The following is a 62122-nucleotide window of genomic DNA, read 5'->3' on the forward strand; positions in this document are numbered from 1 at the left end:
CTGATACCAAAAGCCTGGTGCCCTATCCTTGCTAATCAGCCAGGAATTTGGATCTGAAGCTTTCATGCTACCAGAAAACGAACAGTCACTGGCAATTTCCAGGGTGATGTTAGTTCAGGGGTCTGGAGAGGCCAAACTCCACTCCAGTGATGCCAGTAAAGGGAAGTCTTTAGGATGCCAAAGCAACTATTAATTAATGGAAACAGAATGACACTTAATTTCTCCCTGCACCCACCTTGACATGGTCTTGGACCTTTCTGCAGAAAGACCCAAGCTATTAACCTTTAGGAATTATCTCAAACTGTCTGTGGCTTAAATGAAGCCTTACATCTTCCAGTGAAGCTGTGGGATCCATGGTTACCAAAATGAACACTGTAAGGAGCAGTATATACCTGTCCATCGGCAGACGTTTCATGAGGAGGCTGAAGATCACTGCCTCTAGGTGATGGTGACCTAGAATGGACACTGCCTCCACCAGGAACTGCCTCAAGCTACCCTGCTTGATGGTAGGCATATGAATGTATATAATACTCAGGATATCTGGCACCTGGACAGAATAAAACCAGAAAAAATGTCCCTTTTCCATTCTCTCCATTCATTCTGCAGAACCAAAACGTTTATTTAGTCGTTTAGCAATTTGCTGTTCTTGTAGAAAATCCTCCCTTCAAAAAACAAGTATTTAGACATGGCTGCATAGATTTAACCCACAAAAATTATACATATCTCTGCCCATACCTGGCTGCAACACCGGGTTAAGACATGCTGAGGCCCTAAGCTATGTCAAGTTAAAGAGGCCTCATTGCATTTCCAAAAAAACATGTATTATTCTAACAGAAAGGACAATGAAAATAGAAATAATCTATCTATCTATCTATCTATCTATCTATCTATCTATCTATCTATCTATCTATCTATCTATCTATCTATCTATCTATCTATCAGTACATAGGCAAAGAGGCAAGTAAAAACTAGTAATTTTGGGGTATTTTTAGAGACCCCTCATTATCTGAGGCCCTAAGATGTAGTTCACTTAGCTTGTCTCTTGGGGCCGGATATTCTCTTTTTGCATTTTACTCGGAGTCTAATTTTTCCAAGCCTTTCATGGCTGGAAACTGTGACAACAAGATAGACAAATAATCAAGCATCTTCCTTTTCCCTTGGGGTACGGCTACACTAGCTCGTTAGTTTGAGCTAGGTAGAGTAATGAGGGCAAGCAGAGTTGCAAATGAAGCCCAGGATTTAAATATCCCAGGCTTCATTTGCCTGTTCCCGGGTGCTGCCATTTTTAAATCCCCCTTCATCCGAACTCCGTGCCTGCAGCTACACGTGGCACGGAGTAGGTAGTTCTAATTAAAGATCCTAATTCCATGAGGAGTAACTGTAGTTCGAATTAGGATCTTTAATTTGAACTACCTAGTCCATGCCGCATGTAGCCGTGGGCACGGAGTTCGGACTAAGGGGGATTTAAAAATGGTGGCACCAGGGAACATGCAAATGAAGCCCGGGATATTTAAATCTCGGGCTTCATTTGCAAATCCGCTTGCCCTCATTACCCTACCTAGCTCGAACTAACGAGCTAGTGCAGATGTACCATTAGATTATCTCTGTCTTCTGCTGTTGATTCCCCCGTTGCCTGACTCAGGATAGGAACACAGATGGAATTACCTTCCAATCCCAGAGGGAGAAACAGCAAGACTTGTGTTCACTGCAAATGATGGCAAAGACCTGAAAGCCTGCAGGTTAGCCAGAAAAATCTCTCCAGCTTCTATTTTACCTCATCCAGCATGGCACCTCCACACTCCTTCAGGATGATCTTCATCCACAGACCGGCTGCTGTGGCACAGGAGGGGCTAGCAGACAGCATACCATCCAGTATGGCCTCAATAAAATCTGTGGCTTGTTCAGAGGGAAAGTACTTACTAACCACCTGTGGACAGATCAAAAACAGGAAAGATTGCAATGATAGTCGGCTCCAGTACTTTTAAGAAAGGAGGCCTAAGAGCTGTATAGGAAAATAATGTATTCATCAGCAAATTGCTAATTGGGCTCATATCTGGCAAGGCAATTGCAATTAAAATTTTCTCTGTAATCTTTCTAGCTACCACATCACTATTCTACACTAATAATATCAGGTTAGATCTTAGGTTGTACAGTTAGCACAACATTGTATGGGACAAACAGGATGTAAATTTCCAGTTTATATTCTATTATGTACATGACATCTTTTCACAAAATATAAAAATATGCAAAGAGATGCATGCACACAAATATAGGTTCAGGTAAACATACAAGGTGCCAAGACTGGTTTCTTAGCTTGATATCCTGCTCACATATTTTCCCCCTGGATGGATGGATGGATGGATGGATGGATGTGCGCATGCACATGCATGGGTATGTTCATGCAACTGTCTGGAATCTGTTTTTTACATGGCATTCATAGCATATACCTATGAAAAGCATGTTACTAATTACCCATGAATGCCTCACTCCCATAGCTCGCTCCAAGTGTGGAAAGACATCACGAAAGCATAAAACAATCATAGAATCATAGAATACTAGGACTGGAAGGGACCTTGAGAGGTCATCGAGTCCAGTCCCCTGCCCTCATGGCAGGACCAAATACTGTCTAGACCATCCCTGATACACATTTATCTAACCTACTCTTAAATATCTCCACAGATGGAGATTCCACAACCTCCCTGGGCAATTTATTCCAGTGTTTGACTACCCTGACAATTAGGAACTTTTTCCTAATGTCCAATCTAAATCTCCCTTGCTGCAGTTTAAGCCCATTGCTTCTTGTTCTATCCCCATAGGCCGAGATGAACAAGTTTTCTCCCTCCTCCTTATGGCACCCTTTTAGATATCTGAAAACTGCTATCATGTTCCCCCTCGATCTTCTCTTTTCTAAACTAAACAAACCTAATTCCTTCAGCCTTCCCTCATAGGTCATGTTCTCTAGACCTTTCATCATTCTCGTTGCTCTTCTCTGGACCCTCTCCAATTTCTCCACATCTTTCTTGAAATGCGGTGCTCAGAACTGAACACAATACTCCAATTGAGGCCTAACCAGCGCAGAGTAGAGCGGAAGAATGACTTCTCATGTCTTGCTCACAACACCCCTGTTAATGCATCCCAGAATCATGTTTGCTTTCTTTGCAAGGGCATCACACTGCTGACTCATATTCAATTTGTGGTCCACTATAACCCCTAGATCCCTTTCTGCCGTACTCCTTCCCAGACAGTCGCTTCCCATTTTGTATGTATGAAACTGATTGTTCCTTCCTAAGTGGAGAACTTGGCATTTGTCTTAAACTTCATCCTATTTACCTCAGACCATTTCTCCAATTTGTCCATGTCATTTTGAATTATGACCCTATCCTGCAGATTAGTCGCAACCCCTCCCAGCTTGGTATCATCTGCAAACTTAATAAGCGTACTTTCTATACCAATATCTAAATCGTTGATGAAGATATTGAACAAAGCCGGTCCCAGAACAGACCCCTGTGGAACCCCACTTGTTATGCCTTTCCAGCAGGATTGTGAACCATTAATAACTACTCTCTGAGTATGGTTATCCAGCCAGTTATGCACGCAGCTTATAGTAACCCCATCCAAGTTGTATTTGCCTAATTTATTGATAAGAATATCATGTGAGACTGTATCAAATGCCTTACTAAAGTCTAAGTATACTACATTCACCACTTCTCCCTTATCCACAAGACTCGTTATCCTATCAAAGAAAACTATCAGATTGGTTTGACATGATTTGTTCTTTACAAATCCAGGCTGGCTGTTCCCTATCACCTTGCCACTTTCCAAGTGTTTACAGACGATTTCCTTAATTACTTGCTCCATTATATTCCCAGGCACAGAAGTTAAACTAACTGGTCTGTAGTTTCCTGGGTTGTTCTTATTTCCCTTTTTATAGATGGGCACTATATTTGCCCTTTTCCAGTCCTCTGGACAAGGGAAAATGAATGGTGCACAGCCACTAGGACAGTCACCTAGTGTCTGTTACCTTAGCCATTTCACAAGATGCTTGAAACAGAGCCTCAGGGTCTGGAGTTGTTAGTGCCTCACGGAGACATCTCAGCTCCTCCTCTGCTGACCCCAGGTTTGTGCACTGACCTAGGATAGAGAAAAGGAGAAAAAGTATGGCAACATTTAATAAAACTGAACCTCTGATCCATAGATAATCATACAGGAGGATCTATGGGGTATGTTATTACCAGCTCTGTGTGAAATTTTGGCCCCACTAAAGCCAATGATGAAATTCTTGTTGACTTTAATGGAGTCAGAATTTTACCATCAGGCTATGTCTAGACTACATCCCTTTTTCGGAAAAGGGATGTAAATTAGACGTATAGCAATTGCTAATGAAGCGGGGATTTAAATCTCCCCTGCTTCATTAGCATAAAAATGGCTGCAGCTTTTTTCGGCACGGAGCTTTGCTGGAGAAAAGCGCCAGTCTAGATGCTGATCTTGCGGAAAATTAAGCCTTTTCCGAAAGATCCCTTATCCCTCCGAAAAAGGGATGTAGTTTAGACGTAGCCCCTATGTCTGAAAGTTAACGGTAATGGCATGTGATTCATTGTGATTCATACAGGATTAAACAGGCACTGTATTCTGTGTGGAGCATCTTTCTCTGTATATCTGGTTTCAGTAGCCACTCTGCTCTCAGTATTTAAATCTAATCTCATAGTCAAGCACAACTCATGTAGATTGATCTGAGGTTCTGATTTGGAGGAGAATCCCTCCACTGAACTCTCATTGTAAAAGAGATGGGGCTGACCAAAAGCTTAGGTAGGAAACTTCACTCACTTCTAAATCATGAACTGTCTCTTTAAGGGAAAGCTGTCCTGCTCTGTCATCTCCCTCTCCCCACCCCACTCTGCAGAGGGGGGGCATATGGGCATATGGCGGGGGAGAGAGTGTGTGTGAGACAATGTGTGTGTGTGTGTGTGTGTGTGTGTGTGAGAGAGAGAGAGAGAGAGAGAGAGGGACATGCTGGCTGCCAGAGAAATCTTAGCAACAGTGCACTGCCTCTTTAGATAGGCACTCCATTACTCACCATACTTCAGACTGGAGCAGCACTATTGTATGTGTTCCTCTCCCCAAACTCTGCTCTGCAGAGATGATGACAGGGGCAAAGGGGTCACCCTGACTTCTGCACGTCTCCCTGCTCACCTCCTCTCCACACACCACTAGCAGCAGATAGGATGGAGCAAGGTCGGAGAGGGGCAGCTGAACACATGCTGCTGGCATGCTTGCTAATCAGCTGAGCGCTCCAGACAGAAATTCTGGGGAGAAGAGCAGATCTGGCCTGTGTGCTATATTTTGTCCACCCTCTAATATTTGCAGATTATTTATTATTTGTGCAGTTCTCTTCCAGCAATGTACTTACAAGGCCCCAATCATTCTGTTATATAAGTGTCGCTAACAAGACAGAAAGAATTACAGATGGAAAAAATGGTCATTACAACAATGAAAGAAAGTGAAGGGTTACTTACACCTGCTCATGGTCTCCTCACCTTGTATATTGAGCAGACAGTTGATACAGTCAACCACCCACTGACGCGATGAGGTAATTGAAGCACAGGTATATGGTGCTAATAGCCCAATCAGAGATCCAAAGTGATCAAAAGTTTCCTGAGGCTAATTAAAAAAGAATGAAGAATGAAAGTTCTCCGGCTATACTGGACATTATTTGCCTTCCTTATTGTGAACTCCATTACTGTACCTGGGTACGGCACATTGGAAAACATAATCCTTGTTGTACATGCAAATTGATGGGGTCTAAATTAGCTGTAGCACTCAAGAAAAATCTCAGAGTCATTGTGGATAGTCCTCTAAAAACATCTGTTCAACACGCAGCTGCAGTTAAAAATGCTAATGGTATGTTAGGAACCACTAGGAAAAGGGATGAATAATAATACGATAAATATCATCATGCCACTGTTTCAAATCCATGGTACACCCACACCTTGAATACTGCAAGCAATTGTAGTCCTCCAACTTAAATAAAGGTAGGTTATAATTGGAAAAAGTTCAGAGAAAAGCAACAAAAATGATATGGGATATGGGACAACTCATACAAGGAGAAGTTAAAAGGACTGGGACCATTCATCTTAGAAAAGAGATGCTTACAGGGGGGTATGATAGAGCCATATAAGATGATCAGAGATGCATGATATGGGTGTCCCTATATCTCTGACTGCCTGGGGCTGGGACTGGACAACAGGGGAGAGATCACTCAACAATTGCCTTGTTCTGTTTGTTCCCTCTGATGCATATAACACCCACCACTGTCAGAAGACAGGCTACATGAACCATTTGTCTGGGGGATCCAGAATGGCCATTTATTTTTTATGTTCTTATCTGATTAAATAGAAATAGAAATTCAACTTTAACAGCCTGAGAGTATAAGAATGCATCTATGACACTGACACAGCCAACCTATGTGTGACCCACAATAACTTAACAAGCGGCACTGCAATTGTATCAAGACAAGTCACTTATATGTTATTTCAAAGGGTGTGTCTAGACTACTGAGTTTTGTCGACAAAAATGGACTTTTGTCGACAAAACTATACCTGCGTCTACACTACCGCTGAGTTCTGTCAACATAACGTCGACAGAACTCAGCAGTTTTGTCGATGCTGGTAAACCTCATTTTACGAGGCATAACACCATCTGTCGACAGAGTTCTGTCGACAGAAGGTGTTATTGCATGTAGGCTTGTGTCTAGACTACAGGGTTTTGTCGACAAAGCAGCTTGCTTTGTCGACAGAACTGAATGTGTCTAGACGCTCTTTGTCGACAGAAGTTTTGTCGACAGATACTGTCGACAAAACTTCTGTCGACAAAACCCTGTAGTCTAGACGTACCCAAAGAAAAGTCCTAGACTAGCGATCACCAACATCATGCATTTTGGTAATAGATATGAAAGGTAGATGTTATGTATTATTGTCTGTATTTATATCTTGCTAGAAGTTTAACATAACGAAATTAGCTTGTAGATTCCAATTCCTTTTCATGTCTTAATTGCCTTAATTATATGCAACTGTCTTCAGTTAACCTTAAGATCAAAGATATAAGATAGTACAAGAAAATATTTTTTACATTGCCTTCAGCTTAACTATCTGTGTTGTAATGGAAGACCACGATCGGCTAATTACCTTATGTGAATGACCATCACCCATTTACCAGTGTATGCATAGGAAATAGAAAATTAACTTCAAAACAAAGTACGACAGGAGATCTGCATAGAATCATAGAATCATAGAATAATAGGACTGGAAGGGACCTCGAGAGGTCATCGAGTCCAGCCCCCCGCCCTCAAGGCAGGATCAAGCTCCGTCTACACCATCCCTGACAGATGTCTATCTAACCTGTTCTTAAATATCTCCAGAGAGGGAGATTCCACCACCTCCCTTGGCAATTTATTCCAATATTTGACCACCCTGACAGTTAGGAATTTTTTCCTAATGTCCAATCTAAACCTCCCCTGCTGCACTTTAAGCCCATTACTCCTTGTCCTGTCCTCAGAAACCAAGAGGAACAAATTTTCGCCTTCCTCCTTGTGACACCCTTTTAGATATTTGAAAACCGCTATCATGTCCCCCCTTAATCTTCTTTTTTCCAAACTAAACAAGCCCAGTTCATGAAGCCTGGCTTCGTAGGTCATGTTCTCTAATCCTTTAATCATTCTTGTCGCTCTTCTCTGTACCCTTTCCAATTTCTCCACATCTTTCTTGAAATGTGGCGCCCAGAACTGGACACAGTACTCCAGCTGAGGCCTAACTAGTGCAGAATAGAGCGGCAGAATGACTTCACGAGTTTTGCTTACAACACACCTGTTGATACAACCTAGAATCATATTTGCTTTTTTTGCAACAGCATCACACTGTTGACTCATATTCAACTTGTGGTCCACTATGACCCCTAGATCCCTTTCCGCCATGCTCCTTCCTAGACAGTCGCTTCCCATCTTGTATGTATGGAACTGATTGTTCCTTCCTAAGTGGAGCACTCTGCATTTCTCCTTATTAAACCTCATCCTGTTTACCTCTGACCATTTCTCTAACTTGCTAAGGTCATTTTGAATTATGTCCCTATCCTCCAAAGAAGTTGCAACCCCACCCAGTTTGGTATCATCTGCAAACTTAATAAGAGTACTCTCTATCCCAATATCTACATCATTGATGAAGATATTGAATAGTACGGGTCCCAAAACAGACCCTTGAGGAACTCCACTTGTTATCCCTTTCCAGCAGGATTTAGAACCGTTAACAACAACTCTCTGACTACGGTTATCCAGCCAATTATGCACCCACCTTATCGTGGCCCTATCTAAGTTATATTTGCCTAGTTTATCAATAAGAATATCATGCGAGACCGTATCAAATGCCTTACTAAAGTCTAGGTATATGACATCCACCGCTTCTCCCTTATCCACAAGGCTCGTTATCTTTTCAAAGAAAGCTATCAGATTAGTTTGGCATGACTTGTTCTTCACAAACCCATGCTGGCTATTCCCTATCACTTTATTACTTTCCAAGTGTTTGCATACGATTTCCTTAATTACCTGCTCCATTATCTTCCCTGGGACAGACGTTAAACTGACCGGTCTATAATTTCCTGGGTTGTTCTTATTCCCCTTTTTATAGATGGGCACAATATTTGCCCTTTTCCAGTCTTCTGGAATCTCCCCTGTCTGCCATGATTTTTCAAAGATCATAGCTAAAGGCTCAGATACCTCCTCTATCAGCTCCTTGAGTATCCTGGGATGCATTTCATCAGGACCTGGTGACTTGCTGACATCTAACTTTCCTAAGTGATTTTTAACTTGTTCTTTGTGTATCCTATCTTCTAAACTTACCCTCTCTCTGCTTGTATTCACTACGTTAGGCACACCTCCAGACTTCTCGGTGAAGACCGAAACAAAGAAGTCATTGAGCATCTCCGCCATTTCCAAGTTCCCTGTTACTGCTTCTCCCTCCTCGCTAAGCAGTGGGCCTACCCTGTCCTTGGTCTTCCTCTTGCTTTTAATGTATTTATAAAAGGTCTTCTTGTTTCCCTTTATGCCTGTAGCTAGTTTGATCTCATTTTGTGCCTTTGCCTTTCTAATCTTGCCCCTGCATTCCCGTGTTGCTTGCCTATATTCATCCTTTGTTAGTTGTCCTAGTTTCCATTTTTTATATGACTCCTTTTTTATTTTGAGATCATGCAAGATCTCCTTATTAAGCCAAGCTGGTCTTTTGCCATATTTTCTATCTTTCCTACACAGCGGAATTGTTTGCTTTTGGGCCCTTAACAACGTCCCTTTGAAATACTTCCAACTCTCCTCAGTTGTTTTTCCCTTCAGTCTTGCTTCCCATGGGACCTTACCTACAAGTTCTCTGAGCTTATCAAAATCTGCCTTCCTGAAATCCATTACCTCAATTGTGCTGGTCTCCCTTCTACCTTTCCTTAAGATCATGAACTCTATTATTTCGTGATCACTGTCCCCTATACTGTCTTCCACTTTCAAGTTCTCAACTATCTCAGGGAGAGATCCTGCTTCGACAATTTCTGTGAGGAGGCTTGCCAACCGGCTAGAATAGCTATAAAAGACAAGTTATGGGACTGATCTTCTCTCTCCAGTCTGCTTAAACTTTGAACAGGGGACGTGTAAGCCATAGGACATAGATCTTTCAAATAATTATTTGGAATAGTCTGGGAAACGCATGGAAAAACTAACAGCCTTTGCATCTAAACTGGCTTTGGATGTTGACCGGTTAGCATGATTCCAGAGAGACTTTTACACGCCAGCCGTTTATTCCACCATGGTTGTGATCCTGAACTATGAAAAGTGAAAGTCATTTTAACAAATATCTATCACTTAACCATTTGTAACTCTCTTCTTTTTCCTTTTAACAACAAATCTGATATTCCGTTATTAAGGATTGGCTGATATTTAGGGAAGAGCTGTGATTCATATTAACCTAAGGATAAGTGTCTAGTCCTTTGTGATTGGTGATTATATTAGACTTAGTTGTCTAGATGGGAACCAAGGTCTGGAATGCCTAAAAGGTACTATTGTTTGGTATTTTGTTAACCAGAGTAGAAGCTCTTTCTTACTGGTTTGGTGAATCTAATTATAAAATCACTAGTCTGGGGAACTGCCTGCCCTGTTTCTTACAGTCTGGCCTGAGTGCTGTCACAGCACTATTATGGAAACCTTTCTCTTATGGAAGCAGAGGGATCTTAGTCACTTTGAGGCCCCAGCTGCAGGCCTAGTAGAATTTCTCATGCATTCACGTTGAATGTCAGATTTGATATAATCGGGGAAGTCAGCTCAAGGAAGAGTAGAACTATACTCACTGTGCTCTTAACTATCTCCTGATAGGCAGTTAGCAGCCAGACACTGGCCTGCAAGGCCCTTTCTCTCTCCCACTCCTTCCCTGAACTGAGCCAGGTCTCTAGTAGCTGTTGGCAAAGCAGGAGAATGGACAAAGTTAGTACCAGAAAATCCCTCCCAAAGGTTTCTTTTAAATAGGTTTGATTGTCACTAAAATCCCTCTCCAAAGCATTTAACTTCCATATAGCAAAAGATTTATATGTCTCCAAAAAGAGACCCTTGTATCTACAAGTCCCAGGGACCAGATTCACCTCTGGTGTACGTAACTCCATCAAAGCCAAAGGAGTTACATGAGAGATGAGTCTGGCTCTGTGTATGTGAGGGCTTCTGTAGACTGTCTGATTTCAATGGGACACATTCCCACTTACTTCAGGAAAAAATTGATGCTTTCTCCCTAAAATTCACCCGCTGCGGAAAATTCCTCCACAACAGAAGCTTGAGCATCATCCCTGCTATAACACAAGAAACAATTATCACCCTGGTCCTATGGGCTACTCACATGAAACATTTCCTGGAACCAGTCTGGGGTTGGTTCTTCCTCAAGCAGGATCTTCATTAGCTCACTAAGGGCTTCTAAGGAGCACTCATACAGCAACTGAAACCAGAAGAGAAGGAGCGAGGCTCAACACCAGATAATTTCTGCGGGAGGTGGAGGTGAAGTTAGCCATGACTTTGCAGGGAGGCCATGTGTGGCTGCTATCACCCAGTGCTTGCTGGGCAGAGATCTCAGTGGAGTCTGCCAGAGGGGAATTGGTGTCATATACCTCTATGTGCAGAGTATCCTCTAGTTTCTTGCCTTCCTCTTTCATCTTCTCCAAGGGAGGAAGGGGAAATACACTTTTGAAAGACAGATCAAGGATCTCACGGTTTTCCTCCAGGGTCAGAGATGGTTTGAGTTTGCTGTCAGAAGACAGAAAGAGAAGTCACGTGTTAGATTCAATACCATAGCCAAGTAAAAAATGGGTTAAATGAATAAAGATTATCCCAATCTAGAACCCCAAATGCAAACAGCCCTTCACTTTGCAGCTGTGCACCTCTTTGTACCTCTGTTAATTATTTGCTCATCTAGAAGTAAAGCTAAAACTTCAATTCCCTTTTTAGAGAAATCCACCAGCTTCCTTCCCCCTGCCAGCAGCCAGACACCTCCATCCCCACCTGAACTCTTCTCCGTAGTATGGCATGCCCCACAACCTCCACTCTTGTGCCTTTCAAGCACAAATCTCCAAACAGACATGACGCATTCAAACCCTCAAAACAAAAACACCATGTGAGCATCAGCCTGCTCCCAACCTGACACTCATGAATTAACAAATGAGAAGACATCACAATGCCAAGAAATCTGGCATAGAATATCCTACCACAGCTGTCCAATCGCAAACATTGCCTTGTAACGAACTGGAGACACCAGGGAATCCAATGGTTCCTTTTTAATGAAGTCCTGAAATGCATGAACAGAGACATAAAAATAGGAAGTGGGTTTGAAAGGCAGAGAAGCCTCCCCCTCTCCTTCTGAAACAGGGCTTTATGCCAGACCTGTAAGAAACAGACACTGTTTCAGTGGCTCTCTGCCTCAGAAATGGACCGTAGAGTCATCTGCTATACACAGGTCAGCAAGCTGTATCCTGGTAACTCATCAGACACTATCCATTCCTTCCAGTTACAGCCCACAATATGCCAGCATCCCGGCCAAGCACAGTGGACCCAACATTCTGGGTGCCAGGCAGGTAAATCATGACACTGCAGTAGTATAGCTACAGCCAATGGAAAGAATAACATCTACCTGGACAATCAGTCTCATTACATAATAACAAAATCCCTTGTAGCTCAGGCTTCAAAGTTCCTAATCACTCACCATCATGTAAGCAAGGAGCTCCAGTTTGTAAGAGAATTCAAATGCCTGGGAGTCTCCAGTCTTCAAAACTGCACAGCTAATCTCTGTTGCATTCTGGATGAGGGTTAATTTCAGGTACATGTCCTACATTTCCAGGAAAAACAAGAGGATGTGGGTGAGAAACTGAGAGAATCAGATTCCAGAAGAGTAGAAATTAGATCTAGACTCAGGACAAGTGTCTGCAGACCCCAGAAGACAGAGAACCCCAGCTCTACACCCATCTCAGAAAAAGAAAAGGCCCAGGTTGATCAAGTAAACTCAGGTCCATTTACACAGAGTAGTCATGACTCCTGCTTGATGTGGGAGGGAAAACAAATCTTATGCAATTTAAACAAGAAACTTGTGCATAGTAAATGCACAAGATACGAGGGCAGATTATTTAGAATTTACCTTGTTCGTAACATTGATCCCCAACACCTGAAAAACAAAATGTAAAACCGCTACTAGCAATTTCTATTGTGCCACATTATTCACATTCTACAAATATCCTGGTTAATGAATATGAAGTAGAGAGAAATCACTATTACTGAATCTTCCAAAAAAGCAGGAAATGTGCCCAGTCTGGGTGTGTTGCAGTGGACAATATCAGGGGCCATAGTTCTTAATATTTGTATTTGTGAACTACTGGAAAATGTCAGCTTGGTTCATTTGTGATCAACTTCTTTTGACAATGAGAGTCTCAGGCTAAGTCTAGACTACAAAGTCTGAAAAAGATACGCAAAGTCTGTATCTTTCTCTGCTTTTCTTTCAAAAAAGGCTTTTTCGAAATTTGGAAAAACCTGCTCTTTCAAGCCATCCCTTCCTTCCTCATAAATCAAGGTTTACAGGGATGGTGAAAGAACGCATCCACTTTTCCAAAAAGTGGATGCGGCATTACTTTTCTGGGATACCTCTGGTATCCCGGAAAAGTACTGCAGCCTAGACATAGCCTTAGACAGAGTAGACTGGAATGGCAAAGTGATGTGGAGAGATTAGAACTATGCACTGAGACCAGAATCAGGGCTGGCAAGTGGACAGCCATATATCTAAGGAGCAGAAATAATGAGCAGGCAGACAAATAGGAAGACAGATATGGGGAAAGGGAAGTAGATAGTCCAAGAAACAGTGATAGCAAATAAACTAAATACAAGCTAGCATTATTCTCCCTTGAGTAGCAAGAGGTAGAGCTAGATACTCATACATATTAAGGAAATTAAGGTGCATCGACAGGTCACCCTTACCTCGAAATAGCTTATTTTGAAATTTGGCATTGTCTACACAGCAACAAATTTTGAAATGAAGCACTATTCCAAAAAGTCCCTTAACCCTCGTGGAACAAGGTTTACAGGGATGTTGGGATAGTGAGCCCGTTAGATTTCAAAATAACGGGCGCACTCAAAAGATGCGGAATAGCTATTTCGGGATACTTCTGATACCCTGAAATAGGTTCACAGTGTAAACATAGCCTTAGAGTGTTATACTGCACAACCTGAGTGTGACTGCATCTGAAATACTATGTAACTGTGACCGAGAGAATTTCAGAAGAACACAGAAAAACTAGAGAAAATACAAACAACAGCAACAAATAAGATATTTGTTACAGCTCACACTCCATCCATGAAGGTTTTAGATTTGATGCACATGACAAACGGTTGTTCAAAGGAGATTTTTAGAAAAATAAGCCCTCTCTTAGTAAACTCAGGTCCAGTGGAGGCACTGATCTAACTTCAGAGTAATATCCCCAACACTTATGCAAAAACTCTTACTTGGCAACCGGTTCTATAATGGTGTAGGATGTTCTCTGTGATGTCTGCCTCCACCCGAGACAGAAGTTGCTCTTTTGGAGCATGCATAGCCACTTTGCTGTATGTCAGCATCAGCGTGCTGCGGGTCTTGGCTCTTTTCCCATAATGGTAGTCCTGGACAATTGGAAATGTCACAAGAGACAATTACTTCTGATTCATTTTGCCTTGAAATTCTGATCTGTTGCTGACTGAGGAATTGCTTTTGGCAGTGATAATAGCTTGTACTTGAAAAATGTATTTAAGCAAAACCATAACTGCGTGAGGCAGAGAGGTATTGGTGTCTCAAACATACTGATTGGATAATTCTGACACAGAGAGCCCAAAGTTTTGACCCTACCCCAGTGAAATAAATGGGAGATTTGTCATTGACACTGATAGGCACAGAATTAGGTGCTAAATGATATGCCTAAATCTGCACAGTGAGTAAACAGCAAATCTGGCAATGGTGGCCAAGAGACCTAATATGCTGTTTTATCCTCTGAATAAATGGTTCTCAACCAAAGGTACGCAGAAGTTTTCGAGGGGGACAGATCAGATCATTTCGATATTTGCCTAGTTTTAGAGCAGACTACCTAAAAAGCACTAGCAAAGTTACAAACTAAAATTTCATACACACAATGACCTATTTACACTGCTCTATATACTGCACACTGAAATGTAAGGAACATATTTATATTTAAATTAATTTATTTTAATTGGTATGGCATATGACAATGGGAAATTAAGCAATTTTTCAGTAATAGTGTGTTGTAACACTTTTTTGTATTTTTATGCCTGATTTTCTAAGAAAGAAGGTTTAAAATGAGGTGAAACTTGGGGCACACTAGACAAATCAGATTTCTAAAATGGGTATATTAGTGTGGAAAGTTTTAGAACCGCTGCTCTAGAGCACAGGGTCCATAACAGTTGTCCAGAGAGCAGGTTGGTTAGTCACATGTTGCTTGCAACACCTCCTCCTTTACAGCTACTAACCTGGATTTAAAAAACAGCTACAAATACATTCAACACTTTTCCATATAATTAACTGGTATAGTTCCTACACACTGTGCATAGGAGAGGCATTCAAGCCATGAAACATCAGATGCTAAAAATCAGTTGAGAGAACCATGGATCCAGACTGTGCTCCTCTCTACTTAAATGTAAGCATCACACAGAGCACATCCATTGGGGGACAGTGTTAGCTGACCAATGAGACTCTACCGGGGGCAGGAGATACTGTCTCTAGTTTAGAGGGAGAGGAAGTTTGAGAGAACCCCCTGGCTCCTTTACCTTCAGGCGACCAATAAACCCAGAAATCTTAACTTTGTTCATTGCTGCCCCAAACTCCTGAAGTATGTTCAAGATGAGGTCCAAGTGGCTCTCGGCAGAGAATGCAAGGATGGAAATGACTCCCTGTTACTCAAGAAAAATATTGGTTAGTGAATCTGACCAGGTGCCCAATAGACCCCACAAGGCAATTCCTTTCACCCAAAGTAGTGTAAAGTGCCAATGGGAGGGGGGAGCAAAGGGTGAGTGAAATAGCAACAAAGAGGACATGAAGCAAAATGGCATCTGTCCCAGGACAACTGAGAGCTGAGTTGCCCAGGGGACATTCAGAGGGTACATGATAAGGTAGGGAGAGGGACAGGGTCCTTACCAGTCTATCAGGGGCTTCCATGTAATCTGCTGTCTTCAGAAACTTCTGAATCTGTGATTTAATATGGACCAGGTCCTGACAAACTGCCAAGCAAATTCCTAGTGCCTTATACAGGAAACACTGAAAGAAAGAGGCCAGCATTGAGATATCAAGAATACCACATGCTTGTCAGTATAGAACCAACCCAGCAACACACACTGACACAGGAAAAAACAACCGAGCCAAGACCAAGCACCCCTGCTGCAGACTCATCCCATCATCTTCCGCCACCCAGTTAGGGAACAATTCAGTACCAATAGTTGCTCCAAGCAAATGCCAGGAGGGGAAGAGCAGGGAACAAGCAAACACAAATTTTATACACAAAAAAAACCAATGAAGCCGAGAGAAGTCTCATGCAGCCCTCCAACAAGAATTCCAAGTGCAATTAACTAGAAACTAAACCTTAACAGAGAACAAACCTTCTCTTTGGAGGGGCTGGCATAGCTGGCCATCTGCTGGCTCAACTCAAAGCTTAGCTGGCTGCTCCAGGCATTGTCATTTATCTGCTCCAGAGATGTTCTGAGGAACTGTGTGTAAAACAAGAGCTGGTTTATTGAAAGAATTTTTGGTTGGGGCTTGAGAGTTTTTTCCCTTCCTTGTTCTCTGTTGTAACCATTCCAATATTCAGGTGTCATAGGAAGATTATTTCCCTATTGAGAACTATGAGCATTGACCACCCAGACTTCCTCTGCCGGTTGTTCTTTAACCTTTGCCTTATGATTCTGCTCAGTCCCCAAACTCAGATGCACAGCAAATTGGAGAATGAGATCTGACCATTGATTTTATAGCAGACAGAGGATAGGTCTAGTGAACTTTGATCTATGGGCCATCATTAACAAAGAGCCAAGCACCTTCTCTGAAGTGCTACAGACTCTTCGTAACACTTTCTGCGGGTATGCAGGGCTGTGAAGTATCTCACTACCACCTGCCCTTAGCATGAGGAAGCATTCTCTATGCCTGCCAGGTGTCAGCTCCTGACTCTGCCAGACACAGGAAATGCAAGCACACCCTTCTCACCCGGACCCAGCTTTGCTGTCCTGCAGATAAGCAATAGGCATGCTTCAATCATCACACCCTCTACATATTCCCAGAAGGTCCAGCCCCTGTTCCACTGGACACTCCCAGAATTCACAGGTTTACTACTTACCACCTTACTATTTTCACCTCAGCATCACTGATCCATTTAACACATCGCTCTTAGGTGCATATACAGTGAAAATAAGTAGAATTTCATTCACAAAGAATGGAAATTTGAGAAGCAGCAAGCAGAATTAATGTAAACAAAGATTACATAAAAGTAAAATCACCACACACTTCCTAAAGGTTAAACTTAGACAACCAAACATTCCTCTGTCTCACAAAGGATAGCTCTCCCAGCTTGAAGCACCCAGACCAAATGTGATCCTCCTAAGTCAAGCAAGCTGGCAGCTTATTCCCTAGATGAAGGATAACTGGTACAGGATACCTCTGGACCTCCCAAAATAGTTTCAAGCATCTCACTAGTAAACAGGTATCCCCTATTGTTTGGTTTTCTTGGATAGAGTCTCCTCTGGAGACTTTGCAATTACTTAATTAGAATTTTCTCAGTCGATTAACATCCATTGTGAATAATTACTCAGCCTACATACAGCCAGACAAAGTTGCTTTTCACCTTCTGGTGACCAGCCTCAACTCATAGACCTCAAAAACATAAATTTTCAGTATACATCCAGAAGTAGTATTCCCTCTAAGGCTACGTCTAGACTGCAAGCCTCTTTCGAAAGAGAACATCTAGACTGCAACCACTTATTTCAAAAAAGCGAGCCGTTTTTTTGAAAGAGAGCACCCAGGCAATCTGGATGCTCTCTTTCGAAAAAGCTCCATTTGCATTCAATAAAGCCTTTTTTCGAAAAAGCCCCATTTGCATTCAATAACACCTCTTTTCAAAAAAAGGCATTATTCCTTGTAAAATGAGGTTTACCGCAGTCGAAAAAACTGCTGCATTCTTTCAATTTAATTTCAAAAGAATGCAGTGGCAGTCTATATGCAGAGGAAGTTTTTCAAAAAAAAAGGCCACTTTTTTCGAAAAAACCCTGTAGTCTAGACACACCCTGAGATTTCCGATCCATAAACGGAATGAGTTTTGTCTTATGCGCTGCTGTGGCATCTACCAGTTATTAACATACATATAGATACTGTATATATATGCAGTCTTTTTCTTTGTTGAGACTGCCATCATATTCTCTCAAATCATAACTTTTTAAAAAGTGTGCAGAAAAGAAATGTCTGTTCTTTTTAAAGTTTGCAAAACATTATGGTGATACTTAAAATAGTGTGCATTCTAACCTACTTGAAAAAGCACATTTGTACAATTTAAAAAAAAACTCTTAAAACCCCCAAAGCAGTTGAAATTTTAAAAATTCAGGTTTTTTCAGAGAGCTGTAGTTGTGAAGACTCTTTAAAATGTGAAGCAAGTGCAACTAAGAGACATGGTGATAGCTGCACGTATTTTCAGAAAATCATAAAAAATAGCTCTGCTACACGTGAATTGCCTTATTTGGGTCAATCATGAATTAAGTTGGATGCCCAGTGATGATATTTAAATGTATTCATTGGTTATTGTGTTGCTCATACAAAGCATGTAATATAGTGAGGACATCATTCATAGTCTATTCTGAAAGGCACTTCACTTTGGTCTTAGGAGTGAGTGGCAGCTGGTTACCATAATTTATGTCTTCAATTTGACCTGTAAAGCCATCAAACCAGAAAGAAGGAACAGAGCCTGAGGGACTCTTGATCCCTACCAAGAGAAGCCAATCCCTCAGGGCCCAACAGAACTGACTAAACTGGGTTTCTGTGCCCAAAGTATCCAGTACAAGCCAATTCAGGAGCCAAGCTTGAGTAGCTCAGCAGAGCCCATACGTCGCAACATGAGGAAATTAAACCCAAGATGCTTGCCAGATCCCACTGCAGTATCCAAACTCCACTGAAGGGATAGCAGAGGACTGAGGTATTTGTGATGTTACTTGTTTGTGATGAAGGTGATCGGTCCTGCCTCAGCTTATTACTGGAAAGTTAGGAGGGCGGCCAAAGCCACCCAAACAGCCGCTGCTGGCAGCCACCACTGGCCACACGGCTCGAGCCCCGGCCGTCCAAGCAGCTACCCCTGGCCACCTGGCCCCACCAACGGGGCCATGGTGGCCTGTCCACTCCAGATGGAACTGGAGCAGCGAAAGCCTCACCATGCCCTGGCTCCAGCCGGAGCAAACAGGGGCAGGGCAGCCTGCTTGCCATCATGCGGCCCTGCTAAACTGCCTCTGTCACCGCTCACCTTCCGATCCAGCAGGACAGTGAGAGGTGAGTGCTGCTGCGTGGCTCTGCAGGCGAGGTGTGTGGGCTTAAAATTTGTTGTGCGTGGCCATGCAGACACGCAGCTTGTAAGGCCTGTCCAGAAGGCCTTATATATTATCCATCCAGACATTTTGCAATGATTATGATGATCAGTGTGGCCAGCAGAGGCTTTACATGATACTCTTTGATGAACTGAAATGTAGAGATCAGCTCTAGAGGATCCTGGTAATTCTATGCGCCCCGCAACCTCTGTCAGTTTCCAAAGTCATACCCTCAACTCCCATTGAAGTCAGCAGGAGATCCAAATTTTGAACAGCAGCCAGGTTATATTGGAAACCTCACAAGAGAGCCTTCATGGAGACATATATAGGTCCGTGCTGATCTACCGTCCATCCAGTTCCTTCATGCCAGCCTACTCTGACAGTGGGGAGGAGTGGGATTTGGAAAGGACATGACCACACATCTCGAACAGCAGTTACAAAAAGGTAGGTAACTGGTTTGTTTCTTTTTCGAGGGCTTGCTCATGTCTATTCCGATAGATGACACCCAAGCAGCTCCCATGGAGGAGGAGGCCAGAATTAATTGAAACATCACATCACCCCTTACCTGTTGGGTGATGGTGTGGTGTGACATGACAGTGCAAATAGAGGAACACGTTGCTGCCCTGCAAATATCCTCAATGGGAATCTGTAGGAGGAATGCTGCCAAAGATGCCTGTGCTCTGGTGGAGTGAGCTGACGGCGCTGGAATTTTGGCAAAGTAATAACAGGAAATATCCACAATGAAATACACTGGGATGAGATGAGAAGTCCCTTCATTCCTTCAGCCATGACAATAAAGAGCTGTGGTGATTTACAAAATGGCTTTGTGCATTCAGTGTAGAAGGCTAGGGTAGGGTCTGTCTGACACATGGTTGGCATGACGTTTTGGGAAGAAAACCAAGAGGAAAATGTCCTGGTTTAGATGGAAGAGGGAGACAACCTTGGGTAGGAACACCAGATGCGGACAGAGCTGCACTTTGTCCTTACAAATGACAGTGTATGGAAACTCATAGGTAAAGGCCCGGAGCTGTGAGACCTAACTAGCCAAGGTTATAGCCACCACAAAGACCACCTTCCAAGAGAGGCAAGCTAGAGGGCAGATTGCTAGGAGCTCAGACAGCAGTCCCATAAGTCTAGAGAGGACCAGGTTAAGGTCCCACTGTGAAATGGGGATGTCTGACCTGGGGATACAGCCTCTCCAAACCCTTAAGGAAACATCCCAGCATAGCATTGCTGAACAGAGATCTTTCCCCAGCCCCAGGATGGAAGGCAAATAACCACTACGTGGACGTTAATGGATGACAGTGTCAGTCCCTGGCACTTTAGGTATAAAAAGTAGTCAAGCACAAGGGAGATGGAGGTTTCTTGTAGGGGGATGTACTTTTGGAGGGACCAAACTGAAAATCACTTCCAGATTGTTAGGTATGTTGCCAAGGGGAGGGTTGCCTCCTGCCCAACAGAACCTTTCTAATGGAGTCTGAGCACTGTAGCTCGAGCTGGTTTAACCATGGAGTTTCTGCACCATGAAATGGAGGTGCCCCAGGTGAGGGTGCTGTAACTAGTGATGGTCCTCGGTGATGAAATCAGGATATGGAGCAGAAGGATTATCGGTCTGTCTACAAACTGAGCCTATGCTGCTGCAGCTACACTGCTGCTATGAGGATGAGTTCCGCCTTGTCCTGCCAGATCTTGAGGAGAACCTTGTGTACTAGAGGAAAGAGCAGAGACATGTACATCAGGTGACTGGACCACGATATCTTGATTGCATCTGCCTCCGATCCACAACTGTGGGTCTGGAAGGAACAGAACTGGATGCACTTATTGTTGCTCCTTGTGGCAACCAGGCCCATTTAGGGATAACACCAACTTTGGAAGACAGAAAGGACAATATCTGTCCTGAGGAACCATTCACGGGTGTTGACTGAGCAGCTGAAATGGTCTTCTAGGTTGTTTTGCATCCCTGACGGTAAGAGGCGAACAGGTAGATGTGGTGATCTACACCGAAGTCCCACAGGTGAAGGGGTTCCAGGCATAGAAGAGAGAAGCAAGCACCGCCTTGTTGGTTTATGCAGGGCATCACTGTGGTGTTGTCTGTCAGTAATGAGACGCACCTGCCCTGCAGTTGGGGAAGGAAGGCGAGGTGAACTGCCCTGAGCCCTCTGACACCAATGTGCAGCAGTAGTTCTGACTGTGACCACAGGCCCTTAGTTCTGAGCTGCTCAGGTATGTCCCCGCAGCCTGTATCCAATGCATCCAGGACCAGAGAAAGAGAGTTGGGTTTGGCAAAGGGCACTCCCTCACAGACCCCTGAGGTTGAAGCCACCAGTTGAGATATTCTAGATTAGAACTAAGGTGAGAAGGGTGACCAAATTATGCAACAAATCCTTGTTGGGCTCGTACACTAACCAGGCCTTTAAAAGGCAAAGCCACAGCGTGGCATGCTATAGGACAAATTTGCAGGCCTCCATGTGCCCAAGAAGCCTCATGTAGCTCCTTTCTGCAGTGGTGGTGAACCACTGGAGGCTGCCAATGAGGTCTATGATGGTGTGAAACTAGGATTTGGGCAGGAAGACTCTTGCCCACGTGGAGTCTAGAACTCTGTCTCTTGTGTCGGGAGGGACCAGTGTGGACTTAGGTACATTCAGAATGAGACCTAGGTCACTGGAAGTGGCTTACATCAACACCCCAGGATCGAGAGCCTGTTTCTAAACTTGGCCATTGATGAGTCAGTCATCCAAGTACGGGAAGATCTGTACCCAATTTTTGTTCAGGAAGGCTGCCACTGCACTCCTATGCACTTTGTGAATAGAGGTGGGGTCATGGAGAGACTGAATGGGAGCAGAATGAATTGGTAATGCAGGGCTGTTGAGTACAAATCTCAGGAATTTGCTGTGTGCTGAGATGATTGAAATATGGAAGTACGTATCCTTCAAATCGAGGGTGGCATTCCAGTCCCCCGGGTCTAGGTAGGGGATAATGGTGGCCAGAGAGGCCATATGAAACTTGAACCTTCTTACGAATGTGTTGATGTTTTGAAGGTCCAGAATGGACCTGAGCCCACTGTTGCCCTTGGGGATAAGGATATATCAGGAGTAGAAACTCCTGCCCCTGAACTCCTGAGGAACCCCCTCTATCGCCGCCAGTGTAAGGAGCGATTGCACCTCCTCTACAAAGAGTTAATTGTTAAAGAGTCCCTGAAGAGGGATGTGACAGGTGGGTGGGAGGGTAGGCGGGTAAAGAACTAGACAGAATATCCCACTTCTACTGTGCTCAGCATCCAGAAATCTGTGGTGATCTGATCCGATGCCAGCTCCAGAACTGGAGGTAGAAGTGAGACTCTATAAGCAGGAGTTTCAAGTGCCAGTCTCTTTCTTCCTTTGTTCTGGGCTTAAAGCCTTTGCAAATGATGCACTTATTTAGCAGATGGCCTCCACCTAAGCACGTGAAGCAAGCAGCATGCAAGTCCTCTCTGGACCTAGTCTAGCCTCAGGAGTCACAGTGCTTAAATCCCTAGGGTTGCTACATGCCCCATGAATGGGGAGAATGGAAAACAAAAAGGGGGAACCCCCCCCAAGGAAATTTACTATTGACTACTAAAAATGCTAATTATTACACTGAAATGACAATTAAGTCAGAACAACATACAACAACTACAGCAAGAGATGCCTTGCAAAACATGAAATCAAATTCTCCAAAGACCATCACTGGCGGTAGGAAGGACCTGGACGGCTGATCAGCTCAGGAGGGATCAACATACATTGCTCACCCTGAAAGCGCCACTCCAGAAGTTTCCAAATCTGATCCAACAGTACTGCTAGTAAAAAAAAAAAAAAAAGCTACGTCTATATTGGCATGATTTTCCGGAAATGCTTTTAACAGAAAAGTTTTCCGTTAAAAGCATTTTCGGAAAAGAGCGTCTAGATTGGCACGGACGCTTTTCCGCAAAAGCACTTTTTGTGGAAAAGTGTCTGTGGCCAATCTAGACGCGCTTTTCCGCAAAAAAAACCCAATCACCATTTTCGCGATCGGGGCTTTTTTGCGGAAAACAAATCTCTGCTGTCTACACTGGCCCTTTTGTGCAAAAGTTTTTCGGTAAAAGACTTTTGTCCGAACGGGAGCAGCATAGTATTTCCGCAAAAGACCTGACAATCTTACATGAGATCTTAAGTGCTTTTGCGGAAATTCAAGCAGCCAGTGTAAACAGCTGGCAAATTTTTCCGCAAAAGCAGATGATTTTGCGGAAAAACTTGCCAGTCTAGACACAGCCCTAGTGATTGTGTGCATGGAACATGCACACACGTATTGGAATGGACAGGAGCAAGCACTTGAAGAAGAATGGAAAATTCTGGTGAGTAATCCAGAATTTCCCCAGATCTTCTCAGGCTTATCTGTCACTAAGTTCTTTCATTTCATTTTCAGCACTTGCCACAAAAATGTTCCTTGTCTCGATTTACACAAGACTGTAAAGAGCTCTAACTAGAAAAAGATACATGAGAAAGTCACCAAACCTTGTCTTGTCTTTGCTGCTTTTTAGGTTTACACATAATAGATTTTCCTTTGAATGTAAAAAAGTAAGAAAGACTCCTTTACGAGTACCCCAGTGATGCACTACCATCATTAGCATGCTGGTTTTCAGGGTAAGTTCTGTGTCATTCCCAGTGATACTATGAAGCTATTTATAATTATAGCAGTCTGAAAAATGGTAAGTCTGTTTCGCAAAACAGGAGGAATTTTTTGTTTGTTTGTTTTCTTGATTTTCAATGCCACAAACAAAAAGTGAAAAACTAAAACCATTTTTCAGTTCTTTGTTTTCTCCTTTTCTTACCCCTCATCACCATCCCTTTTTTCCCTCTTCCATTTTCTGATTGAAAAGAGGATTAAAAAAAGAAATAAACAGGAAAACAACTGGAAAAAAAACCCATCTGTTTAAAAAAAACTAAATATTTTCTGTTTGGGTTGGGGTTGTTTTGTTTTTGGTCGAAAGATAACACAAAATAAAAAGTTTCCGTGAAAATGTTTTTGAAAAAAAAAAACATATTTCATTAAACAAACATTGCAAATAAAATGATTTGTCCCACTCTGCTAATAATGAATAATTTATAATTAATTCTTTCCCAGCTGATACATTTGGGCGCAGGGATGTATACTAATACACCTGAAAGTCATCCTGTACCTGAAGCAGCATGTGCTCCCACTGTTCGTGGTTCAGAGAATTCTCTGTGTTTCCTGTAAAGCAGGAGGCAAAACAACAGTGTAATTTACAACAGCAAGAATAGCTGTCCCCAATATACCCTCTGCAGTCAATCTTCTTAAAACTATCTGAGTTTTCAATGATAAAAGGGACCGATGCCAATGTAACATACCTGGGATTTCAATGATAAAAGGGACCGATGCCAAAGTTCTCTACTGGGCTAAGAAAAAGTATCACGTTATACATTTTTATTCAGAGTCAGTCAACCCACGAGGAGCGAGATGCTGGACACTCCATAGGATACTTTGGGGTTGCCACCCCAGCTCCTACTTTGGGAGAGACCATGGTGGCCACCTCACTTGTCCTATGGATGGGTCCAAGAGAGACCCAGCAGCCTGCACTGCCCTGCCCCACCCTGCCACACTGCCCTCTCCCAGCCTGCTGTGTGCATTGTATCTGTGGCAGTAGGAAGCAAAGTGCCCTGGTTCCAAGGCAATGCGCTTCCCATGGCCACGGTGATGCTGGGAGAGGGCTGTGGGGCAAGGCGCAGCAAAGCGGGCTGCCGAGCCATTGTCACTCCTGTTGCTTTGGTGATTGCGAAGGCAGGAGCCCATCCTACTGCCATCCTGCACCAGGACCCCCCAGTAATCCCTCAGCTCAGAAGAGGGGGCTTCAGCAGCAGGGCAGAGTAGGGGCAGGAAGGGATAGGGTAGGGCAAAACAGGGGCAGAGTTTGGAGAAAAGGTGAAGCAGAGGCAAGGTGGAGCCTGGGGCTGGTGGGCTGCCCTAAGCCTCGCCCCTGGGGAGTGCCCCAAGCCCCACAACCCCTGACAGCCCTGCTCCTAATTGCTTTTGACTTTAATGGGAGCTGAGGGCACTTGGCGTCTCATCAAACTATTTAGCACTAGGGACATTAAATATAGTTTAATTGACTAATCGACTAGTTGATGAATTTTCCATCGACTAGTTGATTAGTCAATAAGCGGGGGAGCCGCAGCAGGGTTAGCTCTCAGTCCCGGCAGCTAACCCTGCTGCGGCTCTACCTTTAAAGTGTATTAAGAGCTGACAGGCTCTTAATACATATAAAAGGCTGAAGCGCGAGCCGGGATACCTGACTGCTGGCTCACGCTAGCTCTCCCCTGCTGAGCTTCTGATTTTTTAATGTATTAAGAGATGGCAGGCTCTTAATACATTTAAAAAGCAGAGTCGCAGCATCTGGGATGGAGCACAAGTCAGGAATAAGCTGATTTCCGGCTCGCATCCAGTACCCACTACTACCCTGTCTCCTGCGGAGATGGTGCTTGGGGGAAACCAGCTTTTAAGCCGGCTCTCCCCAGCACTGGCTCCTGCTCCCCCCACTTGCTGTCGCTGCTAGAGGCAGCAAGAGGGGGGGAAGCAACTGGTCAAGGAACTAGTCATCTATCCGATAAGCTTTTGCTTATCAGATAGTCAACTAGTTACTTACATTCCTATTTAGAACATCAGAAAACTGGACTTAACTATGCATGCACATTTTTCCTGCATAATACAAGATTCTGACTTGATCCTAAACTGGTGTAGCTTTACTGAAGTCAGTGGAATTATACTGATTTACATTGACTAAGAATCTGGCGCTGTTTCTGAACAGCCAGCTCTAACTTACCCTTCTTTAATGTCTGCAGAACATAGTGCTGTGGACTATGTACAGAAACAGCAGCCAGGGAAGATACAGCTCTTTGTTTTTAATAGCAAGCCCACTTGAAAATTGTAGGGTCCAATATATATCAGAAACACATTGGGATTGTGCGTCACTTAGGGTATACCTACACTAACCACTGGATCAACAGGCAGCGATTGATCCAGAAAGGGTCAATTTATTGCCTCTAATATATATACAATAAATTGACCACCAAGTACTCTCCTGCCAATTCCAGTATTCCACCAGAATGAGGACAGTAGGTAGAGTTGACAGGAAAGCATCTGGTAAGTAGATCTAAGTGTATCAATTTCAGATACATTATTCACATAACTGAAGTTGTGCAACTTAGCTTGCTGGCTCACAGTTACATAGTACAGAGACTATATTGTCCTAGCTTTGTATATTGACATAACCCTGTAGTATAGACACAACCAACGCTAAGTTTTTTCCCACTGATGTCAATAGTTTCATACGACTGTAAAATTGGTGAAAGACATCAGGCCTACAATACGTAGATTACACATTATACGTAGGGCACCCACTTGGTCAACATAGCTTTGTTGTGACAGGCATGGATTCTATCGCTAATATATGGATTAAGTTTCCTTACAGAAAGAAAAACGGTGGGTTTTTAAATTGAACTAATCTTGACAAGAAACATAGGCTGCGTCTAGACTGGCAAGTTTTTCTGCAAAATCATCTGCTCTTGTGGAAAAACTTGCCAGCTGTCTACACTGGCCGCTTGAATTTCCGCAAGAACACTGATGATCTTATGTAAGATTGTCAGTGTTCTTGTGGAAATGCTATGCTGCTCCCATTCAGGCAAAAGCCCTCTTGCGCAAATGCTTTTGCGCAAGAGGGCCAATGTAGACAATGCGGTATTGTTTTGCGCAAAGAAGCCCCGATCACAAAAATGGCGATCGGGGCTTTCATGCGCAAAACCGCGTCTGGATTGGCACGGACGCTTTTCTGCAAAAAGTGCTTTTGCGGAAAAGCATCTGTGCCAATCTAGACGCTCTTTTCCGCAAATGCTTTTAATGGAAAAACGTTTCCATTAAAAGCATTTGCAGAAAATCATGCCAGTCTAGACGTAGCCCTACGGTTTAATTTTTCAGAAAAATTCAGTTTGCAAAAATCAGACTGTACTTGTGACCACAAAAACAGTGCATAAGAGTTTCGCAAACCTCCAGTTTCATGTGTATTGACCTTCCTAAATAACCACCTAGCTAAGATCAGGAAGATACTGCTGTAAAATGGTCATTCAACTGAAACCTTACTGGCCTGATTCCATCCTAAGTGGTTGGCCCCCGGTTTGACACTGGAGTTAGCTCACTGGTTCACAATTGTAGAAAAAGTGAGGTGTCTAGAACCCGAGTTTCAATTCCACACTATTCCCACGGACTGCAACATGGATGGCACCACACATGTCAATAGGAATCTGCATTTTCTGCTTTCTCTTCTATCCTCCATGGACCACGTCACTCCCAACTAGCACTTTACCTTCAAGGTGCTGCAGCAGAGCTGGAATCTTTACTCCCCACATCTCACCCACTGCTGCATGGATATTTTGGTGCAAGGCTTTTAGCAGCTGCAAGACAGAATATCCTTGTCCTTCTCTCTCATAAGGAGATGAGGCTACAACCTGTCAATGAGGGAGAAAGCACAGGCTAAGTTCTGCAGCAAGATACCAGCTTGTTCCTGAAGGAGGAAATATTTCAGATTCTCTCACTGTGGAGACTGCACACTGTAGAGCTGCTGCTTCTACTGCAGTGACTTCCTAAAGAAGAAAGTATTCTAACTAGCATGAGGGTGTAGAACAGTGTGTCTCTGTCTGATTGGGGAGGGTGGAGAGAGACCCAATCATACACATTCTTCAGCCTAAAGCATTTAGCTGGAAAACTGATTTTTATACTTAACTGTTCCACTTCACATTTCTCAGAAAACCTGTTCTCCATGGTCTACTTACCAGGAGTCGTGCCAGCAATCCCTGAGGTGTAGGGAGTTTCCCTGGGAAAAGAAACAGAAGATCCTTAATTATGCCAGACTTTGGAGAATCCCGCTGATGTTGTTCACCTAGCCATTTCCAATATGCCCACCAATGTTGCATGCAGCTGATAATATTTGCATTTCCATAGAGTTTTCAGGCAGAGCATCTCAAAAGTGTTTTACAAACATGAGTTAATTCCTCCTCATAGCACCTCTAAGAAACTGGCGTTAATTAGTCCTCAATTTCACAAGTGGGAAAGCTGAGAGAGAGCAAGTGATTTCCCCAATGTTATATCAGAATTTTGGTGGTGATCTGGAACCAGAACCCCCAATTTCTAGCTCCCTCCCATTGCCATGTTTTAATCCCAAGACCATCCTGCATTCCTTTTAGTCTCTTGACTGAAGATGAGAGAATTGGAACAGGCTGAATCTGGTCATTTCATAGTGGCTGGTGAGAATAAATGAAAGAGTTTCTGTTATAAACCTTGTCCACTGTAGTCCAGGCAAGCAGCTTCTCCTCCTTCTTGCATCTTTTTCTCAGCCATTTCCTGGAGGCATCTGCAGAGAGGCTTCAAAGTGCCAGTGTACTGAGTTGGCACCACATACATTAGAAGCCTTGGCCATAACACCTGCACAGAAGAGCAAGACAGTTCAACACTTGGCTATTTTCATTCCCCCACCTCCTACTGGCTGAATCCTTCTGTCATGCACCTTCTCCTTTTAGTCATCACTGACCCTTCCCTATCTCATTACCTTATCTCGATCTCACTTTCTCCTCCCCTCCGCCATCATCTCACTCTACCTGTCCCAGTGATCCCTCTCTCTACATTTTAAGTACGCTGCCTTGTTTGGTGAGCATTAGCAATCTGGTTTTCATCTGGAGATGAATCATCTTTTCCTGCATTATAAAGCTACTTAGACAGCACCATAAATTCATCCTGCACTTTTCAGACATACAGAAGGCACAATCACGGCCCCAATAACTGTTTAAATACAGGATCACCAAGTCTACATTTCCAAGGTATTCATGGGGAATCTAAGGAGACGTTGCACTCAGGCAATGGTGGTAATTAACAGAAGAACACTGCATTATGGTTCCTTCCAGTGAAGTTCCTTTTTATCTTGTCTGTACTGTGAATCGCTTCCTCCATGATACAGAGGTCCCATCATCTCTGACATGAACTTGACATGCTGTACCTCCATTATCCTGACTGGCAAGAAGCTTCCTTATGGAGAGGTACAGTAGATATACGGAAGAATGTCTTTATTTCACGAAGCAGTAGCAACATGTCACTTACTTGGGTCATTCCAGTGATTGATACGTCCAGGCCTTGCAGGATGTGAATGCACATAGTTTGGATAGTGCTTTCTTCCTGAACATCCTGGGAGGGAAGTTTTGTCCCCTGCTATGAGATAGATACATAGAATTTACTAGCTAGTGGGAAAACACTGGCTGAAGAATCGGTGTCTATTTCTTACAAAGCCTTTCTGAATATTGACCTATGAGAGCTTTTCCATTGCATTAGGAGTGCACAAATCATAAAATCATGGATTAAGGATGGAAGGGACCTCAGGAGGTCATATAGTCCAACCCCCTGCTCAAAGCAGGGCCAGCCCCAACTAAATTATTCCAGCCATGGCTTTGCCAAGCCTGGCATTAAAAACCTCGAATGATGGAGATTCTTAAGGGAAGAGAATAACAGAAACACCTAACTGGTGGGTCAGAACCCAGGCTTAGGAAAACCCCAGCACAAGGGGACACAAAGAAGATGGAGAGAGGCTGTTCTCAGTAGTGACAGATGACAGAACAAGAAGCAATGGTCTCAAGTTGTGTGTGGGGGGGGTGGATCTTAGGAAAAACGATTTCACGAGGAGGGTGGTAAAGCACTGGAATGGGTTACTGAGGGAGGTGGTGAGATCTCCATCCCTAGAGGTTTTTCAGTCCCAGCTTGACAAAGCCCTGGCTGAGATGATTTAGTTGGAATTGGTTCTGCTTTTAGCAGGGGGTTGGACTCGATGACTTCCTGAATTCTCTTCAAGCCCTATCGTTCTATGATTCTATAAAAGAGTTCCCTGAACAGTATTCATTTTTTGAAAAATTTTCAAAAAAGAACATTTCTTCTTTTTATCTCTGAGGAGAGCCACTCAGACTCTGCCCAGTGGAAATAAATATGCAGAACCTAGAGGGAGCCATTCTGTTTGTTCTGATGCCCCAAGCAGCTTGATCATTCTGTGCATAGTGAATGTGAGTCTATCTATAGGCTAAATTCTGTTCTTCCTTACACCAAACTAAATATTGATCAGCTCTACTGATTTCAGTTTAAATAAGAGAAAATGTGGCCTGATGAGAAAGAGTTGCCTCCTACTTTCTTTGAGATGGGTAGGATGAAAAAGAGGCAGTTGGTGAGTACTGCCATAAGCTCCCACTTCGTAGCTAAAGGGCCAGGCAGAGCTAAGATCCTCAACAACTTACTGTAAAGTTAATGTATATCATGGATCCCATCATGGAACTCTGTGTCTGGAGTCCATGACTCTGCCCATAGCTGGAAATACCCATTGAAAAGATTTTGAACTAGTACACATAGAACAGAGTATGAAGTGTGCAGCAAACTTTTCCAGGTTCTAGACATCTTGATATAGGCTGCATAATGTCAGTGTTTTGCTAATAGTTGATGTATGCTTCAGCAGCCACAGGATTGGGCACCATTGTGTTCTTTGGAGAGTCTATTTATAAAAAAGATGTGCTTCCTTATACAAGAGCATTTCACTGAAAGATTGTGTTGTCAGAATTTTCACTGACTTGCCCGAGGTCTAAGGAATGTAGGTCGCACTGTCAGATGTAAATATCCAGAATCAGATTCTGGTCTCTGTTACACTTGTGTAAATCCAAAATAATGCCACTGAAGTCAGGGGCATTACCCTGGCTTTACACGAATATCACTGATCAGATTCTAGCTCTAATCCTTCAGTCCAGCTGCATCCTTGAGCATCCAAAGCTCCCACTGAAGTCAAGGGGAACAATCAGCATGCCAGAATGGCAGAACTGAGTCCTAAGTGTTAAGAACTCTCCTTACCAGATTTCTGGTGGACACATCGAACTCTCTGAAAACGTATGCAACCATATCCCCTGCTGCACAATTCTCCACACTTCCTGAACTGAGCAGCTTCAGGACAAAATGGAGAGCTGCCATCCTCACCTGCAAGGGTAGAGATTATGCACGAGTTATTATTATCCCTTCTGCATGCAATATGAGACAGGATATGAGAGTCCTTTTGCTTTTGTTTTTATCTCTTTGGAATGGTGGCTGAAGTACAAATGATTAACACATCTGTTATGTAAATTCCTTGCAACACTGGCTACAGAAGTACCATGCAAATGCCAGTTTTCACTTTCAGGTGACACTGTAATTAGGAAAAAGGCAGCATTTTCTCCTATAAATGTAAACAAACTTGTTTGTCTTAGTGTCTGGCTGAACAAGAAGTAGGTCTGAATGGACTTGTAGACTCTAAAGTTTTACATTGTTTCGTTACAGTTAACAAAAAATATCTACATTTGTAAGTTGCATTTTCACGCTAAAGAGATTGCTCTACATCACTTGTATGAGATGAATTGAAAAATATTATTTCTTTTGTCATTTTTACAATGCAAATGTTTGTTATAAAAATAATATAAAGTGCATAGTACACACTTGTCATTGTGTTGTAATTGAAATCAATATATTTGAAAATGTAAAAAACCACAAAAATATTTAATACATTTCAATTTTTAATCGCATTAATTTTTAGTTAACTGTGATTAATTGAAACCCTATTAATAATCTCAGCCTAAAAATGTGTCTCATTGCCAGACTCTCCACTGAGTGAAATACTTCCCAGATATTAACAGCAATACCACTATTCCACACACAATCTTACCTTAGCACTCTGATCACTGAGAGCAGATTGCACTGCCTTCACAATCAGAAACTTTCTAACTCTTGTCTCAGGCACTGAAAGATAAGGAGAAGTGTGCAGTATAGTATATCTTTGTTCCAAACACTCATGCTCCACATTAGAATGTGTCCTGGGCACTATTTAAGAGTACTACCAAGCTTCACTCATATACAGAATCAGCGGGGAAAATATAGGACCAGACTCTGATCTCAGTTACACCAGTCTAAGTCTGAAGTATTTCCACTTCTGTAAATAGCACCATCATACTATCCTGATGGAAATATTGTAAGAGAGTTAGACAAATGGAGGTTAGTGAAGTTAGTCTGTGTTTACCACCAGTATAGCAGAATTTGGAATCTATTCTAGAGTGTTTAATACTTATTCAGTCAGGAGTACTATTTTGTTTTTATCTCATTATTATTAACATGCATCCGCCACAAGATTACCTTTGTATTTGAACCTTGAAAATATCTTAGGCTACATTCAGCACTTAATTAACCCTGTTGATTTCTGTGTGACCACATGGGAGTAACTTAGAGCAGCACTGGGTCCCTTTAGTGAATTTCCAACCCTCTGGTGAGCATGCATCTAAAAGGGTGTCGCAAGGAGAAGGGAGAAAAATTGTTCTCTTTGGCCTCTGATGATAGGACAAGAAGCAATGGGCTTAAATTGCAGCAAGGGAGGTTTAGGTTGGACATTAGGAAAAACGTCCCAACTGTTAGGTTGGTTAAACACTGTGAAAAATTGCCCAGGGAAGTTGTGGAATCTCCACCACTGGAGATATTTAAGAGCAGATTGGATAGACACCTATCAGGGGTGATCTAGACAGTGCTTGGTCCTGCCATGAGGGCAGGGGACTGGACTTGATGACCTCTCAAGGTCCCTTCCAGTTCTAATAATCTATGACTATATGACTCCATGTGTTACAGCAGGAGCAGATGACCGTTTTGCGGGGCTCCGGGCAGCATAATTCCACGGTTCCCCCCCCCCCCTTTGACACGGCGCATGCACAGTGACGCCATGCGCATGTGCGGTGGCACCACGGCGCGTGCGCGGGGCTTTTTGAAGCGCGGGACCCGGGGCGGCCACCCCGCTCGCCCTGCCCTATATCCGCCCCTGTGTTACAGATCCTCTGTGCCCCATTTGCAGAGATGATGAGTATGTTATAGCCCTACCATGCCTGCAAAGCCTTGGTTCTTTAGATCAACCTATAGCAGCTCATGCTTTTAGCTCTGGATGTCCCCAACTCAACCCCCAGCACGATGGCGATGATCGCAGCAGTCACAGTTACTCCTGTGTTACTTACAGTCAGCACCAATAATAGCTGTGAGCAGATTCAGGGATGCCACACGAACAGTCTCATTCTTAATCTTCAGCTGCGAGTGCAGAAATGCTATGAGGTCATCAGGAGAAGAACGGGCTGCAAAGGAAGAAATCACATCCTCACTAACAACTGAAAGCTCATTCTTACTACACCTACAAAAGAAGGAAGTTACAAGGAAACTACTGTGCAATTTGGAGTCTCTTCCCCTACCTAGCAGTAGGATACAATAGCACAGCTCCATTTGATTTTCCATGATGAGCTGCTGAGTTGGAGAACAGATCTGTGGGAAGAAGAGAAGTGATCAAAGGAAAACTAATCAGAACAAGCAACTGAAAAGAAGATGCTCAATTAATTTCTAAGCACTCACTTCCTACCTTTCCAAATAGAGCTCTGAACCCAAAATAAATGGTACTGACTGCACAACAAAAATCAGAAACAATGACCGATACATTGGATAACAGAAGTTCCTGCTTTCAAAGTGTTTTTAGCAGCAGAGCTAATTGAATCAAGACTTGACCCTTGGTAACTGGTTCAAATGGTTAATTATTCCACCATAAAAATGTAGGCCTTATTTGCAGTCTGAATTTGTCCAGCTTCATTTTCTAGTTATTGGCTCACGTTATGCCTTTCTCTGCTAGATTATTACATATGTTTCCCCACATAGATATTATAGACTGCAATTAAGTCACCCTGTCACAGGATAGGTCCTCCCCATTTGGATGGGATCAGTTTTTACTATATAACTCTAACTCCCTCTAATAACTGGCTTATGCTAAAATTGCTTTACAAACTGAGCTGGATTTTAGCTAATAAAATGAGACCACTATCTGCTTATTCTTAAGCCAGCAGAAACTAATAAGGCATAAGAAGGTCTCTGGGCTCTTCACTAGCATTCAAAAGATGTTTATTGTTAATATGCTTCAGATCTGCTGAGCTTAAGCTCAAGTGATACAAGAACAAGTTCCCCTCACCCGGTCGTGCAGAGCACTGCAGATGGCTTGAAATTTCCCTTTAGGTAGAAGGATCTTATATTCACCGGAGACTTCCAAGAGCTGCCTCAGACTCTACAACAGAGGGTGAAAGTTAGAAGGTGGGCATACAAAGGAGCAATATGCAATGACTGAAGCAGGTTCATGGAATACATAGATTCCAAGGCCAAAAGGGATGATTGTCATCAACTAGTCAGGCCTTCTGTATGACACAGGCCTTAGAAATTGCCAAAATAATTCCTAAAGCAGAACTTTCAGAAAAAAATCCAATCTTGATTTTAAAATAATCCCCTTGACTCTTGGTAAATGGTTTGAATGGCTAATATCCCACCACTGAAAAGGTAGACCTTATTTCCCATCTGAATGTATCCTGTTTCAGTTTGTAGCCACTGGATCATGTCATGCCTTTCTCTGCTAGGTCATTACATATATTTTATCAATGATGATTTTATGTTCTCTTCCAGGCTATTGATAATGAGATGACAGTCTAACTCCTTCCTGTACCTACACACTTTTCTTTTTTGCTGCTTGAAGCTTCCAGGATATCTCTGATGAAATCTACATATTTTACTACATTTAGGCTCTTGTGTAGTCTTCTGATACTTTTAGTCAAGTCCATGAGGCATTGATTCCCTCAAAGTCATAGGCATTCCAATCCCCAAAGCAACCACATATTCTGGACCAGAAAGCCAACATAGATTGGGAGTAAACCATGGGGGAAGTGGGGAGGGGGGAAGGGCAGCAGGGTTGTGGCCCTGGATTTGCTGCTTGGCTTGTACTGAGCCAGCTCACATAGACTGAGCATGCTCAATCATACTACTGAAGCCAACTGCCCTCACTCCATCCTCTCACTATCAGCAGGCAGGAGTTACCTTGGTCATGTGATACTGAGGGTAGATGAAATAAGAGAGACAAGGTGGGTGAAATAATATCTTTAATTATATTATCTCACCCACCTTGTCTCTCTAATATCCTTGAACCAACACAGCTACAACAGCCCTGTACACAACGGTAGATGAAATAGACAGTGATTTTATATCGATCTAGTTATATAATCTAAAGCAATGCACTTCAGGCCTTCTTAGTATTAATTATCAGCTACTGGCAGTTTACTTAATACTGCCCAGAGACAACACACAGCAGCCCCTGCTCTGAGGAGTTTATTTATAATCTAAAAGAGAGACACAGAGTTGATAGGATGTACCAGTAAATCACAAGGAGGGAGTATCTTATGGGGGGGAGGGGCAGGTGTTTTGTTTCTTACCTCCTTAGCATCTCCAGGAAACAGAAGATACTTTTCATGAGAGGCTTTTACCTACAAAACTTGTCACCTGGGTCACCATGTCTATAAAATCAAGACTTGTGTGTTTATCTATTATCTAACAAGTCACTATGTAGACCAGGAAACGCCACTGGTAGCAGCTAGTGCAGTTCACCTATGCGCACACATTGATAGTTATTTTAATAAGTATCTCACCTTGGTGACATGAAAAACATTAACGTCCTCTTTATATTGCTCAAGGAGCCATGGGATCTGTTCGAACACCTTATCTTGATACTCTTCTTTATGCAGGAGGAGGCTCATCATGGGACCAAGGGCTAAGATGATGGCCTGCTTGAGCTACATAGAGACACAGAATTTATGTTCCTACAAAGTCATTCAATATCATGCAATGGGCCCATCTTTTTTACTTCTGACGAGTGCAATTTCCCTTTTCCACTGTTGAAACAGCCCTATCTCAATATTTCCTGGTAAAGAATTAAGACTCATGGGCTACGTCTACACTGGCATGATTTTCCGAAAATGCTTTTAACGGAAAAGTTTTCCGTTAAAAGCATTTTCGGAAAAGCACGTCTAGGTTGGCAGGATGCTTTTCCGCAAAAGTCTTTCGGAAAAGGACTTTTGCCTGAACGGGAGCAGCATAGTATTTCCGGAAAAGCACTGATGATCTTACATGAGATTGTCAGTGCTTTTCCGGAAATTCAAGCAGCCAGTGTAGACAGCTGGCAAGTTTTTCCAGTCTAGACACAGCTATGGTGTTGGTTTCAGAATTATATTCTACTGCACCTCACAACTTTCCCAAGTGGGATATTCCCCCAGATTAGTATGCACACTAAACCAACTCATTCCTGCTGTAACTCTACTGGAACTGAATAGACATCTGCCAGGAATGAATTTAGCCCATTCTCCTATATTCGTCTGCATGTCAGGTGACAAAACTGGAATCTATGTACACTATGTACAGACAGAATTTCCATGAGATTGTGACATTATAATCTTTTTTAAATGTTTTTCATCATACTCTGTTCTATCCCAAAGAACCTGCCATTGAACTCCATCATCACAAAGAGTGCCATACACAGAGAATTTAACGATAGAATTTCTCATAAAGGTTTAGAAAACCTACAATTCTCACCTCCAAATCTTCACATGTGGTCCATTTGCTTGTCACATGACGATAGAGGGGAAGAATTTCATCACAGAATTGAGATTTACCCATTCTGGGAAATGGGCACTTTTCCCAGTTACTAAAATATACATTTACTGCCCTTGACCATTTTTCCAGAACTGCATGGAAGGAAAAAAGACAGGCAATATGAAAAGGATGCAATAGTAATAAGGATACGTTGCTTTATCAGTGAAGACACCCAGGCTTGTAGTTTATTACAATTCCATGCCCAATTCAGGAACAGCTGATGAAATCCAATAACAGTTTTGAATTATTTCTCTTCCCTCCTTTCCGTTTCTTGTTTCTCAAAAGGCTTTCTTCTCTTTTGCCTCTCTCCATCTCTTTTTAATTCCCATAATTTGAAAACATATTTTTTCTCCCTTGTTACCTCTTAATTAGAGCTGATTGAAAAGGTAGTTTAAATTAAATTAAAAGTGTTTACTCTTGTTTTTTTCAAAATTTCAAATTACAAAGATCATTCACATGTTTCAAAAATCAACAAATTTCAGCCACCTTTTTAGCTGCACAAAAACAATGAACACATCCTGATTAAAACTGTCATTGACATTTTTCAGTTTAATATTCCATCAAATTGGAAAAAAATCTGAAACATATAATGAAAAAACCAAAATATTTTGACCAGCTGTTTTCTGAATGATTCATGTCCTCTACAGTTATTGCTTATTTAGCCCTAAAACTGTATGATTTCCTATTGGGTTACAGTTTGTCTGAAAGATGTTCAGTGCCCCTAACTCCTATTAGCTATACTGAGATTTGACAGCATTTTGCCCTAAAATTAGATGCACCCACTGCCCTTGAAAGGAAAATTAAGGCTCAATCCTATGTTCTATGAAGCTGATGGCAAAATTCCCATTTATCTCAAAGGTGCAGGATTAGTCCCTTAGGCCTGATCTACACTAAAGGGGAAAGTTGACTTAAGGTACGCAACTCCAGCTATGTTAATTATGTAGCTGGAGTTGACGTATCTTAAATAGGGTTTTCAGACTGTCCACACAGTGGAAGGTTGACAGGAGTGTTATTCCTCATGAGAAGCAGGACTACCGGTGCCAACGGGAGCACCCACTCAGTTCGAAATAGTGGGTCTTCACTAGACCTGCTTATTTGGACCCTGGTGATCAACTGCAGCAGCATTGATCTTCTGCATAGTGTAGACGTGGCCTTACTTGAGCATCAACTAAAAAGCAAAGGAAGAGAGAAGTGGAGAAGGCCAGAGGACAGAGAAAGAGGGTGAAAGGAGATGATAATTAAGCAACTAAAGAGGAGGAATGGGTGGAGGGGTGGAAAACGGGAAATTTTTAAATGTAATTCAGTCTTGCCTGCACATTCTCCCCCAGGAGTTTCCTGGCACATGGGCAGCATCAGCTTTTGTTTATTTTTAAAATATCCACAAGTCATAAAGGGCCTGAACTTACAAATGCTCAGCACCTCCAGCAAAGTAAGGAGCACTCTCAACTCCACTGAGTGCCAGAGGAGCATGAGGACTCAGCCCCTGGTACAATCCAGTTCAGAGCCTGTTTGTAAACGATCAGTCACTTAACTCTGTACCAAGGCCCCTAAATATCCATTTTGGACATCTGCAATAAGTGCTGGCACTTACCACCACAAAATGCTTGCCTCAGCCTGCTCTCGTCGACTAACATCCGCATGGAGCTCATGCTGTACAGGGTCATTCCCACAAAAGGAATGCACTTGAGTGCTGAAAAGCAGGACCAGAAGAAAAGGAAGACAGACAATTGACTGTTATCTGCCTTCTTACTATCGCATTTAGAAACACCGCTGGGTCGGATGCTATGGGCTCCTAGGTCATTTTGTGCTGCGTACACAAATGATAAGGCAGCAGTAAAAAATCAGTGGGGGATTTACCCTGAGGAGGAGCATTCTCCACCAATGTGCAGCTGTGCCAGATGCCCAATCCTCTCCCAGAGTAGGAGAGAGAGCACTGGGGAGAGATGAGAAATGGAATGGAGAAGAGCTCCACTAGACCTGATTTTCCTCAATCTTGTCCTTTAAGAACTTCAAATGGGGCATAAGAGCTTGCACCTTGGTGTGGATAGCTCATGGTCTAGCAACTAGAACCAGCCACACCAGTTCATCTCATGCCCCCCCAAATAGCACTTTGTGTAGCTGTACAGAGCGTGAACCTCTGTCCTTAAATGGAAGACAATAACTTGGAAACAAAAGATGGAAGTTGACATACTATAGGCTGATGATAGGTTGCCCAGTGTAATCAAAGTGAACTCGTCAGACAGCTCCAGTGGTTTCAGATGACATTGAAGCTCATACATCACCTCATTGAAATAGCAGCGTGCCAGAGCCACTAATGTGTTGCTCGCTGCCACTTTTAGTTCATTTGTTGCTTCCTTAAAAAATACAAAAAGAGAGAGACTGAAGTGATTAAAGCCAACTACACCAGCCAATGCTGCTCAAATGAATCAAGTTCTTATTTCTGTTTTCCACCCAACTTTCTGTGAACAGAATCATTAGTCATAAATAATCATTGAATCGTTTGGCTAAACACTTGTCAGCCTTTCAGTTGTTTGCAAGCTGCTTAGACTATTTGCTATTAGCTATTTGTGGTGGATGATTGGCTATCATAGTGACATGATATTTTTCCCTCAGAGGAGGTGGGCAGCTTCAAGATATTCAGAGAATTTTCCTGAATAAACTATACCCTAAATCCAAATACTGCTTCTTTTGGAAATAGCTCAGATTCTGTTTTAAGGTTTCATCCTGCTGCTTAACACCATAGTATCAGAGCACCTTCCACAGAAAATCAGTATCAATAATGAAATCCCTAGTAGACTTCACAAAAAACTTGCTTGTTAAGAAACGGTAGGCCTCTCTGCATCTGATATATGTCACAATATCCTGACCTTACAAAGCACTTAAGCACATGTGTAACTTGAACAAGATGAAACTAGTCACATGCTGCTTAGGACCTGGGGTTTCTGGAGGACGGTGTGGGGATCTGTGGGCCCCTAGCAGTCATCAATCCTGGAGTTTCAGTATATAGTTTACAAAAAATGTTTTAATTAGTTTAAGCTTTCATTCCTGTCATTAGCATATAGGGAAAACTAACTTACCTGAGTATCAGAGGGGTAGCCGTGTTAGTCTGAATCTGCAAAAGCAGTGAAGTGGGTCTTTGACCACAAAAGCTTATGCTCCAACACTTCCGTTAGTCTAACTTACCTGAGTCTCTCTCATGTGGTTTGAGGCAAGTGTTATTATTTTTCTCAGTAGCCTTCTCTCTAGGACCTGGGCATCCTGCTGAAATACTTTCTCCAGGATACAGTACATGTCTACTCTGTTTTTCTGGGGACAAAACATAAAAGAACAATTGGGGAAAATGTTTCCTTGATGACAATATAGTAATGCTATAAGCTAATATAGTAACACAATATAGTAACACTTACGCTAATAAGCTTCTGCCCAAAAGAGTTTACAATCTAAACATGAAACAACTAGCCCAGGCTAAAAGAGCAGATCAATAGCCAGGAAAATAATTCAGGTCTTCTGATTCACTATCTGGAGTCCTCTCCACTAGACCACACTGATTCCACAGCCTGCATACTCACTCAAGTAACCCCTAGTCTTCATTTGTGTAAAACTTGCTATGCCCTCCACAATCACCCCAGCTAGCAGCACTTCAGAAGAAGCTGAGCAATTTACAAATTTTTTAATCAGAATAAGGGCCCTGCACTGCCCCCTTATCTAATTTTGTTTATTATTATTGTTATTGTTATTATTATTGTTATTGTTGTTGTTGTTGTTATTAGCATCTTGCCCTTTTTTATCCATTCCAGACAGAATTTGTAAATACAATTATAAAATACCCAACTCCTGCAGTAAATCTTCTGCAGCTTTTAGGGAAAATTAGCTCAGGAGTTACCTCTACATTGACAGTCGCACATTTGAAGGTCTCTTTTATGGGGTCCATCAAAGTTGAAATTCACAGATGATACTAAATATGGAGGAGTTGAAGGTATGAGTTGTGACAGAGAAATAATAAAGAGGGGCACAGAGAAATTAGAAACCTGAGCAGAACAAGACTGATTTCAGAGAACTGCAAACTAGCGCACCTAGAGAGGGGGTCAATATAACTGACATAATGAGAGGGAGAAAAGTGGGAAACAAGAAGTGACCTGGAGTGACAGTGAAAAAAAAAGTCAGCCATCTGGGTTGGGTTTGTTACATACAGGAATCTTGTCATAAAGCAGGAAGTTTCTCATTGTTCATGCTTCTGGCTTATTTCACTTTTTTGGCACCACATTCCCCAGAAAAGATCAACAGCTTGGAAGTAATTCAGGAGAAAATTTTAAAAAGTGCAGGGAGGCCAGCAGAACTGACTTTTAAATAGAGACCTGCAACCTCTATGGGATCTGACCTCATGCGTCAGGGTGAGGTTGGGTGGGTGTAGGGGAGCCTGCCTTGACAGTAAATGGCCATGTCTCCCTTTAACACATGCAGATCTCTAACAAGCAAAACCCAGGCCTGTCTCAAGTCTGGTGCACATAAGCATGCAGGCAAGGTCATGGGAGAAGCTGTGAGAGGAAGGAATGTTTTGCATAACAATGCAGATGAAGCATGGTACGTGAGACTATGTCAAGAACACATGGCAAGCAATCTTGTACAGGTACTTCTGTTTCTGATAACCACAAATTACAGATGCAGCAATACAACTGTCAACTATGCACATAGCAGCAACATCCTGAGTGACAAGATGTACTCCAGATAGGGTATTGGGCATGTTACATATCCTACACAATACGTAATCAATTGGTAAATATTATTAGAACAACCAAGTCTCACTTTGCTATAAAATGGGCTTAGTAAGAACAATCAGTGGGAGGGAATGAGCAGGATTTACCCACAGGTACTGCTCGATATAACTAGAAGTAAATAGGCCCTTCACACCGGTGATCCAGTGCATGGTGTTCCAATGCATGGGAAGAAAAGGAACCATGACCTCCTGCCTGCTACTGTAGGTGGCATACGGGTGAAGTGTAAGTGAACTAGTCTTTATTATTTTATTATAGTAGCTCTTTTATTAATTGCTTTTGCATTGCTTTGCACTATATTATTGCTTTAGAATGTATGGCATTTAAGGTTTAAATTGTGTAGTAATTGTTTTTAAGGCTTGTAAAACTTAAACAACTGTAATAACTGCTTAAAGCTTGCAATAAATAAGAAAGTGGTTAAGTATCCCTGGAGTGTCCTGGTTTCTCTTGGATCTAAAATAAATCGTATCACATCACAGTGGGAAAACAACTGGACTCCCCTGGGCTCAGATCAGGTCAGCTCTCCTCCACAGAGTCAGCACAACCGTGACTGCCTACTCCAGCCAGGCACCACCTCCTTGCTGCATAGCATGCACTGTGGAGTGAGGATGCTTAGGAGTCAGTGTTTCTTACCCTGCAGCAGGTACATTGCACAGCAGGGGGCAGTATCAGAGACATAAAATTTAGACTTTAACATCAGGAAAAATGCCCCAGCTATAAGACATCTATCAGGTTATTACATAGTCTTCATTGGAAAGTGGTGGAAACCCAGTCACTAGGAGCTTTTAAAATTGGTTTGGCCCCAAAAAATGAAAAAGGCACTGCTGGGAAATTGGATGATCCAACAAGCCTTTCACATCTGTCTCCTGTGAGTCTATAACTCTGAATTCAGGCAGCTGAAGGTGTGAACTGCCTGCTAAGGTCATAAAGCACTTTGGAATGTTCAAAGCCAATGGTTGGCTACACATTCCAGTGGTTGTGCTTTTAAAGGATGCTGCTGCAAACTGCTATTATTACTGCTCTAGTGGGGAGAGGCTCTGCCTCTTTCCATTCATTTTTAAATGTAAGGAGGATTTTTAATTGAAAATCATAATTGATAACTTATGAATACAAGAGCCCCACACTATTCAAGCGAGCCAGAAATGAACTGCTTGTCTTGGCTTCCTGGTACTTGAAACTAAAATGCCTTCTGTGTTGACCCTTAATAGAGAAATGGACTTTGCTGGATGCGAGTATTAATAAAAGAAAAAGGGGTTTGGATTATTTAAGAACCCTTCAAAGCTATATCCCAATCATATGTCATTATAATTAAGAAGTGTTGTCTTGGGTTTAGAGCAGAGAGTCAGTTCACATGGGTTTTATTCGCCATTCTTCTACTAACTCACTATGTGGTGTTGAGCAAGTTATTTAATTCCCCATGACACAGCCCATCAGTAAATGGGGATGTTTATCACTCTCCCAAAGGTGCTGTAAAACCTAATTCATGAGTAAGTAGGTAAGTGCTTTGAGGTTTTTGGATGAAGATGCTAAAGGAGGACAAAATACTGCTATAAGAGATTATAGATACCCCTACAGTGCACTTTTATAATATACAGCCCAGGTACTCCAGTGTGTACAAAAGGACAGTGCTCCTCTGAGTGTCTCTTTATTATATCATCCTGATCTGTAACAGAATTTTGCATGATGAGTTTTGCATGAAGACAGAAGGGTAAATACTGATTACACTGAAGGTGGGCTGAGCCAAGTTCTGTATTGAATTACTTCCATGAAGTCAAACAGAATTTGGAGTGGAAACATGGAAAACAGATGTGATTTGATGAAACTGCCCTACCTCATCCTGCTGAAGTTTTTCTAGCAGAACAGTCACAACGACAGCCAGTTTGGTCTCAGCTATCTTGACAATCTCAAGGGCAATAGAGGCCTTATCTTGATCGTCCATATGGTCCAGGAGGAAAACAACCTCGCTGTAAACAGCTGAAATTAAAGGAAAGGATTCTGCTGGTTATCATTGATGTTGGGATTCAGTGCTTGTGTCTTTAATTCACTATCTAGTAAAGACTCTGTAGGAGACCAGACATGGACCTGGGAATCATGCAAATCCTTTTCTTCCCTCATGGTGACCATGTCTGTTTGCAGAGCTATTGTGGGGGGACGGATTATAATAAGGAAAAGCTGCTCCTTTTAAATAAGATCCCCACATAAAATAATCTTTTCCACCTTTACTATTAATTTAGGCATTTTGATAGCACACAGAATAATTTATAGCCAAGATTTTTAAAACTGGGTGCCTAAACTACAACTCCTAAATCCATATTAACACGCCTACATCCTGATTCAACAAATTAATCACATGCCTAACTCAATGCCAACAAATAAATCTAAAGTTAAACACATGCTGAAGTGTTTTGCTTAGTCAGGGTGTCATTTCCAAAAGTGCTGAGCACCCAGAATTACCTATGGATGGTGCAAAGAACTTCTAGGGGTTCAGTATCTCTTGAAAATCAAGCCACTTTTTAAAGACCCCACTGTATGAATTTAGAAGTCAAACTTTATGCACTCTGTTTTGAAAAAAGGCTTCAGTTTTATTTTATGGTAATTTAAATACTTGCAGAGAAGACACATGGAATAGGTATTTGTCCAGTTGCCTCTAGAGACCCTAAAAGATTTTCCCCCAATGCACAACATAAGAACATAAGAACGGCCGTACTGGGTCAGACCAAAGGTCCATCTAGCCCAGTATCCTGTCTGCCGACAGTGGCCAGCACCAGGTGCCCCAGAGAGGGTGGACCGAAGACAATGATCAAGCGATTTATCTCCTGCCATCCCTCTCCAGCCTCTGACAAACACAGGCCAAGGACACCATTTTATCCCCTGGCTAATAGCCTTTTATGGACCTAACCTCCATGAAATTATCTAGCTAGGTGTTTTCCATGGGTAGGGTGATTGCCCCATACCTTTATGTGAAGCCTCAGAGATTAAGTCTTGGTAAGTCTTGCTCACATAGTCAGGATCAGTGTTACCTGTAAACTGAGCACTTGGGTGGCAGACATGTGTTTCTAATGGTTGTACACATCCCTACATGCCTCAATGCACATCAAATGTATTCTACACGTAGAATTGGAGAGAACATTGGTCAGGATGCAATTGATCTCCAGATCTGAGGGTGGGGAGGAATTTTCCCTGGGTCAGACTAGCAGGGATTATTGTTTGGGAGGTTGGGAATTTGTCTTCTTCGGGAGTATGGGGCACTGATCAACCACCAGGATCATCAGGGCATTTCTGACCTAATCATTTCTCTACCATTGCAAAGGCCTCAGGCATTGGTAGCATTTCAGTTTCTCCTATCCTCTGTCTGCAGCACACAGCATCTTAGTCTCCTAGGCCTTGGGCACATCTACACAGCAGGGCTAAAGCAGAAATAAGCTACACAACTTGAGCTATCAATTGTGCAGCTTAAGTTGAAATAGTTTATTTCGGCTTTTGGCGCTGTCTACACAGCAGGAAGTCGGGGAAAGAGCACTCTTCCTCCTACTTCCCTTACTCCCCATAAAATGCGGGTTATAGGAGTCGGAGAAAGAAGTCCTCCAGCTTGACATTATTTGACATTATGTTGAAATAATGGCTTGCTGGGTAGATGCGGACTATGTTATTTTGCAATAACATCAGTTATTCCAAATTAACACTGCTGTGTTGACATACCCTTCAAGAGTGACAATTTTTAGTCCAAGACAAGTTTTGGTTTCAGCATAGGGTTGCTAGGTGAAACGTAATGGTTTGTGACATACAGAAGATTAAAGTACATGATCTAATGACCTACCAGCCTTAAACTCTATGAAACTGTGAAATAGTTGATGTATTAATAAAATCAGGATTTTATCTCCCATGTGTCTCTCAGCAGAAATCCTCCTGGAGACTTAATATTTAACAAGAAATCTGAAATGCCATATTTATCTGTCTCCATTGTAACAGCATTCCAAGGCATGGAGGAGGAATTGATCAGAATTTACCCTTCCCATGAAAGATTGCTCAAGATTAGGCGATTACCCATCCTTACCCTTCGATTCCAACACCCAGATGCAGATGGAATCAGAACTGTAACTTACATTGCCCATACAGTTGCAATAGTAATGGTGAAGGATTAAGAGCACTAGTGTTGCTAAGAAACGCTTTGTTATCCTCCATTTAATATGCTAGCTATCCACTTAATATCTTAAGTAGACAGCAGGTACATCTAGACTGCAGAGTTTTTCCAGGATACCAGAGATATCCCAGAAAAGCTCTGCCACGTCCAAGGAATGCATCTGCTTTTCCAAAAAAATATTGGAAAAGCAGACATGTTTTTTCAGCATCTCAGTAAACCTCGTTCTACGAGGAAGAAGGGATGTTCTGAAAGAGGCTTTTTTTCTGACATTTGGCCCAGTGTAGACGGGCCAACTGTCAGAAAAGCCTCTTTCAAAAGAAAAGTGATAGAACTTTGTAGTCTAGACACAGTCAGCTAGAAGAGAAGTCCTTCTGTGTTTTCTCTTCTAATTTCTCCCATCTCTGATGCTTTGCACCACTAGATTTTGGCTCCAAGGATGCAGAAGTCATAAAATAAGGACCCATATTAAACATAAAACAACTGGAGAAAGGAAAGAAGACCTTCCCCATAACATCCAATAGTGACACAGGTTGTCAGGAAAGTTTCCAGGTTCAGAGGCTGTAGGCCAGTCCTTCAACTCAAGTCAATTAAAAGGGAAGTCAGTAGAGGCTCACTGGATTTACAGCAGCTAATGATCTGGTCATATAAATGGAGAATATTACACGTTTCTATGCACCCATGCTCTTGAATGTGTATGTGTGGATACAGGTTGGATATAAAAAATACAATAGTGACCCTTACCTCTATCAATTACCTCCTGTTCACTCACAAATGTATTCATGGTTTAGTCTTTCCTCAACACCTTCTCTCAATCCTTTCTCCAACTAGCTCCAGTACTGAGAGATAGATGGCCTCTCAGTCTGTCAACCAGAACTTCCAGTTAAACTTACACAAGCACTATTGTGACATCCTTGTGACCAAAGCAAATTCCATAAACTGTTGATGACCAGGTAGGCACACAGGGACTCTGTCACTTTGCTGGAGAGAACTATGGTTAAGATGACCTGTCACCTGTCTATGACTTTTACTAAAAATTGCCCTAAATAAATTTTAGGTGCTGGGGAAAGGCAGCACTCCAGCAGACTCCACTGCTCTGAGAGCAGGCTAGGGTGCCACTACTACTTCCACTCCAGGTGGGTGAACTGCCCAGGGTACCCTGACTTCTCTCCAACCAATGCTCCAGCACAGCATCTGGCCCCAGGGATGCCCTGAGATGTACCACGCCAACTACTGTGGAAGTCACAAAGGTCCCAGAAAGTCACAGAATCCATGATTTCTGTGACAGAAATGTAGCCGTGTTAGTCTCGTGTAGCTGAAACAAAAAACAGGACTATGTAGAACTTTAAAGACTAACAAGATGGTTTATTAGGTGATGAGCTTTCGTGGGCCAGACCCACTTCCTCAGATCCAATAGTGGAAGAAAATTGGCACAACCATATATACCAAAGGATACAATAAAAAAAATGAACACATGAAATTTGATTTGTCCTTTTCATATGTGTTCATTTTTTTGATTGTATCCTTTGGTATATATGGTTGTGTCAATTTTCTTCCACTATTTGATCTGAGGAAGTGGGTCTGGCCCACGGAAGCTCATCACCTAATAAACCATCTTGTTAGTCTTTAAAGTGCTACATAGTCCTGTTTTTTGTTTCATGATTTCTGTGACCTCCATGAATGATTCACAGCCTTATTCATAATCACTTTCTCCCAAATAGTCCTCTACCTACAGGTTCACAACCATCTCCTCCCTGTTGGTCAGAATCAATTCTTAAATGCCTATGCCCTGGGTTACTTCCTTCAGTTTCTGAAACAAAGCATTGTCCCCATGACATTCCAAGAACTTATTGGATATTTTGTGTTTTATCATATTACTTTTCCCACTGATGTCTAGGTAGGTAAAGTCCCTCATTACTATAAGGGTCTGGATATTTGTTTTATTTGTTCTAGAAATGCCTCATCTCCCTCCTCCTCCTGGTTTGGATGTGTTTTCCCCACTTCGTCTTTACCCAGAGACTTTCAGCTGGTCTGCCTCTTGCCTCTTTCTGGAACTCAGAACAAGTGTACAATACAACACCACCTCCCTTTTATTCCTACATGCTCTTCCTGAACAAGATGTACCCCTCTATGCCAATACTGCAGTTATGAGATTTATCCCATCAAGTATCTGAGATGCCACTTAAGCTCAGTTATGACTTGTCTATTAGTACTCCCAATTCTGACTGCTTAGTCCTGTTATTCCTTGAATTTGTGAGTAGACGTCTAAAGCAGTGATACTCAAAATGGTCCATGAAACCACTTTGAGAAAACTGCTAACTGGCTGCACTGGTGTGTTTATTTACTGGTGCCGCAGCCACAAAGCCTCGTGGCTCCCATTGGATCCGATTTGCTGTTTGCAGCCAAAGGGAGCCATGGGAAGCAGCAGCCACAGCTCCTTTTGCTATGACTGGCTAACCAGAGCCAAAGGGACCTGCAAGGCTCCGTGGCCTCAGTGCTGGTAAATTGTAGGGTAAACTGAGGCAGCCCTAAATGTGCTAGTAGGCCTCTAAACAGCATAACTCCATTCTAGGATTAAGGCCTGGGAACACCACAGTCAGGATAAGAACTGCAGACAGTAAAAGACCCTGGGCACCATAGCAACCACGTTCTAAAACACTCGAACTGGGTCTCAGTTGGTAACGTAACACATTTTGCTTGAGATAACATTCATAAAATTTGCTTAAACTGTCTTGCTTCACTCCTAGATAATAAGCCTGAGAACCAAGTGCTGCACCAACTCAAGGCCATACCCGCCTCCTATAGCAACATCATCATTTATGGAGACTAAAATGTTATTACTGTTTTGCTGACATGTTTTGGCATTTGAACAATAACCACCTGTATATTAATTAACGAGCTGTTACTTTGCAATGGGCGGAGATATTATGTAATCTTGAGTAGTTCTATTGGCTTATGTGCTCATTTCGTCTTGCTGCTAGACCTATCAAATCATTTTTCCTCCGTCCACCTGCTGACTATATAATCTATTGTATTGTGTTAATTAACCAGTGTTCACCAGGGTAACCCCTGCGTGTCACTCCATCAGCTGATGTATAATAAATCCTCTGCTTGTTTTCACCTGCATCCAGAGTGTCCTGGCTTATTTCCAACATAAATAAACACACCGGCGCGGCCAGTTAGCAACTTTCTCAAAGTGGTTTCACGGATCACTTTGAGAAACACTGATCTAAGGTATTGATCAAATTCCCCCCAGGGATTTCCCTCTTGTTGCTCCTGTAATTCTACTCTAATTTTCCATATCTGATTCTCCCCAAAGAACTAGTCCTCTATTAAAGATACCTTTTGAACCTAGTTGCCTTTTGTCACCTGCCCCTACTCAACTTAGTTTAAAGCCCTTCTAATAAGATTGGTGAGTCACTGCATTAAGATGTCCTTCCCTTTTGTGGTCAGATCCACCCCATCTCTTCCCAGCAAACCACCTTCCTGCAACAGTATGCCATGACTAAGGAAGTCAAAACCTCCCATCCATCCATCTTCATCACACTATTATGTGGACATGCTTACCATTTAGTGTAAAAAGCAGAAAAAACACTCAGTGCAGGAAACAAGGGGACTGAAACTGAAGCTGTCAAGTTCATAGACTCATAGACTTTAAGGTCAGAAGGGACCATTATGATCATCTAGTCTGACCCCCTGCACAGTGCAGGCCACAGAATCTCACCCACCCCTCTTAGAATAATCCTCTCACCTATGTGTCAGATATTGAAGCCTTCCAATACTTTGAAGGCCCCAACATGCAGAGAGTCCTTCAGCTGCGATCCGTGCCCAATGCTACAGAGGAAGGCGAAAAACCTCCAGGGCCTCTGCCAATCTACCCTGGAGGAAAATTCCTTCCTGACCCCAAATATGGCGATCAACTAAACCCTGAGCATGTGGGCAAGACTCACCAGCCAGACACCCAGAAAGTTCCCTATAGCAACTCCTATCATCCCTCCATTGACCTATTTCCAACTGGAAATGAATGGTCAATTAGTTACCAAGATCATGTTATTTCATCCAACCATCCCCTTATCATAGAATCAGAACTGGAAGAGACCTCAGAAGGTCGTCAAGTCCAGCCCTCTGCTCTAGGCAGGACCAATCCCATCTAAATCAACCCGGCCAGGGCTTTGTCAAGCCGAGACTTAAACACCTCTAGGGATGGAGACTCCACTACTTCCCTAGGTAACCCATTCCAATGCTTCACTACCCTCCTAGTAAAATAGTTTTTCCTAATATCCAATCTGGACCTCTCCCACCACAACTTGAGACCATTGCTCCTTGTTCTGCCATCTGTCACTACTGAGAACAGCCTCTCTCCATCCTCTTTGGAACCTCCCTTCAGGAAGTTGAAGGCTGCTATCAAGTCCCCCCTCACTCTTCGCTTCTGCAGACTAAACAGACCCAAGTCCCTCAGCCTCTCTTCGTAGGTCATATGCTCCAGACCCCTCATCATCTTCCATTTTCACTAACTGATACATCTGGATCTCTCAAGCTAGTGGGGATGTCCAAGGCAGAAAAATATTTCTGTAGATCAGCATGTGATTATTTGTATTGCGGTACTGCCTCATAGTCCCAGTCATAGGCCAGAATCTCATTGCCTTAGAACCTGTACAAACTCAGAATAAGATGGTCCTTAACTGTCATTAAGTAATATTTATTCACAGCACAACAGAGAAGATAATTAAGCAAGAAGATAAGCCTACTTTGACCAGGTACCAACATGAAACTAGTGTAATAATACTACATATTTAGGAAACTTTATCCCTGATTCAGGGTCTGTCGTGGCTAAGCTTCAGTTCCATACCATTGTGCAAACTGGGGTCTTATACAACTGCGCTAGATAGAAAGTGTACAGCAGTACAGTTCAAGAGTACTCCATATTTAATACATGCACAGGAGGTCACTTCCACAAGAAGCTAAGGGCATGGTCATCACAGAGAGACTTCCTGTCTCTGCTAGTTTTACGCATCCCTCACTGTCTACACCTGCTCCATAAGTTCAGGCCTTTCAAAAACACAGCATCATGTACAGGTAACTGTAACAATGCTTGTTCGTTGTATCTGTTCACATGAGGGCAAGGCATCCAATATCAGTCCACTATGGGTGGATCAGCAATAGGAATAATGTTTGTGCATGTGACAAATAACCCCAGGACCACAGAACAGATTAAGGACCCAATGTGTGTGGCAAAGTCATCACAAACACCGTGCAGATGTCAGGGAACTCATAAGTTAGCATATAACCTTAATTCAGATCTTGGTGCAATAGTATATCCTCAAAAGGAAACTTTACTTATTAATTGGTTGTATTTTACTTATCAGTTGGTTGTATTTTACAAGATAAAAAGCTGAATCGTTGGTTGAATGTTAGTTTATTTGCCCCAGGGCCAGATTTTTAGAAAAACAAGTCATGTGCACATACACAACTAAGAGTTCTGCAACAACGCACACTGTCCTGCAGCAATTAGTAGTGGGATCCTGCCCTTAGCAAGTCCTGGGCTTACAATTCACATGCTTATCTCACTAATGAGTATCATTTGATCAGCCTGTACTGAATATGGCTTGACAATTTGCCATCACTCAAAACACATTACAGTCAGAGAGGATGATAAATATACCATTTATTCACCATTATGTACAAAGTCCAACATGTCCAAGGAGGCAAGAAAACAAAACTGGTGAATACAGAAAAAACATTACAGCCTCTCTCCGAGTTACAGACCAAACACTTGGCTGTAACTCGATCAGTTCGTAACTTGGACCCCATTGAGTTACACGTGACCGCGCTGTTTGTAAGCGCGGGTCACGTTCGTAACTCGGGGACCGCCTTTACGACTGCTCCATGGGAGCTTTGGTCGTAAGTGCGAACGGTCGTAACTCGACCATTTGCAACTCGGGGAGCAGCTGTACTGCAAAAAATAGACTGATAGCAAGAAGCTTTTGTACAATGTGCAGTAAGATGCACACCTTAATCCCGCTCAGTGTTTGACTCTAATTCAACCTAAGTTTTGTCAGAGTAGGGTATGAGGCCCAGATCTTCAAAGGTATTTAGACTAATTTCCATTGAAACCAATGGGAGCCATGAATCTCAATACCTGGGAGGATCTGAGCAAGGACGGCAGAATTTGATGCAACAACAATATGCATTTCTAGAGAGATTTTCTTTTTTAAATCATTTTACTAACTCTCTGATTCAAATATAAGCCATTATTAGCCAATAATTATATTTTTTCTATCCCTATTAGAGCACAGACAAATAGGAGAATGGAAATAACATGATTTATTTAAAAGATTTTAACCAGGTTCTTTCATGGAAAAAAATTAAAGATCCAGCACTGTACAGATCACTCTGCTGAGAAGTGAGCCAAATGACTTAAAGCAGAATTTCAATATTACTTCTCTTTTTTGAAAGTTTTCTCACAAACTCCTCAAAATATCTGCCTCCACCTAGTGGTGTGGGTTTGTTATTTATATTCCCTGTTGTAGAAATACATCAAATTATACTCCGCATGATTCTATGATTCTATCTGTAGGGACAGGGACAGGGACAGGGATAATCCTGGGAAGAGGCTCTTTTTTCCTTCACTACTCTATAGAGGTTCTTATACTGCTTGTTGTCAGCAAGACATGAGAAGTCATTCTTCCACTCTACTCTGCGCTGGTTAGGCCTCAGTTGGAGTATTGTGTCCAGTTCTGGGCACCACATTTCAAGAAAGATGTGGAGAAACTGGAGAGGGTCCAGAGAAGAGCAACAAGAATGATTAAAGGTCTAGAGAACATGACCTATGAAGGAAAGCTGAAAGAATTGGGTTTGTTTAGTTTAGAAAAGAGAAGACTGAGAGGGAACATGATAGCCGTTTTCAGGTATCTAAAAGGGTGTCATAAGGAGGAGGGAGAAAACTTGTTCATCTTGGCCTCTGAGGATAGAACAAGAAGCAATGGGCTTAAACTGCAGCAAGGGAGATTTAGGTTGGACATTAGGAAAAAGTTCCTAACTATCAGGGTAGTCAAACACTAGGGCTGTGTCTAGAATGCATCCTTTTTCCGTAAAAGGGATGCAAATTAGACACATCGCAATTGCAAATGAGGTGGGGATTTAAATCCCCCCTGCTTCATTTGCATAAACATGGCTGCTGCTTTTTTCCGGCTCAGAGCTTTGCCGGAAAAAAGCGCCAGTCTAGACGCGGATCTTTCGGAAAATAAAGCCTTTTCCAAAAGATCCCTTATACCTCTTAAAAAAAGGAATAAGGGATCTTTCGGAAAAGGCTTTATTTTCCGAAAGATCCCCGTCTAGACTGGCGCTTTTTCCGGCAAAGCTCCGAGCCAGAAAAAAGCGGCAGCCATGTTTATGCAAATGAAGCGGGGGTATTTAAATCCTCGCTTCATTTGCAATTGCGATGTGTCTAATTTGCATCCCTTTTACAGAAAAAGGATGCAGTCTAGACACAGCCTGGAAGAAATTGCCCAGGGAGGTTGTGGAATCCCCATCTCTGGAGATATTTAAGAGTAGGTTAAATGAATGTCTATCAGGGATGGTCTAGACAGTATTTGGTCTTTCCATGAGGGTAGGGGCCTGGATTCGATGACCTCTCGCGGTCCCTTCCAGTCCTAGTATTCTACGATTCTATGATTCTTTTCATCCATAAACATTTTTACAGACAAAGGGAACGTGATGCAATTGACCTGGCCTTGGGATCCCCTCCTGGAGGCCCTATGGTCTGACCATACCCTAGAGACACAATAGAAAAGTCCTCCAGACAGACTGGAGGGGCTGTGGGAGAAGCAACCAATCAGGGCCAGGAAAGTCCTATAAAAGCAGCTGAAAGACCAGTATCAGTCAGTGTCTCTGGAGGCCACAAGGTATGCAGAGCCTCTTTTGAAAGAGCGCGTCTAGACTACAATATGCGGATCGAAAAATCGATCCGCTTTTTCGAAAAAGAGCATCCAGACTGCTGGACGCTCTTTCGAAATTGAAAGCCACCCGGAACTGCTTCTGCCAGGGCATGGGGGCAGCATTTCCTTCCGGGTGCTGCCTGCCTGCCCTTTGCAGAGACGCGTGGTGAGAGGGACACTCCTGAACACCCGTTGCTCTGCTCCTGCAGCTGCCTTTGCTGTCCCTCGAGGAAGTAAGCAAGGCATTGCAGTGCTGGTTTGGAGTGCTCAGCTTCCTGGGACACCCTAGCAGCTTTTTTCTTTTGAGGTTTTTCGCTTTGAGACCCTTTTTTTTGGCATGGAGCCAGAGCTGCCCCTGGGCAGGCGATGGCCCCACACCACCATACTGCAGCTGTTGCTGCATCTGCATGACACTGTCATGAGGCTACTTCCCGAGCTGGACCCAGACCAGAGGTACGAGGGGCTCCTCCGTCAAGCAGCCGCACTGCCCTTGCCTCCAAACTTTTTCGTGGACAGGCGTGTTTGGAGGTTTGACACCAGCTCTGACTGGTGGGACCGGCTCGTGATGGAGATCTGGGATGACCAAGACTGGCTACGCAACTTCCGGATGCGAAAGACCACTTTCCAAGAGCTGTGTACCTGGCTCGCCCCTGCTCTGCAACGGCAAGACACCCACCTGCGGCCCGCCATCCCCCTGGAAAAGAGGATCGCCATTGCCCTCTGGAAGCTGGCAACCCCCGACAGCTACCGCTCCGTGGAACACCAATTTGGCGTGAGCAGGTCTACCGTAGGATCCATCCTGATGGAGGTAAGTCATTGTCTGGGGACAGTCACAGTTTGGGGTGGGGGGAGGGGAGACTGTCAGGAAGGGCCAAGTGGAGTGGGAGTGGGAGGGAGCTCCTCCACTCACCCTGAATTGTTGGGGGGGGGTTCTGAGGAGGGGATTCCTGGGGTGTTTGAGAGGGAAGGTGGGCGGTGGGTTCTCCTCCTAAGAGATAAGGCACCCCTTCTAACATTTTGTTGTCTGTCTCGTTCTGCAGGTGGTGAGGGCCATCAATTCAGAGCTGCTCAACAGGCTCGTCTGTCTACCAGATCTGGACAGCATCATGGCCGGCTTTGCTGCCCTCGGCTTCCCGAATTGCGGAGGAGCGCTCGATGGGACACACATTGCAATCCGTGCACCGCCCCATCGAGCAGCCCAATTCATCAACAGAAAGGGCTACTTTTCTATGGTCCTCCAGGCCCTGGTCGACCATCGTGGCCAGTTTTCGGACATTTGTGTTGGGTGGTCAGGGCGGGCACACGATGCCCGGATCGTCAGGAACTCGTACCTCTACCGGAGGCTTCAGGCAGGAACATTTTTCCCGCATCGTGAGTTTGCGGTTGGGGATGTGCACATGCCGGTGTGCATAGTGGCTGATGCCGCCTATCCCCTGATGCCGTGGCTGATGAAGCCCTACACCGGCCACCTGGATGCGAGCAAGGAGCAGTTTAATGCTCACCTTAACCGGGTTCGCAACCAGGTGGAATGTGCGTTCGGACGTTTAAAAGGCAGATTCCGGTGCTTGCTCACACGCCTCGACATGGGGGAGAGCAACATCCCTGAGGTGGTGGCCGCGTGTTGCGTTCTCCATAACCTGGTGGAGAGGAAAGGGGATGCCTTCCTACCAGGGTGGGGTAGAGGTGCTGATGGCCAGGAGAGGCACTTTGCCCAGCCCCGGACAGCTGCCATCCGCCAGGCTCACCAGTCTGCTGTTGGCATCCGGGAGGCCCTCCGGGAGCAATTCTCCAGTGGAGGCCACTGACTCTACTGAGGGGCTTCTGCCTGGGGACTGGGCCCTGGCCCAATAGAAGCTTCCCTCCACAACCCATCTCCTGACCCTGTTTGGACACATCAGTAACACCAGGGTGTGTTGCAAAATAAAATGTTATGTTTAATTTTTGTACATATTCTCAAACAATAGTATAAATGTAGCAAACATAACAAATTTTTTTTTTCATTTTTGTTGTTGAAAACACTATTTACAATAAAGAAACATTTTGTTGAACCCTTTGTTTGTGCTTTAACTGGGGTGATGGGGGTGCTTGAAACCTGGAGGGGGGAAGGGGACTGGAAACCTGGAGGGGGGAAGGGGATCAGGTTGCACGGTGCTTGCCAGATTTCCCTCTCCTGCCTGGGCTTCGTGTTTGGGGTGCTCCACGGCTACGGGATCGGGTGGTGCACCTGTCGGTTGGCTGGCTGGGGTGCTCTTGGGACGTGGAAGCCTGGGGGAGAGGAGGGCCAGGGGGAGAGAGGGGCTGGGGAACTGGGGGGGGCTGGGGGAGAGGAAGGTCCAAGGAGGGAAAGGGATGCTGTTGTGGAAGGGGGGTTTGGTGGGGTGGGGTCATGGGGTGCTGGAGGAGCAGGACCAGGCACAGGAGCAGGCAAGCCGCAGACCTCCCTGAGAGTGGCACACAGGGACGTGCGCTGCAGGACCAGCTCGTCCATGAGCCGGTCACGCCAGCGATCCTCTGCCTCTGCCCTCTCTCTGAGGATGGAGTTCAGCTCCTGCACAGCCTCCACGTGCTGCCTGAGGATGTCCGCGTAGACACGCCTGTGTCTGCGGCTCCCATGTCCCCGAGATGGAGAGGCAGGTGGGGCTGGGGTGCTGCGGCCCTCTTCCACGGCTGGTCCGGCTGTGGAGGAAAAGAAGAACACACAATCAGTCCTAAAAACTGGACTCTGTAGCACTTAAAATACTAACAGGATGGTTTATTAGGGGATGAGCTTTCCTAGGCCAGACCCACTTCCTCAGATCAGAGTAACACGGCTACATTTCTATCACAATCAGTCATGTGTGCAACAGCTGTCCAAAAGGGCATGCCCTCTCCCTTGAGACAGGGGAATCAGACATTCTGAAGGTTACACTGTGTGTGTGTGAACTGGGCATCAGCCTGAGCATGACAGGTTTCCCTGGTGCATCACCCAATGTGCACCCACCTACCTCCCCCCCCCCCGGGTGTTACACAACCTCACTGCACTCACCTGCTGCTTCCTCTCCTGCGCCAGATGATGCCTGGGAGGCCTCTGGGGTCTGGGTGACTGGCTCCAGGGTGAGGGTCGCCGTCTCCTCACTGTCCTCCTCCTCTGGGACCATGTCCCCGTCTCCAGACTGCTCTGGGTCCTGCTCGGGAGTGTCCACCACGGGGTCTGCCAATCCAGACTGTATGAACCGCCGTGGTGTGCGTGCTTCTCCACTGCCACCCAGGATCTGGTTCAGCTCGGGGTAGTAGGGGCAGTAGTGGGGGGCTGCCCCAGAACGGGAGCTCTCCTCCCTGGCTTTGACGTACCCCTGGTGCAGCTCTTTTACTTTGGACCGCACCTGGTCCTGGGTGCGGGGGTAGTGGCCCGTCTGGGCCAGGGCTTCAGCCATGCGGCCATAAATATCTGCGTTTCGCCGCCTGCTTTTGAGGGCCTGTAAGGCCTCCTCTTCTCCCCAGAGCTCCAGCAGGCTCTTGATCTCTGCGCCAGACCAGGATGGTGCCCGGCGCTTGGAGCCCTTGGCTGGGTCCCCAGAAGGCTCTCTGGAAGGGCCAGGACGCTCTTGGGGCTGGGACATGCTGCAGCAAAGTAGCCGTGTGCTCTGGCTCCTTCTCTGCAACAAGTGGCTGTGAGGGTGCCTGTCCCTTTAAGGAATGGCTGCAGCCAGGAACCACAGACATGCAACCCATGGCCCAGATTGTCCACCAGGGCTTCTTCCTGGAGGCCAATACTTTCGAAAAAAAGGGCTCCCCCCCTCCACACTCACTTACTTTCGACGGATCTCCCTCGAAAAAGGCGTTCTTCCTCATAGAATTAGGTGTACCGCCGTCGAAAGAAAAGCCGCATTCTTTCGATTTACTTTCGAAAGAACGCGGCTTGAGTCTGGACGCAGGGGAAGTTCTTTCGAAAAAAGGCTACTTTTTTCAAAAAAAACCCTGAGTCTGGACACAGCTCTTGTGAAGAGCTATTGGCGAGTGCTGGACTGTGATGGGACTTTGAAATAAAGCCCTGAGGTAAGGGCAAAAATGCTGTATTTTGGTGGGGTAGCTCTGGGGACACCACTCTCTTTGAGTGGGGAACAAACTTGAAAGGACATAAGAGAGCTAACCAAGATAGGCTCCGATTAGATGTGTACCCTGGAAGGGGTTTTGATGAGCACACACAATGAGTGAGACTCAGCCAGAGACTGTGTCACCGAAGTCAGACAAGAGAGTGCAGGCACGTGTGCTTAGCCAGAAGGGGTACTCAAGAGAGGTGAATGCTGCTCTGTTACAGAGAGCAGTCCAATATTGTCATTAATTCCTGTTCATGGCTTGTTCCTTCATTAAAACCAGTTGTGTCTCTGCATATGATGTCCTTTGTGGACCCTGGGTGAGGTGAAGGGACATGGCTTCGCACATAAGGGGTGTGGCACTTCCTCCCTCCGAGCTACCCAAAGTGTGTGGTGCTCCAGCAGCAATTTATAGGGTCTTGGGCTCTGGCTGCTGCTGCATTAGCAGCAGCCCTTATTGGAAAACTTGAGAGCCCCAAGCCCTCTCTATCCCTTCCCCCAAATCCCACTCCTGCTTCACCCCACTGGGTACTGAGACTAGGGCCAGGACACTCTGCTTCCCGGCCACCACCATAGTGAAGTAGAGCAACCCAGCTGGGAGATGGTGGAGCACAGTAGGCTGTTGGTTGTTCCAGGTCCCACCACTGTGGTGTGTGCTTGGGGGCATGACCCCCTCTGACTGCCCTGTGCTAGATTTTCCCAGATAATTACCTGGGCACCATGGGTCCCATCCATCTGATGGTTGAGGCATCCACTGTGGGGCCTGGACAGCTCGGAGAGGCCTATATAACCGTGTCTCTCATGGGCCAATACAAACTGCCTCCTGTGTTGCATCATTTAATGAAGCATCTCTTGTACACAGGCAAGACTAGGAAGAGCTGACAATTAGGCTTACCATTTTTCCCAACTGGATGGACTGGACGCCATTTACAGCAATGGTGTCCCATCCCTCTGGTCAGGAAAGATGATAACCCTAAGCTGACTCAATGCAATGGTAGCCACGTCAGGTGACAGAACAGTAGCACAAAAGAGTGGCAGGGGAAACTCAAAACAATATTTTTTTTAAAAAAAGAGAAAATTGAAAGTTTCAGCAACAAGACAAAAAACAGGAGAAAATGACTCAAGTGGAGAATTAGGTGGGAGTGAGGGAGTGTCATGTCTTTCTTAGTATACCTGCGGGGCAGGAAACCCTATTCAGACCTAAAGGGCAGACACCAAGTCTAAGGGCCTTATGCCCAGAACCTCAGAGGTATTTAGGCTCTTAGGGTATGTCTACACTGCAGTGTTTTTCCAGAATAACTGCCGTTAGTCCAGAAAAAAATACTTGCGTCCATACTGCTATTGCATTCTTTTGACAAAAAGTTGAAAGAACGGAGGGGTTCTTTCACGAGGAAGACGTCTTTGTCTGAAAGAGCAGAAGAGGGAGTTCTTTTGAAAGAAGAGGCCTCCAGGAAATAGCACAGGTGCCCTGGTGGCCACCCCGTCTAAACTAATCAGAACTCTATAGTCCCTGTCTCCGGCCAGCTCTTAAAGCTGCAGGCACCTGGGACAACACCTGTGGCAGGGGGCTGGCACAGAGAGCTGCACCTCACTGCGTGGCTGTGACTGCCACACTAATTGGGACCCGTGCACGTGGAACTACATGCAGTGCCAGTCTGCAACATGCAGCCCCAGGAGGCAGCCCCAAAGCACCTCCAGGCAGGGCCAGCCCGAGCCCTTTGGCACCCTGGGCCCAGGCATGCGGCGTCACCCCCAGGCGCAGGGTGCATGTGTGGGCCCGCCCCCCAGGGCGCTCGGCGCATGCGCGAGCTGGTCATGGCCACTGGCGCGCAGCCCAGGGCTGCCCCCAGGGTGCACAGCACATGCGCTGCCCAGCCTGGTCCGGCCAGCGCTGCTGGCACGCACGCTGGGCCGTGCAGGGCCCCGCAGCCATGGGTGGAAGGGTGCTGTTGGCCAGCGCCGAGGAGCCGGCGCTGCGGGATCCGGGCACGTGGCTCCTAATGGCAGCTGTAAGGGACGCCATGCACCCCTTACAGCTGCCATTAGGCGCCCCTCATCGGCTGGCGCCTTGGGCAGCTGCCCGGCTCACCCATGCCTCCATCCGGCCCTGTCCCCAGGGTCCTGTTCACGGGCTCTGGGGAGGCCACACACACATCTGACCCCTGTGGGAGATGGGGAGATGCCCTCCCACCACTAACCACTGCTGGAAGCAGGCTGGGGACAAGGGCACACACATGGCTGCACACAGACGTAGGAGTGCCGCACACGACGCACGGGAATGCCTGCACACTTGAGGCACCGCCCACTTCCACGGACAGCGCTGGCAGGTGTGCGTGCAGCCCCCATGGAAGAGCAGACTGCTCCAGGCCCCTCTCCTGCCCATGGCATCCCACTGTGGCCGACCACTTCCCTTGCCCTGCCTGTCTGTGGGATGAGGATGGGGGGGAGCAAGAAGCATGGTCCCCTGGGCACCTCAGGGCCTCTGTGAGGCAGGGCCGATGTCCAGGCCACACATAGCCTTGCTCCTGGAACATCCCTGCCCTCTAGCCTGAGGACTCTTGTTCTCAGCTCACAGAGGAGGGCACGGACTCAGGGACAGTGTCTGCATGGATGACTGACCGCCTCTTCCTCTTTATTCTCCACAGCCGGACTAGCATCACTAATGGGCGATCACCGCCAGCTGAGGCAGCCGCCTGACCCTGGGGGAGCTACAAGTGCAGGAGGGTCCAGGGGGACCTGATGAGACAGCACGTGGTCATCCTCCAAGGCATGCAACGGATCCTGGCCCAGAAGGACCAGGAGGACGCTCAGGGGCCGTGTCTACATTTGCGAGATTTTGCGCAAAAACTTGCCGCCTGTCTACACTGGCCGCGAGTTCTTGCGCAAGAACTATGATGCGCCCGCTCAGGAATAAGCCCTCTTGAAGAAGTGTTCTTGCGCAAGAGGCCAGTGTAGACAGGCAACATGAATTTCTTGTACAAGAAATCTCGATGGCTAAAATGGCCATCGGAGCTTTCTTGCGCAAGAGAGCGTCTACACCGGCACGGATGCTTTTGCGCAAAAGCACATCTCTTGCACAAAAGTACATGCCAGTGTAGACGCTCTCTTGCACAAATACTTTAATGCAAAAACTCTTGCGTTAAAAGTATTTGTGCAAAATCTTGCCAATGTAGATGTAGCCAGGGTGTGTCTAGACTACAGGGTTTTTTCCAAAAAAGTGGCCTTTTTTTGAAAAAACTTCCCCTGCATCTAAACTGCTGCCATGTTCTTTTGAAAGTAAATCGAAAGACCATGGCTGGTTTTTTAACTATGGAAAACCTCGTTTTACGAGGAATAACGCCTTTTTTCAAAAGTGCTCTTTCAAAAAAAGGCACTATGTATTGCAAACTGTGCTTTTTCGAAAGCGAGCATCCAGACTGTCTCGGGGCTCTCTTTTGAAAAAGTGGCTTGCTTTTTCAAAAGTACCGGTTGTAGTCTAGATGCTCTTTCGAAAGAGGCTTGCAGTCTAGATGGGACCCAAATATGGGCTCAGATGGTGCAGCAGAGCCAAAACATGTGTGCTACCATATATGAAATGATGGCACACCCAGCTCCTGTCCCTGTCCCTGTCCCCGCTGCTCCCACTGCCCTCCCTGCTCCAGCTTCTCCTGTTGTCCCAGGCCCCACCCACCCCCCGAGGTTGCCGAGGTCCTGAGACCTGAGGTGGCACTTCCAGCTGCACCACGCACCACTCCCAGCCCTGAGTCCCCCTCCTCCTTGGCCCTATCCAGGGAAGAAAAGGAGGAGTTGCACTATATGTAAGAGAGCACTATGACTGCTCTGAACTCCAGTATAAAGAGGGAGAAAAACCTGTTGAGAGTCTATGGGTTAAGTTTAAAGGAGCAAACAACAGCAGTGATGTTGTGGTTGGTGTCTGCTACAAGTCACCGAATCAGGTGGATGAGGTAGATGAGGCTTTCTTCGGACACCTGAGAGAAGCTTCCAGATCTCAGGCCCTGGTTCTTGTGGGGGACTTTAATCACCCTGACATCTGTTGGGAAACCAATATGGCGGTACACAGGCAATTCAGGAAGTTTTTGGACAATATTGGGGATAACTTCTTGACCCAAGTGCTGAAGGATCCAACCAGGGGCCATGCGCAGCTTGACCGTCTGCTCACAAACAGGGAGAAACTAACAGGGGAAGTAGAGGTGGGTGACAACCTTGGAGGCAGTGATAATGAGATGGTAGATTTCAGGATCCTGACCAAAGGAAGAAAAGAGAGTAGTAAAATACACACCTTGGACTTCAAAAAAACAGATTTTGACTCCCTCAGAGACCTGATGGGCAGAATCCCCTGGGATGCTAACATGAAGGGGAAAGGAGTCCAGGACAGCTGGCAGTATTTTAAAGAAGCCTTATTGAAGGCACAGAAAGTAACCATCCCGACACGTAGCAAGAGAGGCAAACATGGTAGGAGACCGGATTGGCTTACAGGGGAAATCCTTGGTAAACTTAAG

At 44.3% G+C, this 62122-nt stretch overlaps 2 protein-coding genes across 2 annotated transcripts in view; both read right to left on the reverse strand.

Annotated features, from left to right (window-relative positions):
- The window catches only part of LOC142823899 (maestro heat-like repeat-containing protein family member 2B), a 17707-nt gene extending 1317 nt beyond the window's left edge, over positions 1-16390 (reverse strand). Inside the window, exons 1-14 of the mRNA XM_075915649.1 lie at positions 16175-16390; positions 15717-15836; positions 15350-15472; positions 14042-14194; positions 12687-12713; positions 12258-12380; positions 11764-11843; positions 11170-11305; positions 10905-11000; positions 10369-10473; positions 5535-5658; positions 4022-4131; positions 1775-1927; positions 393-547 (exon numbers count right to left, since the gene is read on the reverse strand). Coding sequence (XP_075771764.1) covers positions 393-547; positions 1775-1927; positions 4022-4131; positions 5535-5658; positions 10369-10473; positions 10905-11000; positions 11170-11305; positions 11764-11843; positions 12258-12380; positions 12687-12713; positions 14042-14194; positions 15350-15472; positions 15717-15836; positions 16175-16390 — 1721 coding nt within the window. The remainder of the gene's footprint in view (positions 1-392; positions 548-1774; positions 1928-4021; positions 4132-5534; positions 5659-10368; positions 10474-10904; positions 11001-11169; positions 11306-11763; positions 11844-12257; positions 12381-12686; positions 12714-14041; positions 14195-15349; positions 15473-15716; positions 15837-16174) is intronic.
- Positions 16391-33211: 16821 nt separating this feature from the next.
- Positions 33212-46469, reverse strand: LOC142823900 (maestro heat-like repeat-containing protein family member 2A). The gene is made up of 9 exons (XM_075915650.1): positions 46358-46469; positions 43307-43449; positions 39887-40009; positions 38895-39057; positions 36644-36795; positions 35704-35847; positions 34209-34301; positions 33448-33517; positions 33212-33333 (listed from the first exon to the last, which is right to left on the reverse strand). The coding sequence occupies exons 1-9, from the start codon at positions 46395-46397 to the stop codon at positions 33212-33214; spliced, it is 1050 nt and encodes a 349-aa protein (XP_075771765.1). The 5' UTR covers positions 46398-46469.
- Between the last annotated feature and the right edge of the window lie 15653 nt (positions 46470-62122).

This window comes from Pelodiscus sinensis, unplaced genomic scaffold, assembly GCF_049634645.1.
Source record: "Pelodiscus sinensis isolate JC-2024 unplaced genomic scaffold, ASM4963464v1 ctg227, whole genome shotgun sequence".
In the NCBI taxonomy this organism is placed as follows: domain Eukaryota; kingdom Metazoa; phylum Chordata; order Testudines; family Trionychidae; genus Pelodiscus; species Pelodiscus sinensis.

Coding starts and splice junctions, on each gene's coding strand:
- LOC142823900 (XM_075915650.1), bottom strand. CDS start 46,397: ATGAATACATTTGTGAGTGAACAGGAGGTAATTGATAGAG. Junction 40,010..43,306: donor AAAAACTTCAGCAGGATGAG/GTAGGGCAGTTT, acceptor TTTTGTCCCCAG/AAAAACAGAGTAGACATGTA. Junction 35,848..36,643: donor CCACATGTGAAGATTTGGAG/GTGAGAATTGTA, acceptor GTCTCTATGTAG/CTCAAGCAGGCCATCATCTT.